General features: G+C 33.8%; 3 protein-coding genes and 1 pseudogene across 3 annotated transcripts; all 4 read right to left on the bottom strand.

The window, feature by feature from the left end:
* Positions 1–2,442: 2,442 nt before the first annotated feature.
* LOC101100025 (olfactory receptor 2M3) lies at positions 2,443–3,487 on the bottom strand. Its single transcript, XM_011283070.3, is given in 2 exon segments — positions 2,443–2,541; positions 2,543–3,487. Coding segments are annotated over 2 exon segments (1,029 nt in total). The 5' UTR covers positions 3,473–3,487.
* Positions 3,488–16,149: 12,662 nt separating this feature from the next.
* LOC101094320 lies at positions 16,150–16,985 on the bottom strand (annotated as a pseudogene).
* A 22,901-nt stretch (positions 16,986–39,886) lies between these two features.
* LOC101094075 (olfactory receptor 2M3-like) lies at positions 39,887–40,935 on the bottom strand. The gene has a single exon (XM_003980544.2). The coding sequence runs from the start codon at positions 40,933–40,935 to the stop codon at positions 39,985–39,987; it is 951 nt and encodes a 316-aa protein (XP_003980593.1). The 3' UTR covers positions 39,887–39,984.
* A 12,962-nt stretch (positions 40,936–53,897) lies between these two features.
* On the bottom strand, positions 53,898–58,045 carry LOC101099772 (olfactory receptor 14C36). The gene is given in 4 exon segments (XM_019831422.2): positions 53,898–53,979; positions 57,274–57,536; positions 57,538–57,651; positions 57,653–58,045. Coding segments are annotated over 4 exon segments (852 nt in total).
* Between the last annotated feature and the right edge of the window lie 14,044 nt (positions 58,046–72,089).

Genomic DNA, 72,089 nt, shown 5'->3' with positions numbered 1-72,089 from the left:
CTACCGGGACCTCATCAAAACAAAAAGCTTCTGCACAGTGAAGGGAACAATCAGCAAAACTAAAAGGCAACCAACAGAATGGGAGAAGATATTTGCAAATGACACATCAGAAGGGTTAGTATCCAAAATCTATAAAGAACTTATAAAACTCAACACCCAAAAAACAAATAATTCAGTGAAGAAATGGGCAAAACATGAATAGACACTTCAACAAGAAGACACCCAAATGGCCAATCGACACATGAAAAAATGCTCAACATCACTCATCATCAGAGAAATGCAAATCAAAACCACAATGAGATACCACCTTACCCCTGTCAGAATGGCTAACATTAACAACTCAGGCAATAACAGATGTTGGTGAGGATGTGGAGAAAGAGGATCTCTTTGCATTGTTGGTGGGAATGCAAGCTGATGCAGCCACTCTTGAAAAAAGTATGGAGGTTCCCCAAAAAACTAAAAATAGAACTACCCTACGACCCAGCCATTGCACTACTAGGCATTTATCCATGGGATACAGGTGTGCTGTTTCGAAGGGACACATGCACCCCCATGTTTATAGCAGCACTATCAACAATAGCCAAAGTATGGAAAGAGCCCAAATGTCCATCGATGGATGAATGGGTAAAGAAGAAGTGATATATATATATATATATGCACACACACATATATATATGTATATACATACACACACATACACACATAATGGAGTGAATCAAAAAGAGTGAAATCTTGCTATTTGCAAATACATGGATGGAACTGGAGGGTATTATGCTAAGTGAAATTAGTCAGAGAAAAACAAAACTCATGACTTCACTCATATGAAGACTTTAAGAGACAAAACATATGAAAATAATGGAAGTGAAACAAAAATAATATAAAAACAGGGAGGGGGACAAAATATAAGAGACTCATAAATATAGAGAACAAACTGAGGGTTATGGGAGGGATTGTGGGAGAGGGATGGGCTAAATGGGTAAGGGGCACTAAGGAATCTACTCCTGAAATCATTGTTGCACTATATGGTAGCTAATTTGCATGTAAATTAAAAAAATAAAGTTAAAAAAATAAAAGCAATATATTATTTAAAAAATTACTCATTTCAACAAACGCATGAGGTTTGAAGGTGACCTTAAGTTTCAGATAAAACCGCAGCTCCAACCAACACATGGATCTTACTTTCTGATATCAGAAGCAGAATATCTATGTTAGCCACGCTGGAAACTCTGACAAATATAAACTCTGACATAAACGGTTGCTATTCACAGCTGCTAAATTTGTGTTAATTTGTTGTATACAGTGGGGATGTTACCACACAGTTTTAATGAAACAGTTCATATTCATATTACGGTATAAAGATTTTTCTGTTTAAGCCACAAGAATCTCCAGAATTATATATCTATATCATCTATATCTAAATGATGATCTACATATACGTATTTTATACATATATCTAGATAGATATAAATATCATTATGAACTTATATTTGGAGATGTCACACATGAGATTTAAGGAAAATATGCAGCCTAAAGAAAACCAATACTTCTTCATTAAACAAAAATTATTATGTTTTCATACAATAACAGTACACAATCCATATAAAGAGGAAAATATCTAAGAATGAGAAAAACCATGTTTTAGGATTCATATTTACATTTTAGTTTCCCATGTATAAGACTGTTTGATTTCTATAGGAAAATAAAATAAATGGTAACACCCCAGTTATCTACTATCCCGAAGAAGGACAATTTCTTTTTTTTTAATTTTTTTTAATGTTTATTTATTTTTGAGACAGAGAGAGACAGAGCATGAACGGGGGAGGGGCAGAGAGAGAGGGAGACACAGAATCTGAAACAGGCTCCAGGCTCTGAGCTGTCAGCACAGAGCCCGACGCGGGGCTGGAACTCACGGACCGTGAGATCATGACCTGAGCCAAAGTCGGACGCTCAACCGACCAAGCCACCCATGCGCCCCTAAGAAGGACAATTTCTAGAACAATTAAAGCTCAATGTGGCTATATCACAATACAATACCCCTTATTTCCCATCCAGTTATGACAAATTTATTTACATAATAATCTTATATTCATTCCCATAAATTGCTTCGTCATTCACTTTTTTAAAAAAATTGATCACTCCAAATTAAGATTTTTGGATTTCATAAAAAGCATTTTTTCTCCAAGGTTAAGCTTATGACATGTTATAAAAAAATATTTTTAATCAATGCAACCAAACAATGGGATGTAGTCATGGCAAAAAATTTTTAAATTGGTATAATACAATGGAATAAATTGCAGATTTTTTGTACTAATAATTTCCTTATAGCCATAGCTTCAAACTACCATAAAAATGTAAACTATTTGAAGAAAAAATGAAAACAATTTTTCAATTTCTAAAATCTTTGTTGTTGCCTATAAATCTACAAAGATCAGGAAATATTAGTTACTTAATTGGATTGATTGAATACATAAATTTAAGCATAAAGCAAAGAAGGTACTGGGAAAAAAACAAAGCGTAAAGATTATCAGGCAATTTGCTCTCCAGACTTACCCCTTCCTAACACTTTCATGAATGCTCTGGCCACATCCTTGTTGCGGAGGCTATAGATGAGAGGATTCAGCATGGGAGTAAGGATAGTGTAGAAGACAGACACGAATTTGTCCTGGGTGGGGGTACGATCTGAACTGGGCCTCATGTATATGAACATGGCTGCTCCATAATACATTCCTACTACCATGAGGTGAGAAGAACAGGTGCCAAAAGCTTTACGTGGGCCCTCTCCAGATCCCATGTGAATGACAGCCACAATAACATGAACATAAGAAGCAATGATTACTGCTACAGGGAAAAGAAGCATAATAATACAGCATATAAATATCATCCTTTCAAATAACAATGTGTTAGTGCATGAGAGAGTGAGAAGGGCAGGGACATCACAGAAAAAGTGGGGTATTTCTCGGGCACCACAATATGAAAAAGACAATGCAACTGCAGCTTCAATTATACCATCAAGTGAGCCAAGAATCCATGAAAAAGCTGCCATGAGACCACATATTTTCTGGTTCATGAGAATTGAGTATCTTAATGGGTGGCAAATGGCAACATAACGGTCATAAGCCATTGAAGCCAACAGGAAACATTCTGCTCCAAGCAGAGACACATATAAGAATATCTGGGCTCCACAACCAGCCAGAGAGATAGACTTCCTGCCAGACAAGTAGTTGAAGGCCATCTTGGGTACAGTGGTGCAGATGAGCATGAGGTCCATGAGGGAGAGTTGGCTGAGAAGGAAGTACATGGGGGTGTGGAGTTGGTTGTCCAGGCAGATGAGGAGAACCATAACAGTGTTTCCCATGAAGGCCACTGTGAAGATGCCCAAGACCAGTGAGAAAAGGAAGATGTGAGTGGGGCTGTCATTGAAGATTCCTACCAGGATAAAGTCTGAGTTGAAGGTCTGATTCTCCCATGCCATGATAAATGTTTACTGCAAGGAATACAAGAAGTGACAAATGGCTGTGATTGTGTTATAGAAACATCAAGCACTTCCTTCCCTAAGTCACCACTTCTACCAAATTGCCTAAGCAAGAGGCAATTGTTTCTCTGGTCATAATTTCATTTTTAGACTGGATATATTAAAGCATTGTTTTATCTTGATATGATTATTTTATGTTAGATGAATTATTTTCATTTAAAAATTTATTTATTTAAATTCAAGTTTGTTGTTAATGAAGAATGTGTGGTTCACAGACATAGTAAGTTACATGTTAAAAATATGAGAGTTTTCTCAGGGCACCTGGGTGGCTCAGTCAGTTAAGCATCCGACTTCAGCTCAGGTCAGGATCTCACAGTTTGTGGGTTCCAGCCCGGCGTCAGGCTCTGTGCTGACAGCTCAGAGCCTGGAGCCTGTTTCGGATTCTGTGTCTCCCTCTTTCTCTGCCCCTCCCCTGCTCAGTCTCTGTCTCTGTCTCAAAAATAAATAAACATTAAAAAAATAAAAATATGAGAACTTTCTCAAGTCATATAATGAGGTTAGAGAAACTAGTTAGCTCATATGCGTAGTGTAGATTATCCATTCATAAAAACTTTATGATCATGGAAGACATAAATTTCTGAGAAGTCAATGAGATTTTATTTATGGTTCTTTTTTGTTTTCCATGAAATTTTGCATAAAATTTCTATCAAAGTGTAGAGAAAATCATGTATTGATGGAAATGAGACAAGATTAATCACATGTCAGGTAAACAGAAGAGATTGAGAAATCAGCAATCTGATGTCCATTATGTAATATTTATTCTAATAATGGTGGGTATAGTGTAAATAGTTCCTCATAAATATACCGTTTCCTCACTCATCTCTAAAAGTGACATGTGTCCACAAGGCAGTCAAGTATTGATCTCAAGATACAGGATAAAGGAGAGTACAAAGGCAAAGGCATGTCTGGTACAGATTACTTCAGCTGTGTAATTTTAGGCAATTAATTCCTACAATCTTTATTTTACAGTGTATTAACCTGAATATTTATAATATCTATATTACAGTGTGTTATTAAAATCAAATTAGATCATATTTTTAAAGTGTGAATATTATCTGGAGTGAAGTTTGTATGATATATATTTTTTAAAATAAATATATACTACTAAAAGTAAGAGAGACCACACTTACTTACCTCCACACTATTCTAGCTTACATAAAATTAATCTCTTCCATGTCCTTAGCAAAACTTTTTAAGATTTCTTTGGCTATGCAATAGCATACATATAATTCTTTATTTTCGTATTCATTTTTCCCTTCTTTATACCCTTTCCAAGAGACAAGAAATTCTTTACTTTCTTTCTTCCCTAACACTCCCTGGACAGATTATGAATATTCATTTTCTTCACCACTTTGGGTCCTTCTAAACTCTTTATCTCTGTAGCATTCAACAATTCAGTGTATATAATATTTCAATCATAACTCAGGTATTTAATACATCCTAAATTTCTGACCAGTTATAAATTCTCTTAGCATTATTCCTTATATTTATAATACTTGTCAAGAAACTCAACCCACACTGTGTAAATAAGCATAGCTCATGCTATTTAAATTTTCAAGTATTTTTACTTTTTCACTCCTCTTACACACAATTGTTTATTAAATATTTCTAACACAATCTTTTAACCTTATTCAAACTGTGATTCAAAAGTGATTATGCATGATACAGAAAAAACTTCAAACATTACTACTGAAAAATAACATGAGTTTTCAAGCCTTTGATTAAAATTTATTGACCAACAGAAAATTAAAACATCACTTGGTTTACTATCATTTCTGTGCTTCTAAAAAGCAATATATCCTTTCTACTTCAAGTTTGCTCATGTTGTTATACCTGGTGAAAGTCTCTCTCTTCATGTTTTGAAACATAAATATTAGTACCTATGGAACATTCAGCATATATCTAGTCATTTCCTGACAATTTGCCACTTTTTTCCCCTTTAATAGGTAATGTTTCAATCAATTGTGCATCCTGGAATAATACCCAAAACAACAGATTCATCAGTATTCCCAATTTGGACATTAATTGCATAAATAACAATTCTATAAATTTGGAAAGTGGAAGTGCCTTGAAAGCTGCACAGGCTGAAGAACTCCATGGGCCAGATTTTTCTTTGGCCTGCATTTGTCTTCTTGTCTATCTTTCTGCTTAATCAAGGCCATATAATGCTATCTAGACTGAATACAGCTTACATAGGTGGCATTATCTAGGGAAGTAAATGTCCTTGACATTCTGCAGTTCACTCTATGTACAAACTTCCAAATCAAATTTCTATGGAGTAATTTATAAAAATAAATTGCTAAAGGGGTGTTGTAATAATTTTTCACTATGCTTTCCTTGTCTCCATTATTTAAAAGTGACAGAACCTGACTCTATATTTAGATCTTATTTTGCTCATGGCTGCTTTTTACAATCTCTGTGTTAACAACAAACTCCATCACATTTTAAATCTATTCCCCTTCACATTATGTCATTATGTGAAAACAATCCATGAATTTTAGCCCATAAAAGGAACGAATGGAAGAATTGCAATGGAGATAGTTAGAACTGTTCAAAACTAACTGGCTTCTATAAAAGTCAGTTAGAAGAATCTTTAATAATTTGAGATGAGAAACAGTTTTAAGTTGTCCATTTTCAGTAGATAAATGTAAAATTTACTTTGTAGTAGGTAAGGAGGTTCTGCCTATATATTACTGTATTTTTTTAATGTTTCTTATTTCTTCAATGTGGGCATACATAGAATGATATATTATTATATTATATTAATTATATGTTATGTTATGTTATGTTATGTTATGTTATGTTATGTTATGTTATTGCACAATCTTTTATTTTGGCAAACCAATCTCACAAAGTCTCATTTCCTTTACTTTCCTAGGAGAGGAAGCTATAGTAAACAACGTTTCACATTGGTGGTCAAGACACTTATTTCTGAATACTGTCAGCTCAAGCTCCTCCACATCATCTCTCTGAAGTAATGTCTTAGTTAAAATGTGTTATTTTATATTAATAAGTGCATTTAGTTATAGCTATAATAACATGAGGAATTTATATAAGCATTACAGCTATAAAGTTAACAACATAATGTACATTAATCCATTGCTTCATCAAATTTTATCCACATAATTTCTCAACAAATCCCTCATAGTGTGGAATTAATAGACTTTGTCTATACATACTTAAAAAATAGACTATGACACAACTTTAGCTAAATATAATTTATGTTTTTATTAATTATGCTCACCAGCTTCAAGAAATGTATTTTGAAGAAATATAATTTTAAAAATTGTTATAGGAAGAGGAGAGGAAAAGAGTCAAGTTGGCTAAACAAAGACAGTTGACATTCAGTGGAATGTTGAAAGACCTTGTGTGTTTTGAATGACCAAATGAGTTGGAAAGAAATTTGAGGGGGATAGTGAATGAGGGAGAGAAAATTGAGAAAAGGAGAGTTTAGTTGAATACATATTAGGATAACTGAGCATTCATCTCTGCTCTATATATGCTGCATAATGTCAATGGAGAAGTCATGCTCTCCCTCCTAATAAAAACACAAAAAATAAATAGTATGTTATAGATAAAATGGTATGCAAAAAATGTCCTTATGGAAACTTAGGAATTATTCACCTAAATCCATCCTCTGTTTACCTATAAAATTTTCAAGTTACATTTCTCAAAAGTGAGTTGTGATACCTTTTGGAAAGGCTTATCAGTATTTCTAAAAAGCCCATCTATTTGCATCATATCTAAATATTACAGATAAAACTAAGTTTCTATTTTTCACTTTACCCAACAGTCTAATTTTGGATTTTCCCAAAGAATAAGTGGATTGTATCACTCCTCTTATAAGTTCAATTCTCAAATGGCTCAAATTAGCTGCAGAGCATATTTCACCATCTTGCTGACCTTGATTTGAGACACTGAAGAAAGTCATTGAAGCCTCTATTTTAAAATATTTCTTCTCCATTTTCCAAAACAAACTCTATGTATTGCTACTTCCAGATCCCAAAGATAAACTGAGATAAGTAGGAGCTTTTAGGAGGTGTCTCTTACTTGATGTCTGCTGTTCCACAATCTTTCACATTTGTAAATCACACCTCCTTTCAAATTCCAAAACAGGACTATCTTTCTTCATGCCTCCTTCTTCATTCCTTAGCTAGCAAGATCTGCATATAAAAAACTTTCAGAAGATGTGTGGTGTCTACCTCTGTTCTATGTAAAGGCAATATTATGGACCTTCAGATCAGACAGTTTACTGAGTTTATAGTCTTGATCTACCACCAACTCCTATGTCAACAGACAGGTTAGGTAATGTCTCTGAGATTTTATTTTAATTCCTTCCATTCCTCTAAGGATTGTTAAAAAGTAGAATAGGTTAATTCTTTAAATACATGTATCACAACATGAATTCATCAGATGAGCATTACTATCATTACTTACATCCAAATCACATCTCCCCACCCTAATTTGCAATAACCTTAATTTATTCCTCTTGATTATTTTTGAAAATAATCTATTTTTCTTATTAGATTATTTGTTCCTGATTGGTAATCTATATGCTTATTTTATATGTGTTTAGTTCAACTAAAGAAAATTGCACAAAAATGAAGCCTAATGATCCTCACAGTGATTGGAAACAAGAACAAATAGACTAGATCCACTGGAGAGTCTTGCAATGATTCTGAATTTAGCATTTATAACATTGTTCTAAATAATGCCTTGTATTTAATATCTTCACAGGTATTATTTAATTAACCTTCAAAAAGATCTGTGACAAATATAAGAAATACATTTATTTTACAGAGACTATAAAGGGGTAAGTTAGAGATCAACATGAAAAAGTGGTCCGTACTTAAAGAACTTCAAAATATCAAAATTTCTAATACATATAGCTTTTGAATAAAATTCTATTCCCTTTGATTGAACATCCGAATGCTTTAGATATTTTGGAATGTACAGTCTCATTCAAACTTACCTTCCAGGTGTTATCAAGAATGATACTATTTACAGAGTAACTGAAATCCTTTAACTTTTCAGTGAAAATATATGTAACACAATTTTAGTAAGTCATCTGTGATTTAATTTCATAATCCATCCAGGGAATTCAGTCCCTGTTCTTCAATTATAATAATTTATTTTAGCACCCATTTTTTCTCTTAGGACTTCATACATAATTAGTTTTCCACCTGAAAATAAGAAAAATAGTTTAGACATTGTTTAATTATGAATAACTGTTTTTGAACATGTGACTTCATATGTGACAGAAAAACAAAACAATTTCTGAACTGTTTGAATAATTTCCTAAATCCAGGTCAAATTAAAATTTGCTTAGTATTAATAGCCATTAACTTCTACTTTATATGCAAATATAAATAAACTAGCTATCAGCAGATGAATATTTATGTAAAAAATATCAAGGAATTCACAATATAAAAAGATGTAAAATGTGACAATATGTACCTAAAATGTAAGGAAGACTAAAGAATGGGTTAAAACTTAAATGACCAAGAATTAAATAAAGACTGCTATATGCAAAAGAGGTAATATGGTAATAGTGACTATATACAAATACTCACTAATAAATATGCAAAGAATAAAGTAGATCACTAAATAAAATCAGCAAAACATGAAAAGGGGAATGACAAGAAAGGATCATAAAAAATCGTCAGCAACAACAACAAAACAAATAAGAAGCCAGTAAACATATATCATTAATAATTACTTTGAACATAAATAAGCTAGATGCTCCAATCAAAAGATATCAGGTGACAGAATGGATTGATAAGAAAAAAAGTTCCATGTCATGCTGCTGACAAGGGACTCATTTTAGACCTAAATATGTTATCATTACCTGTTCTAGTTCTGCAAAATGTGTGTGTGTGTGTGTGTGTGTGTGTGTGTATATATGCTATTGGTATTTCAACAGGAATTACAATAAATCTTTATATTGCATTAGATAATATAAACATGATAATGATATTTGTTCTTTCAGTCCAGAAACATCGCATATTCTGTCCTTTATTCCTGTCATCTTCAACTTCCTTCATCAATGGTTTGTAGATTTCAGAGTACAGCCCTTTCACCTCATTTGTTAAGTCTATTTCTAGATATTTTATTATTTTGGTGAAATTCTAAATGGGCAGTTTCTTAAATTCCTTTTCTACTACTTCATGATAGTGTATATAAATGATAAATCTGTATATTGATTTTGTATACTGAAAATCTAATAAATTCATTTATCAGCTATAGTAGTTTCTGGGTGGAGTCTTTGGGTTTGTTATATATAGTATCATGTAATCTGAAAATACTGAAAGTTATACTTCCTCTTTACAAATTTCTCTTTGTGGGGGTGCCTGGCTGGCTCAGTCAGTTGGGCGTCAGACTTGGGCTCAGGTCATGATTTCACGGTTTGTGAGTTCAAACCCCGCGTTGGGCTCTGTGCTGACAGCTCGGAGCCTGGAACCTACTTTGGATTCTGTGTGTGTCTCTCTCTGCGCCTCCCCTGCTCATGCTCTGTCTCTATCTTTCAATAATGAATAAACGACAAAAAAAAATTAATAAAAAACCACATTTCTCTTTGTGTTTTTCTTGTCTGCCTATGTAGCTACAACATTCAGTAGTTATGTTGAATAAAATCAGTGATAATGCACATCCTTGTCTTCATCCTGACCATAGAGGAAAAGCTCTCAGTATTTCATATTGAGTATGATGTTATCTCAGGGTTTATAATACATGGCCTTTATTATGTTCAAGTATGTTTCTTCTAAACCTAATTTGTTGAATGTTTCTATCATGAATGAAGTTTTACTTTGCCAAATGGATTTTTTTACTCTATTTAAATGATCACATGGTTCTTATCCTTTCTGTTATTGATATGATGTATCATGTTGATTGATTGGGAATTTTGAACTACCCTTGCAACTCAGTAAAAAATCCCACTTGATCATGGTGAATGGTTTTTAAATGTACTGTTATACTTGGTTTGCAAGTAGTTTTGAGGGCTTTTGGATCTATATTTGTCCAAGATGTTGGCCTGTAGTATTCTTTTCTAGTCATGTCTTTATATGTTTATGGTATCAGGGTAATGCTTGCTTCAAAGAATGAATTTGAAAGTTTGCCTTCCTTGTCTGTGTTTTGGAATAGTTTGAGAACAATAGGTACTAATTATTTTTGAAATGTTTGGTAGTATTTGCCTTTAAAGTCATCTGGCTCTGGACTTCTGTTTGTTGGGAATTTTTTGATTACTAATTCAATGTCTTTGATGGTTATCAGACTGTTCAAATTTTTTATTTATTCCTGGATCACTTTGGTAGTTTGTATGTTTCCAGGAATTCATCTACTTCTAGGTTGTCCTATTTGTTGGCGTATGATTTTTCATAATATTTTCTTATATCTTATAAGTGATGAATCACTGGGTTCTACTCCTGAAACCAATACTACACAGTATGTTAACTAACTTGAATGTAAATAAATAAATTACAAAAAATAGATTGAATGTGAAGAAATTGGAGCCCTCATGCATTGATAGCAGAGAATGTAAAATGGTGCAAAACCGTTGGAAAACATTTGGCAGTTCTTTGAAAATTTAAACACAGTGGTGTGCCTGAATGTCCCAGTCATTTGAGCACCCAACTCTTGATTTCAGCTCAGGTCATAATCTCATGTTTCATGTGGTTAAGCCCCATGTCATGGGATTCTTACCCTCCCTCTCTCTCTGCCCCTTTGCCACTCGCATGCATTGTCTCTCTCTCTGTCTCTCTCTCAAAATAAATAAATAAACTAAAAAAAAGGTTAAACACAGAATTACTATATGATGTAGTGATTGCACTCTTAGGTATTTAACCTGAGAAAAATTTAAATGTATGCTCCCACAAAAAAATGTGTAAAAATATTCCAAGCAGCGTTATTCATAATAGTCAAAAAGTTAAAATAACCTAAATGCACATCAACTGATGAAATAAATAAAATGTGATATTCTCTAACATCCAATATTATTCACCAATAAAAAGAAATTAAGTACTAATACATGCTACAAATTGGGATGAAATTTTAAAACGTTATGCTAAGTGAAGGAAACCAGTCACAAAAAGCCACATACTGTATGATTCCATTCATATAAAATGTGCCAAATAGGCAAATTTATAGAGCTTTAAAGTAGACTTGTCGTTGCTCAAGATGTTTTAGGTGCAGGTAGAGAATTAGAATTGACTGGTAATGTGTATGGGGTTTATTTTAGTGGGGATGGAAATATTTTAAAGTTAAATTGTGGTGATGGTTGAATACACTGCAAATTTGCTAAAAATTAAAATATATATATGTTGAATTGTACACTTTAAACAGGTGAATTTATGGTATGTGAAGTACATCATAAGAAATCTGTTCTTAAAAGAAAAGAAGAATGATGTGGAGAAATATAAACCCTCAAGAGATGTTATTGTTAATGCATACTGCTATAACCATTGTGGAAAACAGTATAGAATTTCCTCAAAAATTAGAAATAGGACTACCATATGATTCAGTGTTTCCAACTGGTATTTATCCAAAGAAAATAACACTTATTCAAAAAGATATATGCATTCCTATGTTTATTGCAGTATTGTTTACAATAGTCCATATGTAGAAGGAACCCAAGTGTCCATCATTAGAAGAACAAATAAGATATATATAATCTTTTCTTTTTTACTCATCCATAAAAAATAATGAAATGTTACCATTGGCAACAACATGGATGTAACTAGAGAGTATAATGCTAAGTGAAATACATCAGTCAGAGAAAGACAAATAACATATGATTTCAATCATGTGTGGAATTTAAGAAACAAAACAAACCAACAAAGGAGAAAAAAAGAGACAAACTGAATCCAAAACCAAAACTGAAACTCAGCAAAACAAAACAGAAGAAAACAAAAACCCAAGCTCTTAATTATACAGAACAAAAAGATGTTTACCAGACTGGAGGTGGGTCAGGTAATGGGTGAAATAGGTGAAAGTGATTAAGAGTACACTTATCATGATGAACACTGAGTAATATGCAGAATTGTGAATCACTATATTATACACTTGAAAGTAATATAACACTGTATGTTAAATCTACTGGAATTAAAATTTAAAAAAAAAAACACTTACTAGGGGGATATAAGAATGGAGTCAATCTCAAAAAAATATATTGTGAACTTCAAGATAGGTTACTTAAAATTGTTCATACTAAACAGAAAAAAAGATAAGTAAATTAAGAAAAAGTTCAGAACTTAAAGGACTTCTTGGACTTTCATCAAGAACATCATTTTGGAGCATCTGGGTGGCTCAGTTGGTTGGGCGTCCAACTTCAGCTCAGGTCATGATCTCACTGTTCGTGGGTTTGAGCCCCACGTCAGGCTCTGTGCTGAGCTCAGAGCCTGGATCCTGCTTCCCATTCTGTGTATCCCTCTCTCTGCCCCTCTCTTGCTCATTCTCTCTCTCTCTCAAAAATAAATAAACATTAAAAAGAATATCATTAACACTTACAGAAGTCTCCGAAGGATAAGAGAATGCAAAATATATTCATTTGCATTTCCCTGATGATGAGTGATGTTGAGCAGCTTTTCATGTGTATATTGGCCATTTGTATGTATTCATTTGAAAAGTATCGATTTAGGTACATTTTCTATATTTTAATTGACTTATTTGTTGTTTTAGCTATGAAGTTGTATAGCATTTTTTATACAGATTTTATAGTGAGCCCTTATAAGGTACAAAATTTGTAAATATTTTGTACAATTTCATAGGTTGCCTCTTTATCTTGTTGCTTGTTGTCCAGAAGCTTTTGAATTTGATGTAGTTCAACACGTCTGTTTTTGCTTATATTGCCTCTGACTTTGGTGTGAAATCAATATTTGCAAAGAATGTCAATAAAGTTTTTCCTTATATTTACATCTACAAGTTGTAAATTTTCATATTTTATGTTTTTATGTTAAATGTGCATTTCTTTTATTTTTGGTATGATGTAAGATAAGGATCTTATTTATTTATTTACTTATTTATTTTTGCGCATGGCTGACCAGTTTTCCCAGCATCAATTATTGAAGAAACTTTTTTTCTCATTGTGTATTCTTGGTGTCTTTGTTGAAGATTAATTGAGCACATATACTTGGGCTTATTTCTGGTCTCTATTGCATTCTGTAGGAAGTGATTACATTGAATCTGAAGATCACTTTGGGTAGTGTAGCCATTTTAACAAAGGTATTCTTCCAATTCATATACACAGGTTATCTTTCCATTTCAGTGTGTTTCCATTTCCAATTCATTTCATTAGTGTTACAGTGTAAGTGCAAAGGTCTTTTACCACCATGGTAAAATTTATTTCTAAGTGTTTAATTCTTTTTTGATTGATATTGTAAATGGGATTGTTCCTTCAATGTTAATATATGTTGATTTACATACTTAAAATAATTCATTTATTCCTTCTACCAAAATTATTTTAAAGTTTACTTATATATTTTTAGTAATCTCTACGCCCAATGTGGGGCTTCAACTCACAAGCCTGAGATCAAGACTCACACTCTCTTCTGACCGAGCCAGCCAGGTACCCCCTCATTGTATCAGTAATTTTAATGGAGTCTTTAGTTTTTTCTAAATACGGTCATCCAGTCTGCCAATAGGGATATTTTACATTCTTTTAAAATTAGGTGACCTTTAATTTTTTTTTTTCTATTTCTTAATATTCTAGCTAGGGCTTTCAGTACTCAGTTAAATAGAGGAGAAGCAGAGGACATTCTGGTCTTGTTCTTTGTTTTAGAGGGAAAACTTTCAGCCTAACATCAGTGAGTATGATGTTAGCCATGGGGCTGTCATATATGGCCTTTCTTACGTTGAGTTAGCTGCCTTCCCTCTAAACCCACTTTGCTGAGAGTTTTTACTCATAAAAGGATGCTGAATTTTGTCATAGTTTTTTTCTCTGCATCTATTGAGAGGACTGCGTTATTTTTTTTTAATTTTTTATTCTGTTTATATGATGCATCAGATTAATTAATTCATGTATCTTGAACCACACTTGCATCTCAGAAATAAATCCTACTTGGTCGTGTGTAATAATAATTGAAAATAATAATTGTAATGTGCTGTTGAATTCAGCTCGCTAATAGTTCCTGAGGAATTTTACATCTGTGGTCATCATGAAATGTTGGCCTGTAATTTTTATTTTCTTTTAGAGTTCTCTCTCTTTGGTATCATATTAACACTTTTCTCATTAAAAAGTTTGGAAGCATTCCCTGTTCATCATTTTTTAAGAAGAGTTTGAGAAGGATACTTATTAATTCTTCATTAAATGTTTGGTAGAATTCACTAGTGATGGCATCTGCTCCTGGAATTTCCGTGTGGTGTGGTTTTGGTTATTGATTCAATTTTTTACTTGTTAATGACCTGCCTCAATTTTCCATGTCTTCATAATTCTGTATTTTAGGTGGTATATTTACAGAAATGTATCATTTTCTCCTAAGTTAGTTAATTCCTAGACAAATAGTTTTTCATAGATGCTTCTTATGATCATTTGTCATTCTGTGGCATCAGTTGCAATATCTCTTTCACTGATAATTTCATTAATTTTAGTCCTTTCTTTTTTTAGTTTAACTGAAGATTTGCCAATTTCGTTTATCTTCTCAAAAAATGGTTCTTTATTACATTGATTATTGATTTGGTTTTAAAAGTCTCTGTTTAATTTTTATCTACTATCTTGTTTATTATTATCTACTTCTGTTAAATTTGGGCTTTATTAATTATTATTTTTAAGTTATTTTAATCAGTTAATTTAAGATCTTTTTTAAATGTTGATATGCATCACTATAAACTTTTTACTTAGAATTATTTTTGTCACATTTTATAAATTTTTCTATGTCATATTTCCATTTTTATTTTTTGCAAAATATTTATTTCCATTTTAATAAATTTTTGACTCATTGTTTGTTCAGGAGTATGCACATACATATACAATGGAATATTATTCATGCATCAAAAATGATGAAATCTTGCCATTTGCAATAATGTGGATGAAGATAGAGTGTATATGATAAGTGAAATAAGTCAGAGAAAAACAAATACCATACAATTTAACTAATATGTGTAATTTAAAATATGAAATAAATGAACATAGGGGGAAATGATTGAAGTGACCATAAAACAGACTCTTAAGTATAGAGAAAAAACTGAGTATTCTTAGAGGGGCATTGGCCACTGGGATGGTTTAAATTAGTGAGGAGTATGAAGGAAGGTACTTGTTCTTTTGAGTCCTAGGTGTTATATATAAGTAATGAATCACTACATTCTCAAACCAATATTACACTATATTTTTACTTACTGGAATTCAAATATAAACTTGAAACAAAAAATTTAAAAAAATAATAAAAAATCAAATATTTGAAGAAGAAAAACAGCAGAGTTTTTAATTTTCTAAATCTTATGTTTTCCCTATAAATGTACAAAGATCAGTAAACATTAGTTATTTAATTGTATTGGTTAAATACATAAAGTTAAGCATAAGGCAAAGAATAAAGAGAAATAAAACCTAAGTATAAATATTATCAGTCTATTTACTCTCTAGACTCTGCCTCCCCTATGAAAGCTTTGGCCACTTCATTGCTGCAGAGGATCTAGATGAGGGGATTCAGCATGGGAGTAAGAATGGTGTAGAAGACAGACACCATTTTGCCCTAGGTGGGAGAATAATCTTAAGCGGTCCTCATGTATATGAACAAACCTGCTCCATACTACTTTCCCATCACCATGAAGTGAGAGGAACTGGTGGTAAAAGATTTCCGTTAGACCTCTCTAGACCCCATTTGAATGACAGCCACAATAACATTAACATAGGAAGCAATGATTATTGCTACAGAGAAAATAAGAATAATAACATAGAATATAAATATCAACCATTAAATAACAATATGCTGGTGCATGAGAGAGTGAGAAGGGCAGGGACATCACAGAAAAAGTGGGGCATTTCCTGGCACCACAATATGAGAAAGACAATGCAACTACAGCTTCAATTAGACCATCAAGCGAGCCAAGAATGTATGAAGAAGCTGCCATGAGATCTTAATAGGTGGCAAATGGCAACATAATGGTCTTAGGCCATTGAAGCCAACAGGAAACATTCTGCTCCAAGCAGAGACACATATAAGAATATCTGGGCTCCACAACTAGCCAGAGAGATGGACTTTCTGCCAGACAAGTAGTTGAAAGCCATCTTGGGTACAGTGGTGCAGATGAGCATGAGGTCTATGAGGGAGAGTTGGCTGAGGAGGAAGTACATGTTGGTGTGGAGCTGGTTGTCCAGGCAGATGAGGAGAACCATAGTAGTGTTTCCCATGAAGGCCACTGTGAAGATGCCCAAGACCAGTGAGAAAAGGAAGATGCAAGTGGGGCTGTAATTGAAGATTCCCACATGGATAAAGTCTGAGTTAAAGTTCTGATTCTCCCATGCCATAAATGTTTACTGCAAGGAATACAAGAAGTGAAAAATGGCTGTGATTGTGTTATAGAACATCAAGCACTTCCTTCCCTAAGTCACCACTTCTACCAAATTGCCTAAGCAAGGGACAATTGTTTCTGTAGTCATGTGGTTTTTTTTTTTTCATTTTTAGACTAGGTATATTGAAGTATACTTTTAGCTTGATATGATTTTTAATGCACAATGAATTGTTCACAGACATAGTTACATCATAAAAATATGAGAGTTTTATCAAGTGATATAATCAGGTTAGATCAACTAGTCAACTAATATGTGTAATATAGATTATCCATTCATAAAAACATGGTCATGAAAGGCATAAATGTCTGAAAAGTCAATGAGATTTTCTTTATGTTTCTTTAGTTTTTCCATGAAACTTGGCATAAAAATTCTATCAAAGTATAGAGAAAATCATATACTGATTTTAATGAGACAACGTTAATCATGTCAAGTAAACAGAAGGTATTGAGAAATTAACAATCAGATGTCCATTAAGTATTTTTTTCTAATAATTGTGAATTGTAGTGGAAATAGTTTGCTCATAAATACACTCTTTCACTTGTTTGAAAGTCTCTTGCCTCATATTTTGGCATATAAATAATAAATCTTATGATAAATTCAACACACATCAAGTCATCTTCTGATAATTTGACACTTCTCACTCCCTTGTATAAAGCAATCTTTCAATCAAATGTGCATCCTGGAATAATACCAAGAACATCAACAGATTCATCACTTCTTTCAATTTGGAACTAACTTATGTAATTAACTATATAAATTGGGAAAGTGGGAGTGCCTTGAAAGCTGTACAGCCTGAGAAACTCCATGGATCAGATACTTCTTTGACCTTTATTAAATTGTCTTCTTGTTTACCTTTTTTCCTTAACCAGAGTCATATAATGCTATTGAGACTCAGTCCAACTCATATCAGTGGGATTATCTGGGGAAGTAAAATGTACCTGCCATTTTGCAGTTCATTCTATGTGCAAACTTCCAAATCAAATGTTGTTCTCGTAGCTTATGAAAAAGAAATTGCTTAAGTGGGTGCTGCAATCTTTTTTCACTTTGCTTTCATTGTCCCCATTACTTAAAATTGACAGGAGCTGGGGCACCTGGGTGGCTCAGCTGGTTGAGTGTCTGGCTTTGGCTCAGGTCATGATCTCATGGTTTGTGAGTTTGAACCCCACATCAGGCTCTGTGCTGACAGCTCAAGAGCCTGGAGGCTGTTTCGGATTCTGTGTCTCCGTCTCTCTCTGCTTCTCCTGCTTGTGCTCTGTGTGTGTGTCTCTCTCTCTCAAAAATAAATGAACATTATAAAAATGACAAGAGCTGGAGGGGAGGAGCCAATGTGGCAGAACAGCATGGAAAAAATTGTTTTTGCATCTTGCATCCATGAAATACAGCCAGATCAACACTAAACCATCCTGCACACCTAGAAAAATGATTTGAGGATTAACACAACATTCTTCACAATCTGAATTACAAAACTCAGCAGGTACATGGCACGGAGAAGTGAACTGGGAGAGAGAGAAGCTGCGGAAAGCAGGGAGTTGTTTTTGCTTGTGAAGAGAGGAGGGAGATGGGGGGAGAGTTCAGAAAAAGCACCCCCACCCCCCCCAAAAGCAGCTAGAGAGAGAGTGGAAATGTAGAAACAGCCACAGGGACTGAAATAAAAAGGGAGAAAGGAGCAAGGAGAGGGTTTACATTTCATTAAGGCTCTATAAACAGTAGAAGTGCAGAGTCTGAAACTCCACAGCTCCATACCTGGCAGTGCTCTGGTGGGAAGGCAAATCCCAAGGAGCAGAGTCCAGGAAGTTATCGAGTCACACAGGAAGAAGCGGTTCCACTGCTGGAAAGGTAGAGGTAGAGGCTGTGTGGCTATCCGGTCCCAGCAGACCCCAGAGAACAACCATATTCGCTGGTGTTGAAACAAGGTCATTAAGGGTGAAGACTGGTGCCAGATGTGTGTTGTAATTTTCCATAATCCCTGAAACGCTGCTGCTACATGACCACGTGAACTTTTTCTGGGGCGGGCTGGCAGCCAGCTGCAGTCTCTGGGCATAGACAGCAGCACAATCCCGCAAACGTTCCTGGGTGCATCAGGAACTAGACTTCAAAATGAAGACAGTAACAAGAGATGAAGAAGGGCATTTTATCGCAATTAAGGAGACTATCCACCAAAAATACCTAACAATTGTGAACAATTATACTCTAAATGTGGCAACACACAAATACATAAATCAATTAATCACAAAATAAATAAACGCATTGATAATAATCCCATAATAGTAGGCGACCTCAACACCCACTTACAACAATGAACAGATCATCTAATCAGAAAATCAACAAGAAAACAAAGGCTTTGAATGATACACTGGACCAGATGGACTTAACAGACACATTCAGAACATTTCATCCTAAGCAGCAGAATGTACATTCATCTCCAGTGCACATGGAACGTTCCCCAAAATATACCACATACTGGAACACAAATCAGCCCTCAACAAGTACAAAATGATTGAGATCATACTGTGCACATTTTCTGACCACAACGCTATGAAATTCGAAATCAACCACAAGAAAAAATTTGGAAAGGTAACAAATACTTGGAGACTAAAGAGCATCATATCAAAGAATGAATGGACTAACAAAGAAGTTAAAGAGCCCAAAACTTCTGGGACACAGGAAAGGCAGTATAAGAGGAAAGTATATACCAATCCAGGCCTTCCTAAAGAAGGAAGAAAGGTCTCAGATACACAACCTAACTTTACACCTTAAAGAGTTGGAAAAAGAACAGTGAATAAAACCCAAAACCAGCATAAGACAGGAAATAGTAAAGATTAGAGCAAAAAGCAATGCTATCAAAACCAACAAACCAAACAAACAAACAAAAAACACAGTAGAACAGACCAATGAAATCAGAAGCTGGTTCTTTAAAAGAATTAATAAACCACTAGCCAGTTTGATCAAAAAGAAAAAGGAAAGGACCAAATATATAAAATCAAGAATGAAAGAGGAGAGATCACGACCAACACAGCAGAATTAAAGTAATAATAAGAAAATATGAGCAATTATACGCCAATAAAATGGGCAATCTGGAAGAAATGGAAACATTTCTAGAAACATATAAACTACTAAAACTGAAATAGGAAGAGATAGAAAATTATAACAGAGCCATAACCAGTAAAACAATTGAATTAGTAATCAAAAATCTCCCAAACAACGAGTCCAGGCCAGATGGTTTTCCAGGGGGAATTCTACCAAACATTTAAGGGAGAGTTGACACCTACTCTCTTGAAGCTGTTCCAAAAAATAGAAATGGAAGGAAAACTTCCAAACTCGTTCTATGAAACCAGCATTAACTTATTCCAAAACCAGACAAAGACCCCACTAAAAAAGGAGAATTATATACCAATTTCCCTGATGAACATGAATGCAAAAATCCTCAACCAGGTATTAGCCAACCAGATCCAACAATACATTAAAATAATTATTCACCATGACCAAATGGGATTTATACCTGGGATACAGGGCTGGTTCAGTATCTGAAAAACAATCAATGTGACTCATCACATCAATAAAAGAAAGGACAAGAACCACATGATCCTATCAATACAAGAAGAGAAAGCTTTTGACAAAATGTTGTATCCTTTCTTGATAAAAACTCTTAAGAATGTAGGGATAGAAGAAGCATACCTCAAGATAATAAAAGCCATATACAAAAGACCCCAACACTAATATCATCCTCAATGGGGAAAAACTTAGCACTTTCCCCCTAAGGTCAGGGACAAGACAAGATGTACACTCCCGCCACCGTTATTCAACATAGTATTGGAAATCTTAGCCTCTGCAATTAGACAACACAAAGAAACAAAAAGGCACCCAAATTGTCCAAGAGGAGGTTTAACTTTCACTCTTCGTAGCTGACATGATACTCTATATGGAAAACCCAAAAGATTCCACCAAATACTGCAACAAATGATCCTGGATTCAGCAAAGTGGCAGGATATAAATTGGTTGCATTCCTATATACCAACAATAAAGCAGTAGAAAGAAAGCAAGGGATCCATCCCATTTAAAATTGCACCAAAAACTATAAATTACCTAGGAATAAATATAACCAAAGGGGTGAAAAATCTATACACTGAAAACTATAGAACACTTATGAAAGAAATAAAAGAAGACGCAAAAAAATGGAAAAATACTACATGCTGGGTGCCTAGGTGGCTCAGGCGGTTCAGGTCATGATCTCACGGCTCATGAATTAGAGCCCTGCATTGGGCTCTGTGCTGACAGCCCGGAGCCTGGAGCCTGCTTTGGATTCTATGTCTCCCTCTCTCTCTGTCCCTAACCCACTCGCATTCTGTCTCTGTCTCTCTCAAAAATAAATAAATCTTAATTTAAAAAAAGAAAAATATTACATGCTCCTGGATAGGAAGAAAAAAAAATTGTTAAAATGTCAATATTACCCAAAGCAATATACATATTCAATGCAATTCCTATCAAAATAACACCAGCATTCTCCAGAGGTAGAACAATCCTAAAATTTGTATGGAACCAGAAGAGACCCCAAATAGCCAAACAATTTTGAAAAAGAAAACCAAACCAGGAGGCATCACAATCCAGGACTTCAAGCTGTATTAAAAAGCTGTAATCATCAAGACAGTATGGTACTGGCCCAAGAACAGACACTCAGATCAATGGAACCGAATAGAGAACCCAGAAATGGACCCACAAACATATAGGCAACTAATCTTTGACAAAGCAGGAAAGAATATCCATTGGAATAAACACAGTTTCTTCAGCAGGTGGTCCTGGGAAAACTGGACAGCGACATGCAGAGAAACGAACCTGGAGAACTTTGTTACAGCGACATGCAGAGAAACGAACCTGGAGAACTTTGTTACACTGTACACAAAAATAAACTCTAAATGGATGAAAGACATAAATGTAAGACAGGAAGCCATCAAAAACCTCTTTGATCTTGGCTGCAGCAACTTCTTGTTCAACATGTCTCCAAAGGCAAGGGAAACAAAAGCAAAAATGAACTATTGGGACCTCATCAAGATAAAAAGTTCCTGCACAGTGAAGGAAACAATCAGTGAAACTAAAAGGCAACCAGCTGAATGGGAGAAGATATTTGCAAATGACACATCAGATAAAGGGTTAGTCTCCAAAATCTATAAAGAACATACTAAACTCAACACCCAAAAAACAAATAATCCAGTGAAGAAATGGGCAAAAGACATGAATAGACATTTCTCCAAAGAAGACATCCAGATGGCCAACTGACATATGAAAAATGCTCAACCTCACTCATCATCAGGGAAATACAAATCAAAACCACAATGAGATACCACCTCACACCTGTCAGAATGGCTAACATTAACAACTCAGGCAACAACAGATGTTGTCAAAGAGGCACAGAAAGAGGATCTCTTTTGCACTGCTGTTGGGAATGCAAACTGGTGCAGCCACTTTTTAAAACATTATGGGGGTTCCTCAAAAAATTAAAAATACAACTACCCTATGCCCCTGCTATTGCATTACTAGGTATTTATCCAAGGGACACAGGGATGCTGTTTCGAAGGGGCACATGCATTCCAATGTTTATAGAAGCACTATCAATAATAGCCAAAGTACAGAAAGAAACCAAATTTCCATCCATGGATGAATGTATAAAGAAGATGTGGTATATGCACACACACACACACACACACACACACACACACACACACTGGAGTATGACTCGGCAATCAGAAAGAATGAAATCTTGCCATTCACAACTACGTGGTATTATGCTATGTGAAATTAGTCAAAGACAAATGTATGACTTCACTCATATGAGGACTTTAAGATACAAAACAGATGAACATAAGGGAAGGGAAACAAAAATAATATAAAAACAAAGAGGGGCACAAAACATAGGAGCCTCTTAAATATGGAGAACAAGCAGAGGGTTACTGGAAGATTTCTGGTGGGGGGATCGGCTAAATGGGTAAGGGGCATTAAGGAATCTACTCCTGAAATCATTGTTGCACTATATACTAACTAACTTGGATGTAAATTAAAAAAAAATAAATTAAATTAAATTGTTAAAAAATTTAATTTGATGTAAGGTGAAATAAGAAAAGCCTGATAGGGTTGAGTTCAAGTAAATTGTGAAGGGAAGCTTTCAACTTCCCTTTTTATTCCTCAGAATATTTTATTTTTTCTTTTTTAATGAAGTTCTATTAAGATTCAAATTCATAATGCAATTATTTTTGTTAGTCAAGCTGGTGTCTATTAAATTTTGACCTTAGGTAAAAAATAAAAAAGAAAAGAAAAATGACAGAAACTGACTCTATAATTAGATCTTTTTTTCCTCATGGCTGCTTTTTATAATCCTTGTGTTAACAACAAATTCCATCATATTTTAAATCTATACCTCTTTGCATTATGTCCACATATGCAATAATTATCCTCTCATTTTAGGCTCTTAGCCAGAGAAGCAATGGAAGAATTTCAGTGTAGGATAGTAGAACTGATCAAAATTGACTGGTTTCTATTAATGTAAGATAGTAAATTGTCATTTTGAGTTGAGAAACAGTTTTCAGTTGTCCATTACCAGTAAAGAAATGTAATACTGTGCAGTAGGTAAAGAGGTTCACCCTTTAATTTTCTGTAAAAATTTTATGTTTTGTATTTCTTCAATGTGGACATTGTAAGATATATTACATATCATATCATATCATATCATATTATATTATATTATATTATATATTATTACATTACATTACATTACATTACATTACATTGTATCTTATTTTGGCAAACCAATCCCATAAAGTGTCATTGCCTCATTCCCTATGACAGGAAACTACAGTGAACAATATTTTGTGGTGGTCAAGACACTTGTTTCTGAATACTGTCATCCTGGGCTCCTCCACATCACCTCCTGGAAGTAATATCTTGAATTATGTTATGTTATATTTATAAGAATGTATTTAGGTATAGATATAATAACATGAGAAATTTACATAGGCATAGTGCTATAAAGTTAACATCATAATGCACATTACTCCATTGTTTTATACATTGTCTAATAAATTCATCAAAGCTTATCCATATAATTTCTCAAAAAATAATTAATGGTTTGGAGTTAATAGGTTTTCTCTATAAGTACTTAAAAATAGCCTACAGCACAACTTTAGTTAAAGATAATTTATGTTTTTATTAATTCTATTCACCAACTTCAAGAAGTCTTCTGAGGAAAGGAGATTTAAAGGATTGGGTTAGGAAGGGCAGAGCAAAGTAGTCATGTTGACTAAATAAAGACAGTTGACATTCAGTGGAATGTTGAAAGACGTGTGAATTCAAGAAACAAAATGAGTTGTAGAGAAACTTAGAGGGATAGTGAATGAGGGAGAAAAAAGTGAAACAAGGAGGGTTTGGTTGAATGCATATTAGGATGACTTCACCTACATGGCTGTTCTAGATACGCTGCATAATGTCAATGGAGAAGCCATACTCTCCTTCATTATAGAAACACATAAATTAAACAGTATGTTACAGATAAAATGGTATGCAAAAAAATGTTCTTATGGGAATTTAGAAGTTATTCACCTAAATCCATCCCCTGCTTATATATAAAAAATTCAAGTTACATTTCTCAAAAATGATTGGTGATGCCTTTTGGAAGTGCTTATCAGTATTTATAAGCCCTTCTAATACCCCAATATTACAGATCAAACAACTTTCTATTCTTTTCTGCACCCAGCACAATAATTTTGGATTTTACAAAGAATACTGGATTCTCCTCTTCACCCCTCTTAAAGTTTCAATTCTCAAATGGCTCAAATTATCTGCATAGCAGATTTTCATATCCATGCTGAACTTGTTTTGAGGTATTGCAGAAAGTCATTCAAACCTCTATTTCAAGATATCTTTTTTCTACTTCCCCTAACTGTATACATTTTTCTACTTACAGATTCCAAAGATACAACTGAGATAAATATAAGCTTAGGTCTCTTAGGAAGTGTCTACAACTTGAATGTCTGCTTTTCTGCAATCTTTTACCTTTGTAATTCACAAATCCCCTCAAATTCGAACATAAGGCTATCTTGCTCCATGCCTCTTCATTCAATAGCTAGCAAGATCTGCATATACAAAACTTTCAGAAGATGTATGGCATCTACCTCTGTTTTATGTAAAGGCAATTTTATGGACCTTTAGATCAGACAAGTGTGAGTTAACAGTCTTGCTCTACCACCAACTCCTATGTCAATTTACAGGTTAACTAATGTCTCTAAGATTTTGTTTTAATTCTCAGGGTTTTGTATAAAGTACAATTAATTAATTCTTTAAAGATCCACATCAAAATACATGTATCACTGCATGAAATCATCAGATGAACAAATTACCATCATTACTTACTTTCTTGTCACTCCTCTTTCCCCCTAATTTGCAATAATCTCCACTACTGCTCCCTTTGATATTTTTGAAAATATTATGTTTTTCTTACTAAATTGTTGGTTCCACATTGATAACCTATATGCTTATTTTATATGTGTTTAATCCAACTGAACGAAGGCCATATTATCCTCACAGTGATTGAAAGCAAGAATAAATAGACTAGATAAAAGGTAGACTCTTGTGGGGCCCCTGGGTAGCTCAGTCCGTTGAGCATCCAACTTGGCTCAGCTCATGATCTCACAGTCTGTGAGTTCGAGCCCCATGATGGGCTCTGTGCTGACAGCTCAGAGCCTGGAGCCTGCTTCGGATTCTGTGTCTCCCTCTCTCTCTGTCCCTCCCCTGCTCAAGCTCTGTCTCTGTCTCAAAAATAAATAAAAACATTAAAAAAATTTTAAAAAGGTAGAGTTTTGCAATGATTCTCAGTTTAGCATTTTAAACACTGTTTTGAATAATACCTTACATTTTTAACATCTTCACAGGTATATTTAATTTAATCTTCAAAAATACCTGGGATAAATATAAAAAAAAACACATTTATTTTACAGAGAATATAAAGGGGGTAAGTTGCAGATCAACATGAAGTGCTTCCCTACTTAAAAGCTTCAAAATATCAAAATTTATGATAGATAATGCTTTTGAATAAACTTTGATTCCCTTTGATTGAACTCCAGAGTACCTTATATGTTTTGGAACGTACACTCTCTCTCAGGCTTACCTTCTAGGTGTTCTCAAGAAGATACTACACACAGAATAACTGAAAACTTTTTTAAGTTCCAGGGGAAATCTATGCAACACAATTTTAATAAGTCATCTGTGATTTAACTTTATAATCCCTCTAGGGAATTCAGTCCCTGTTCTTCAATTATAGTATTTTATGTTAGCATCCACTGTTTCTCTTAGAACTTCATATGTAATTAGTTTTCAATTTGAAAATATGAGTTTTATTGATATTTAAGATCAAATTCAAGGGCCTGTCACCTTGATTGATATTTTTTCTGTCTCCTGATTTCTCCATGTTAATTATGACATTTTCAATCATTTTTCTAATCTCTCATATTTTCAAACTTTCAATTAACTGAATAATGTTAAGGAATAAATAGGCAGTTGACTTTCTATTTTCAAATAAAATATATACATTCCACATTGTGTGTTCTGGCCTTAGAATTCTAAACAGAGTTCTGTTAAAGTTCACCAATAACTCATTCAACTTGAGATTCCTATGCTTAAGATTTCAGCACTGTTACAAATGATTCTTTGAAAGCTTGCAATTTGTGGTTACTCTTTTTCTGATTCTACTACAGTTTCTTATCATCCTCAAATATACTGAGTTAATTTTCTCTTCATAAAATATTTTGATATCCTAAGACTTTTGGACATGTCTTTCTCATATATTCATACCTATAATGACTCTGTGTATTTTCCAGCAATATATTTTCTTCTCTGAAATTACAGATTTCCAAATGCCAACCATTTATATTTACTTTGATATCCTTTCCTTGCCTTATATTCACTCTGTCATATTCTGAACCTTCATCCTTCAGTTAATCTACTGTTTATTTAAACCATTTAAGCATGTAACATTTTGTTAAACACACTGTTTCTTTAGTTGTTATGTAGGAACAATATTGTGAAGGGTAAATGTCTGTTGATGGATATTTGGACACTTTGCATAATTTAGTTATTGTCAATAATGCTGCTATAAACATCAGGGTACATGTATCCCTTGAATCAGTATTTTTGTATCCTTTGGGTAAATACCTAGTAGTGAAATTGCTGGATCTTAGGGTAGTTCTAATTTAACTTTTTAAGAAAACACCATATGTGTTACACAGTAACTGTGCCAGTTTGCATTCCCACCAACAGTACAGGAGGTTTCTCCTTTCTCTGCATCTTCAACAATATCTGTTGTTTCCTGTGTTGTTAATTTTAGCTATTATCGCCAATGAGGTGATATATCATTGTAGTTTTGATTTGTATTTCCGTGTTGACAAATGATGTTGAGCATTTCTTCTGTGTCTGTTAGTCGTCTTAATTGCATGTAAGAATTAATGGACTACTTTATGAACTCAATACCTATGTAAATGGAGAAATTTGTTTCATCATTTCTCAAAATCATTTTATATTGCTTCGTTTAAAAAAAATTGTAAGCTTATTTTGTAAGAAATGGCTCCTCATTCTAATGTTGATATACATTTTCTTTACCAATTTGTGTAGTTGTCTCATGTTTATTGGTATTTTTATCTCTTTTCAAAGAATTTTATTTAAAAAATGAATTACTGTTACTTTATTTTTATAAAACAAAAAATAAATATTATTTAATATATATATCCAGTTTTCATACAATAATATCTTGGGTTTAATTCTCTTCTATACTGACTGATAATGCCATCTAATACCATTTTCAAATTCCCATATTCTATTTTCTGATTCTGGATCTCTTATGTAAATTCCTTTTTTGTTTTTTTAATTAGAGTATTGCTTGGTTTAGATTTCTATCTCTAAAAACATTTATGTCGCTGATGACATCATCTTTTGTCATTCTTTTTTTATGTTTATTACATATGCTTTTTTACTTCATTTTCCATATTAATTTTAGAATTATTTATTTTTCCCCAAACTGTTGTGATTTATGTTATAATTGAAGTAGATATGGTTTCCTGAAGACTGAACAACAATGTTATCTCCAAACTGCTGGAATCCAAATTTTAACATAATAAAATGAATATTTTTGTGTTTCCATCACATATGAAGTCACATATTCAGAAGACAGTTGTTCATAATTAGTTTGTAAACTATTTGAATGATTTCCTAATCTCTGTCATAACTAGAGTGTATTCATTATTAATAGCCACAAACAAAATTGTTAATTTCTACTTTACATGCAAATATAAATTAACTAGGAAGCAGAATATTACTCTCTATATTGCCAAATCAGAACGTTTTCAAATGCAGTTCTGAACCTTTTAATTTATTCACATCCTTGTTATTATTTAGTATTATCTAGCTTTTGACATTTTCCTATTTTTAAAAAAAATTAACTTCAAATTATTTAATATGCACTGTAGTCTTGGTTTCAGAAGTAGTACCATGTGATTTATCTCTTAGAATGACGCCCATTGATCATCTCTAAAAGTACCCTCCTTAATGTCCATCACCCATATAACCCATTGCCCCACCCACCTCCCCTTCAGCAACTGTTAGTTTGTTCTCTGTATTTAAGAGACTCTTATGGTTTGCCTCCCTCTGTTTTTACCTTATTTTTCTTTCCCTTTCCCTATGTTCATCTGTTGTGTTTCTTAAATTCCACATGAGTGAAATTATATGTGTCTTTCTCTGTCTGACTTATTTTGCTTAGCATAATGTACTCTAGTTCCATCCATGTTGAAATTTTCCTATTGAGTAAAAAGTAATATTTTATCATTGTTAAATTTCCATTTGTCTGAATATTAATGAAACTATGTATCTTTGTAGATAAGTGTCATTTTGTTTTGTTTCATAAATTTTTAATGTGTAGTGTTTTTGAATATTTTATTTTTTATTAGTTTGTTCATTTTATTCTTGGAAAATATTATCTTTCACTATGTCTCAGTGTGTTAGCTTTGCATGAGTTTTTCTAGATGAATAGTCTAAATCTTTAAGTGAATAAATTACATTTATATGAATTTTCATATAAATTGTTTTATTTATCTTTATATGAAAGGTGATTTTATATTATGTCAAATAAGTCTATAGCTTTGCATACCATATTTAAATCTTTAACAAATCTGGAGTCTATGTTGTATATACAGTTAAAAAAATCAAAATTTGTTTTTCTCATTGGAGAGTTAAGGATTTGTGTCTTGCATTGAAATCAATGATCCATTTTGTGGTAATTTTCATGAAGAATGTTAAGTCTCTGTCTAGATGCATTTTTCAACATGTGAATGTTTATTTGTTGCAACAGTATTTATTAAGAAGATCATATTTTTTCCCTTGTATTGCTTTTCTCCTTTGTAAAAAACAGTCGCTTGCTTGTGAGTGTTTATTTCTGTCCATTGCTGCATATCTGTCTCTATTTTGCAAATATAACACTGTCTTGATTACTTTAGTTTTATAGTACAACTTGAGATTGGATAGTGTCAGCCTTCTAACTTTGTTTTTCTCATTTAACACTTTTGGCTTTTCTAGATTCTTTGCCTTCCATATAAACTTTAATAAATGTTGATATACGCAAAATAACTCCAGGGATTTTGAATGAAATGACATTGAATACGTTCAACTTGAAAAAAGCAAAACAAAAACAAAACAAAAAACTAGCATCTTGACAATTTTAAATCTTCCTATCCATGAACACAGGATATCTCTCCATTTACTTAGTGTTTTTTTTTCTTTCTTTTGTATATCCCATCAGAATTTTCTAGTTTCTTCATATAAGCCTTTGTTAGATTTATGCCTAAGTATTTTATTTTGGATGGTGCTAATACAAATGGTAATGTGTTTTTAATTTTAAGTAACAATTGTTCAATGCTAGTATATAATAAGAAAACAATGAATTTTTGTATATTTACATGTAACTTTGCTATAATTCCTTATTAGTTCCAGGAGGATATTTTCGGTTGATTCTTTGCTATTTTCTACAGAAATAATGTCCTCATGAACAAATGTAGTTTTATTTCTATTTCCAAATTTGTATTCTTTTATTTCCCTTTCTTGTCTTAGTTCACTAGGTATGACTACTAATTCAATGTTGAGTGAGAGTAGTGAAAAGGGATATTCTTTTTCTGATCTTAATAGAAATGATACTAATTTCTCACCACCAAGTATTATGTTAGTTGTAGGTGTTTTGTAGATCTTCTTTACAAGTTGAGAGAATTCTTCTGTGTCCCCATTTAGCTAAGAGATTTTATCATGTAGGTTCTTGATTTTATCAAACTTTTTCTGCATATATTTATATGATTATGTTATTGTTCTTTAGTTTGTTAATGTGATGAATTATATTTATATTTGAATGTTGAACCAGACTTACATACATGAACTAAATCCCACTAGGTCATGATGCATAGTTAAGTTTAAACATTGTTGAATTGCATTTGATTGTATTTTATTGAGAAAAAATATTCATGAGAGATATTGGTCTATATCTTTCTTTTCTTGAAATTTTTTATATGATTCTAGCATTAGGGAAATTCTGACCACATAGAATGAATTATGAAGTACTTTCTCTGCTTGTATAGGCTGGAGGTGACTGAATAGAATTAGCAGCTTAACTTCTTCCTTAAATGTTTAGTAGAATGTATCATTAAACCAAATCTAGGTTGTTGCTTTCTAAGTTGGGAAGTTATTAATTAGTGATTCAAATTATTTAATATATATAGACCTATTCAAATTGTCTGTCCTTGTGTGAGTTATGACACAATGTTCATTAAAGAAATTTATTTCACCTAGGTTATCAAAGCTCTTGGCATAAAATTTTTAATAGTATTACTATATTATCTTTTTAATGTGCATTGAATCTGTAGTAAAGTTTCTTGCATGTCTCATATTGTAATTTGGCTTTTATCTCTCTCTTTTTTTATTAGTTAGCTTGGTTAGAAGCTTGTTGGTTTTACTCTTTTTTTTTCCAAATAATCAATTCCTGCTTTTGCTGATTTTCTCTATTTATTTCCTGTTTTAAATTTCATTAATTTCTTCTCTATTTTTTTCTGATTAATTTAGATCTAATTTGTCTACTTTTTCCAGTTTCCTAAAGTAGAAGGTTAGATTATTAGAATTTTCTTCCTTTTCAATATATGAGTTAAAAGTTAAAGATTTCCTTTAAGAAATGCTTTTACTGTAGCCCACAAATTTTGATAAGTGTTTTCATTTTCATTTGGTTAAAACTATTTTTAATTTATTTCAAATTTTTTTCCTTTGATTCATGTGTTATTACAAAGTGTGTTTTTTAATCTTCACACATTGGGGGTTTTCAGCTTTATTTCTTTTATTGATTCCTAATTTAATTTCATTGTGCTCTGAGAGCAGAAATTGAACAATTTGTGTTTTTCTAAATAGTTGAATGGCTCAGAATGTGGTCTATGTTGGTGAATGTTCATGTGAGCTTGAAAAAACTTCATTCTCTGCTTTTTTTGAGTAAAGCATTTCATATATATCTATTATATTCAGTTAATTGATAGTGCTTTCATGTTTAACTATGCTTTTACTAATTGTTCTGCTTGCTAGATCTGTCCATTTCTGATAGAAGGATTTGAAGTCTCTAACTATAATAGTATATTCATTTATGCTTCCTTGCAGTTTTATCAGTTTTTGCCTCACATATAATGATACTTTGTGAGGTGCATACACGTTAAGGGTTATTATGTCTTCTTGTAAATTGATGATTTTGTCATAGGTAATGTGACTCTTTGTCTCTGATAACTTCCCTTTCTTTGAAATTTCCTTTGCCTGAAATTGATATAAGTACTCCAGCATTGATTATTGTTGACATGGTGCATTTTCTCCATCCCTTTTCATTTTAATTTATATGTATATTTATATACATACAATTCATCTTTACTTTTAATGTGTGTCTCTTGTAGACAACATATAATATAGAGTGCATTTTTTGATCCACTCTGGCAATCAATATTTTTCAGTTGGTGTAGACAACTGAGATTTAAAGAAAGTATTGATATATTTGGATTAATATCTACTTACATGTTACTTTTTGTTTTCCTTACTCTTTTTCTTATTTTTGTCTTGTATATTTATTCTACCTTTTTTTCAATTGAGAATTATGTGTGACTCCATTTTTCTCCTTTGAAGCAAATTATACATTTTTTAAAAATTTTTTATTTCCCTAGAGTCTGCAGTATACAATTACAACTACTCTTAAATCCACTTTAAGATTACAATATATATCCTCACCAATACTTCATTTATCTTATAATAGCCAAGTATTTTTCCTCCTCATCCTTGTACCACTGTTATCATGAATTTCTCTTATGGATAATCTATAATTATCAAAACTATGTTTGCTAATAATTCAAACATGTTGGATCAAATACAAATCTTTCTTTTACCTTAATTTATGTCTTCTCTTAGTTCTTTTCTTTTTTATGTTTATTTATTTATTTTGAGAGAGAGAGAGCAGGGGAGGGATAGAGATAGAGAGAGGAAGAAAGAGAATCCTAAGCAGGTTTAATGCTCCATGTGCAGTGCAAAGCCTAATGTAAGTCTCAATCTCACCACATGGGAGATAATGATGTGAACCTAAATCAAGTGTTAGACACAACCAACTAAGCCACACAGGCGACCCTCTTTTCTTTATGTTGATCTAAGTTTATTATCTGTATATTTTTTCTTCTTTCTGAATAATGACTTTCAATATTTCTTGAAAGGCGTGCACTAGTAACAAATGCCCACAGCTTTTGTCTGAGAAAGTATTTCTTTTCATTTTTGAAAGACAATCTTCCAAATGTCGCAATTCTGGAATTACATTTTTTCTTTCAAAAATTTAAATATTTCACTCCATGATTTTCTTTCTTGCATTTTTTCCTGAGAAGTCAAATGTCATTATATTTTACATCTATAGAGTAAATCTGTATTCCTCACCCACCTTGGCTTCTTTAAAGATTTATTCCTTATCTTTGATTTTTGAAGTTTGAAAATTGTAAGCCTAGATATAGGCTTGCTTTTGTTGTTCATGTTGTTGCTGTTGTTGTTTTACATTTATCCTGTTTGGTATTCTCTGAGCTTCCTGGATTGTGATTTGGTGGCTGCCACTAATTTAGAGGCAATTCTCAGTCATTATTGTTTTGGATATTTCTTCTGTTCATTCTTCCCCTTCTGCTGTTACAATTATGTGCATGTTACACATTTTGATTTTGCCTGTTTCTTGTGTCTGTTTCAATCATTTTTAGTTTCTGTTGGCACATCCTCAATCTTACAGTTCTACATCCATGCTCATTACACTAATGAGCCCATCGAAGGCATTTTTATTTATGTTACAGTGTTTTTTATCTCTAGCATTTATTCTTTGTTAGAATGCTAATCTACTGCTTAAGTTAGAATCTATTCTTACGTTTTATATATGTTTTCTTTCCCATCAGTGCATTGAGCATTTTAACCATAGGTATTTCAAATTCCTAGTCTGAAAATTACAACATCCTTGCCATATGTAAGTCAGATTTTAGGGCTTGTTTTGTCTCCTCAAGCTGTTTTGTGACTCTTCATATGCCTTATAATTTTTGTTCAAAACTAGATATAACACTGGATAAAAGGAGTTCTGTACTCTTTTCCTCAGAGGTTTCAACCCTTGTTTCCATGGAGTTTTCTGCACAGGCAACTTATCATTTTCTGTATCCATTTATTTTACTCTTCAATTGTTTTATAATGTTTACTTATTTGAGAGAGAGAGAGAGAGAGAGAGAGAGGCAGAGAGAGGTAGAGAGAGGAAGACACAGAATCTGAAGCAGGCTCCAAGCTCTGAGCTTTCAGAACAGAACCTGGGATGGGGCTTGAACTCACAAACCATGAGATCATGACCTGAGAGGAAGCCAGATGCTCAACCGACTGAGGTACCCAGGCGCTGCTTACTCTTCAATTTTTGATACACTAATTTGCCTAGTGACCTGCATTATACAACAAAGCTAAGAGATGTTGATTTTTTCTTTGTTACTCATTTTACTTATTTTTAGGATAGAATTACATATTAAACTAGGAATCCACACAAATTACATTATATATTTAAAATGTGTTTGTGTATGTAGCCATAATACAAACATTTTGAAACATAATGTTTGGAACATAAATATAAAATGTTTATTTGTGTATTTTTCCACTTTTTTCATTCAGAAAGTCTAGAGTCAAGGCCAACAGAAAAAAGCACCTGTAACCTGACGACTTCAGTTGATTGATATAATTTCAGACTAAATTTACCATTGGACAAATAGCTAATGTCAGGCGTATAGCAGGGAATATGCTAGATAAGACTGGCTCATTGCACTGTGTCAGATGAATAGCAAGAAATACACCTAATATTACCTGGATCATGTGTGAAGACTCAGGAGACAAATTGAAGAGACTCATGGTAGACAAAAATGGAAAAATTTGAACATCAAAAATGATAATTACATCAATGAATAGAAAAAAGCCAATAAATTTAATTCCATCCACTTATTTTTTTAATTTAAACATTTTTAATGTTTATTTATTTTTAAGATACAGAGAGACAGAGAGAGAGCACAGTCAGGGGAAGGGCAGAGGGAAAGGGAAACACAGAATTTGAAGCAGGATCCAGGCTCTGAGCTATCAGCACAGACCCCGACCCAGGGCTTGAACTCAAAAACTGTGAGATCATGACTTGAGCCAAAGTTGGATGCTTAACCGACTGAGCCAAAGAGGTGCCCCAATTCCATCCACTTATAATAATGCCAAAATAGCAAAACAGCAGCATGCTTTTTGGTCAACTATAGCAAATACTAGGAAGCAAATTTTTGATATTTGTAGAATTGAGCATAAAACAATGTTTAAAATCATATTTGAAAGTGATGGTTGCTTCACCCAAATTTTTATATTTATGTTGTAATAAGTCAGTGTTTTAAGCCACTATTATTTTTCAAACATGAACTCTTCAATAAACATTTTAGAACATTTCTTCTGGCTGATATAAAGATGAGCTCACACTCACTGATATTGAATGATTAACAATTTTGATAAGATAAAATTATACATTCAATCACTAAACATAAGATAGGTCAGTAAGTAAGCATACCATAATTGGAGCCATTTTCTAAATTGTGAAAGTAAAACATGAAATATATTATGGTGCTTTATTATGTGTGGAGTGCTATAGTTTATCAAAATAAACCTGTAAAGGAGATAAAAATATCCTAATTGTACAGATGAGGTAATGAGGGTTAAATAATATTAATGACATATACAAGGTCATATAGATCTTTCCTCAATTAGTTGCATAGCACAGCAAAAGGTACTTACATTCTAAATAAGTCAATTTCTGTTTTTTCTATACCTACACCTTGTGGATTTCTGTTTTTGTTTATTACTCTTAAAGCCTGTATTATTCTAAGATATTATATAATATATATATACATAATATATATTGTATATAATATGCATATGGATTATATATACATATGTTTGTGTTTATACATATATGTGTATATATATATATCTTTTTATGTTTATTTATTTTTGACAGAGAGACAGCGCGAGTGGGGGAGGGGCAGAGAAAGAGAAAGAGACACAGAATTGGAAGAAGCTCCAGGCTCTGAGCTGTCAGCACAAAGCCAGTGCAGGGCTCAAACTCATAAGCCACAGCTGAGCCAAAGTCTGAAGCTTAAGCTTAAACAACTCAGCCACCCAGGTGGTGATATATATATATGTATATATATATATATATATATATATATATATATATATATATATATATATTTCTTCTATGTAATGTTGAACTTTAACCATGAAACAATTATTTTCCTTCATATGTGACCTTTTTTAGTATTCTCATTAATTTTCATGATCTTTTTAAACAAATGATCTCAGATTATAACCTGAAACCTATTATATTTTAAGCAACCTTTTCTTTTGTGCCCCACAAAATTTAAACATAACATCTAAAAATAAGCTCATTACCTTCTTCACTTCTTCTATATATTCAGCCATGGAATTAGCTTCTATCCCTTCCTCCTCTTTTTCCTTCTTTCTTTATTCCTCCTAATTCTTCCTTTATTCTATATCCACTATGCTGCTCATATTTTCTCTTTTATTTTAATTTTCTTCACCAATTAAATACAGCTGCCTATGCCAACTCTAGACAATATAACTCTTGAAAATCACTGGTAAACTCTTAATCTGTGCATCATTGCCTGACTGAAAACCTCGAACAAACACTTAAAAATTATTAGATTGATTTCAAGGTATTTTTACCACTTCACCATAAGTCAACCTTGTAAAAAATCTGTCTATGCTTCTTAATGAGAATTTCTTTGGCAGCATGAGCAAAGATATAAAGGCAGAAAGAGGAACAACATATTGTGAATGTGGAGTAGTCAGCTAAAAGACAATGGGTAGTTGGGAGGGAAAAATAAAGTTGGAACTGAGGACAAGGAAAGATCAAATGGAACTGATGTAACAAAAGGGATGATAGAAGGCAAAAAGGAGCAAATGAGGTAGGAAAACCAAGCATATTATAAAAAATCATCTCAATTGACATAGAACTAAAGGAGGCCATTGATACTTAAATTTATCTAGTTAATGTATGTGTTTAATGATGAGAAAACAGATTTTTCCCAATATGAAAAAACTGATTTTCCAAGAAAATCAAAGTATGGAAATCATTAGAAGAAAAATGGTTTGGCTTAACCATACTTTTTATTGCCCATATATCTGCAAGTGAAAAAAGGTGGATAGCTCTGCTTATTTGTTGATAAGACTTTGGGGAAAATAGTACCTAATATCCATAAATAAATGCAATGGCCATGAGAAATCTCAAGAGTTCTGTATTTTTTGAGGTGGGGGAGGGGAGGGAGAGAGAGAGAGAGAGAGAGAGAGAGAGAGAGAGAATCTTGAGCAGATTCAATGCCTAGCATGGAGCCCAAGGCAGGGCTAGATCTCATGACTATGAGATGATATGAGCCAAAGTCAAGAGTCAGATGGTCAGCTGACTCAGCCAGACAGGTGTTCCAAAAATTTTGTATTTTTAAATTGAAAACAGAATTAAAACCAATTACTCTCAGACACACATATTCTATTATTTAGAAAGTATGAAGTACACAATGTAAATAGAAATTGATCCATTAGTTTGTGTAGTATTTAACCTTTATACAACAGGCCATACATATTGTTTTTACCTTTTCTCCTTGCCTTACTTGTGTATAAATATTTGACGACTAATTATTATTATTACTTTGCATATCTGGATGAATGCAATACAATTACATACCTGGATGAATAAAGCTAAATTGCCTTCCTGAAAGATTTTAGTAACTCACAGTTCTACCAAGAAAAAAATGACTATTTCTCCACAATACTGCATATACTTTTTACGAAAAAAAAAAAGACATAAAAATGTTACCTTTAAATTCTATATAAAGTAAAATAGGTAAATTAGAAATCTACCTGATGTTCATGAGAACTTTGCTACAGTGGAAACCTTTACATCATATCCCTACCAAAGTTTGTAAGGTTGGCCTGAATACATAAAATTTTAACACTCTTTTCGTCTTAGAAAATGTATGGCTATAGATCATATTATGTTCTTCCTAGAAGCTTTGTTTTTAAGTCATTAATAGGAAGAATGAGGTGATACATGTTACTCTGGGAATATTTTCCCATTTCACAGTAGGGAATGCACTCCTTTCCTGCCCTATCTTCAACTCCCAAATCAGTCAACAATATTTGATGTCAAATATTTCTTTAATAATGGTAAATCTGTGTTTGAGGGAAATATGATATACTAAACACAATACAAAGAAAAGACTGGCCTCCTCACTGTAGACTTGTGCACAGCAAGTTGGAGCCAAGGATTTGAGACTTATTGTCTGGTCATGCTCTGACATATTTGCCTTCCCAGTTCTGGTGGCATGTTACTTTCTAATTCTCTTTATCAGAGGCTCTTTTAAGACCTCCTTCCAGCAGGTATAAGTGAAAAATTTTAAGACACTTTCCCTACTCAATCTCAATAACAAGTACTTTTACACTCCTAGGCTTTTACCTTTAAAAGAACCCTCAACACCAGACTCCATAAAATAATTTCTAAAGTTAAATAATTCAGTCAGTCATTAAGATATAACCAATATTTTCTCATATCACTGACAGGAAAATTTATTGTAATTGCCCTTTCATTACTTTTTGTAAATAGGAGTCTATAAGTTATGTGGGTGTGTGTGGTAGACAGAAACCTAAACTTTCCCCATGATTTATTTCTCCTGATGTTGCTCCTATGTTTACGTTATTCTATTTGGAGAGAGTGAGGTTAATGTGCAAATGTAATTAAGATCCCAAATCAATTGACTTCAAGTTATGTAAGGTAGAGTGTCTTGTGTTGGCTTGTCTTAACCAGTTGGTAGACCTTTACAAAAGGACTTAGGCTTTCCCTTAAGTCACAGCCTCTCCTGCTGGATTGAAGAAGTAAGATAATGAGTTATTCGGGTACAAAGAAATTAATTATTTCAACAACTATATGGACTTGAAAGATGAGGCTGAGCCTTAGATATAACTGCAGTCTCAGTTGACTCATGGATTACTACCTTGTGACACCTTAAGAATACCCAGGTTAGCAATGCAAGAATTCCTACCCATATATACTAGGAATTAATAATTATTATTTAGAGGTACTGTGTTTGTGTTCATTTGTCATACAGAAAAAGAAAACTAATTCAGTTACAACAGAGTTTTAAGAAAACAGAAAAATTCAGATTAGCCGTAGTGGTTGTTTCTAACAAAACAGAAGAATACCCAGAACTACAGTGAATTTCATATATATAATTACACCACTATCTATAGTGATGTCACACATATGACATGTGATTTATTAAAAAAACTTCAGGGGTGCCTGGGTGGCTCAGTCCGCTAAGCGTCTGACTTCAGCTCGGGTCATGATCTCCCAGTTCGTGAGTTTGAGCCCCGCATCGGGCTCCAGGCTGACAGCTCGGAGCCTGCTTCAAATTCTATGTCTCCCTCTCTCTCTGCTCCTCCCCTGCTCATGCTCGGTCTCTCTCTCCTTCAAAAATAAATAAAAGCATTAAAAAAAAATTTAAACAAACAAACAAAAAAACTTCAGACCTTCAGTAAACCTAAAATTTTCTATTTACAAAATTGATCACTTTTCCATATAATTATAGCATACAACCCTTATAGTGATCAAGACATTTAAGGATGAAAAGACCAGACTTTGAGGATTCACATGTCAGTCTCCCATGTAAAAGGCTGACTTATGTAGAAAAAGGAAATAAATAGGAGCTCCCTAATCCTCTGATATCCTGAGAGAGAACACTGTCCATTACAATGTAGATTCCATAGACCTAATCATAAATCTAATGCCTCTTTTCTCTATCTAGGTAAAGCATGTTAGTTCTTATAATAATCTAATAAAGCTATAACTTGGTATATAATTAACCTGATTATTCATTTTAACAAACTAATCAATCTAAAGAATGATATTTGACTCAGGATAATATTTTGATTAGCCAAATGTAAAATTACTATATGTTAAAAAAAAGAATGCTAATAGTGCCCTGTTTTATCATGGCATTATGTAGTACTGTGATGGACAGCAAATACTTCTCATTTATTAACTTATAAAACAGAATGTACAATTGTGGATGTTATCTTACAGTAAATATTTACTTATGACCATAATTTGATAGTTCCATAACAAAAGAAATATAATATTTGAACAAAAAGTATGTAGTCAGTTTTTCACTTTCTAAATCTTGTGGGCTTGTCTATGAAACTTTTGATACAAAGGTGTGTAAATATTGGGTATAGAATTGTATCAGTTGAATATATCAATTCACCATAAACTAAAGAATATAGAATATGGTTAATTAGGCAATTTGCTCTGTAGACTTCCCCTCCCTAACACCTTCATTAATCCTCTGGCCACTTCCTTGTTGCGGAGGCTATAGATGAGGGGATTCAGCATAGGAGTAAGGATGGTATAAAAGGCTGACACCATCTTGTCCTGGGTGGGGGAACGGTCAGAAACAGGCCTCATGTATATGAACATGGCTGCTCCATAATACATTCCTACCACCATGAGGTGAGAGGAACAGGTAGCAAAAGCTCTTTGGCGGCTTTCCCCAGACCCCATTTGAATGACAGCTACAATGACCTGAAGGTAGGAAGCAATAATTACTGTTACAGGGAAAAGAAGCATAATTACACAGCAAATAAACATTAACCTTTCAAATAGCAATGTATTAGTGCATGAGAGAGTGAGAAGGGCAGGGACATCACAGAAAAAGTGAGGTATTTCCCGGGCACCACAATATGGGAAGGATAGTGCGACTGCAACAACAATTATACCATCAAGAGAGCCAACAATCCAGGAAGAAAGGACCATAAGATGACAGATTTTCTGGTTCATGAGAATTGAGTATCTTAATGGGCGGCAAATGGCAACATAACGGTCATAGGCCATTACAGCCAACAGGAAACATTCTGCTCCAAGCAGAGACACATATAAAAATATCTGGGCTCCACACCCAGCTAGAGAGATGCACTTCCTGCCAGACAAGTAGTTGAAGGCCATCTTGGGTACAGTGGTGCAGATGAGCATGAGGTCCATGAGGGAGAGTTGGCTGAGGAGGAAGTACATGGGGGTGTGGAGCTGGTTGTCCAGGTAGATGAGGAGAATCATGACAGTGTTTCCCATGATGGCAAATGTGAAGATTCCCAAGACCAGAGAGAAGAGGAAGATGTGGGTGGAACTGTGATTGAAGATTCCCAGGAGGATAAAGTCAAAGTTGAAAGTCTGATTCTCCCATGCCATGATAAATATATTCACTGTAGACAATATAACATGTGAACAGTGCTCAGTACTGTATCACAGAAATAACGACTTCTAGCTTACATCAGCACATCCATGATATTGTCTCTCTATATTAAAAAATAATTTTGCTGAGTATAACTTTTTATAAATTTATATGCTAGGAATATTAACGTTTATTGTTAGCCTGATGCGATTTTTAAATATAAGGCACATACACAACACACAGTAAGTTTTTTCATTAGAACTTAGGAGGTTTCCCGGGTGCCTGGGTGGCTCAGTCGGTTGAGCATCCGACTTTGGCTCAGGTCATGATCTTGCAGTTTGTGAGTTTGAGCCCCACGCCAGGCTCTATGCTGACAGCTTCAGAGCCTGGAGCCTGCTTCAGATTCTGTGTCTCCTCCTGTCTCTGCCCCTCCCATGTTCATGTTCTGTCTTTCTCTCTGTCTCTCAATAATAAATAAACATTTTAAAAAAGGAACATAGGAGGTTTCCAAAGAGGCATATAATCTAATTTTAGCAACTAGTTAACTAAACTGTAATATGGATTATTCAGAAATACACTGAGTCATAAGAAAACTCATGAATTGCTGAGAAGTCAATGAGATTTTCCATCACATTTTTTCATATAATTTAACATATCACACTATAATACTAATAAAAATTCTGTCTACCAAAGTGTACAGGGAATCATGTACTAGTGGAAATCATATGGGATTAGTCAAATACCAAGTAAACAGAAGACATTGAGAAATCAAGGGTTAGAAGTACCTTAAATAATACTTATTGCTAATAATGGTAAGTTGTAGTGGAAGTAGTTCCTCACCAATATGCCCATCTCTTACTCCACCTCTTAAAATGAGGTGTACCCATGAAATATTCTGGTATAGGTCACTTTACTGGAGAAGCAGGTTAGCACATAGTTAAAGAGCATAATTCAAAAGACTCACACTGATGAATGGATAAAGAAGTTGTGGTTTATATATACAATGGAATACTACTTGGCAATGACAAAGAATGAAATATAGCCTTTTGTAGCAATGTGGATGGAACTGGAGATTGTTATGCTAAGTGAAATAAGTCATACAGAGAAGGACAGTTTCCATATGTTTTCACTCCTATGTGGATACTGAGAAACTTGACAGAAGACCATGGGGGAAGGGAAGGGGGAAAAAAAAGAGAGGGAGGGAGCCAAACCATAAGAGACTCTTAAAGACTGAGAATAAACTGAGGGTAGATGGGTAGTGGAAGGGAGGGGAAAGTGAGCGATGGGCACTGAGTAGGGCACCTGTTGGGAAGAGCACTGGGTGTTGTATGGAAACCAATTTGATAATAAATTTCATATTAAAAATTAATAATAAAAAAGACTCAGATTATTTTTCTGTGTAACCTTAGATAGTTAATTTATCCAAGCCTCATTTTCCACTTAGTAAATTTTTATATTTGTTAATATTGGCATTGTAGGGTGCTATTAAGGCAAATGAGATCACATTTATGATGTACAAACATCACTTTGAATACAGTTTGTGACATATAAGTACTTTTTAAATAAATACTATTGAAGAAAAAGGATATGGCCCTTACTTTATTTTTAGACCATTTTTGTTTGTACAAAATTATTCACTTCTTGGATGGCTGGGTGGCTCAGTTGGTTAAACATCTGACTTTTGATTTCAGTTCAGGTCATAAGCTCATAGTCCTGAGATTGAGCCCCATGTCATGAGGTGTCTCTCTCTCCCTGTCTCTCTCTTTCTGCCCCTTCCCCTCTCTCTCACTCTCTCTCTCTCCCTAAATAAACAAACACACAACAAAAAAGAATAATCATTTCCATTTCCTTAGCAAGACTCTTCCAGGGAATTTCTTTGCCTAGACAATAGCGTATATTTTATTTTCTATTTTCACACTCATTTCTTTTTCTCTTGCTGCTGTATTCAGTAATCAAGGCATTGACTTCTTTCTTTCTAATGTATGGGCTTTCCTTCTTCTGGGAGTCATTTTGAGAAGTTTGCTAGGCGTTTTAGTTCCAGGGTTTGGAAAATGAAAATTGCCATGTGGTTCTGCCAAATTTACTAAAAATGCATATTTTATTTGAGAACATTTTTAATTTAAAGCATGATATTATTATACATTGTTTTAATGTTTTGTTTGCATGAGCAGGGGAGGGACAGAAAAAGAGAGGAAGAGAGACAATCCCAAGCAGGCTTTGCACTGCCAGCACAGAGCCTGACTCATGAAACTGTGAGATCATGACCCGAGTGAAAACTGTCAGTCATTTAACCGACTGAGCCACCCAGAAGCCCATGTTTTGTATTTTTTTTTAACTCTACATCAAACTTTAACAGCTCAGGATGTGTTTTCGGACTTAAAGTTTGAATGATCTAGGTAGGCCACAGGGACATAAGTGAAGCAATCAGTTACCTATTTTGTATTAATGTCTAGCAAAAGCTAGATTACCATATATTCCATGCAAACATTTACAACATATTGCATGCTGCTAAATTATGTTGTTTTGTTTTGTTTTGTATTTTTTGCTGCTAAATTATTATTTTTTAAGTTTATTTTTGAGAAAGACAGAGCACTAGAAAGGGGGAGACAGAGATAGAGAAGGAGAGAGAATCTGAAACAGTCTCCAGGCTCTGAGTTGTCAGCACAGAGCCCAACACAGGGCTGAAACTCACAAGCCATGAGATCATGACCTGAGCTGAAGTCAGTCACTTAACTGACTGAGATACCCAGGTGCCCTTTGGTGCTAAATTATTGATGAAAAGTTGTCCTACCATAACTTTTATGTGTGAAGAAAATATATATAATGTTTTAAAGGAATAGTAATGAAAAAATGTTTATGGCATAAAAATATTGTTGCATACTGATTTTTCATCTTTTAACATCATCAATGAATAGATATATTTTATTCATTGCTATAGCAATGGGGTAGCTTAGATATGATATGACAATATTATGCTGTCATCTCCTTATATTTGTACCAACTTCTCATGGAAATGAAACATACATATAGAAAGACGAATTGAGTGAATTCATCTTAAATATACCACGGAAGAAATTTTATACGTGTTCAGACTTATGTGACTACCACTCAGATCAAAATATGGATATTTTCCAAAAGATTTCCTTGTAACCTTTCCTAGCCTATCACCCCTGAGATGCAATCTATAGTTTAATAACTATCTCTGAGGCTTATGTTTTGCCTGTTCTTGCTTTCACATAAATATTAGAGCATCTTTACTTTTGTGTGCACAAAAGTAGAACCTCTCACACTCCTAAGTTCATCCACTACACCTCCGAACTCTTTGGCTCACTGAACACCAACCACGATGGCCTCCTTGTTTCTGGAGCATACTTGTAATGCAATAATCCAGTGAGTTTATACTGGTTGTTCCCTTTAACCATTCTCTATTTTTTAGACCAATCCCTCACTATTTTCAGGCTCTTGTCAAATGCTTTCTGCTTCATAAAACCTTTATGGCTTCTCTCTAAATATCCTGCCTACCTGACCTGTTTTGTTTTTATTCTGCCTAGTGTCTCCCTCATCTGACATCATAGTAATTTATCTGATTGCTGTCTCTTTCTTCATTAGGATGTAAATTAAATGAATGCAGAGATTTGATGAGTCATGTACAATACTTAGTGAATAAAGACATATTTATTGTAGGAAATGATTGTATTTTTTTTTAATTTTGTGTTTCAGATGTCTTCCTTCCTGTTCTTATCCTCTCTTGCAAGGGGATGGTGGGGTCTTAAGAGTTCTGTACTGTGTGCTTGCCTAAATGATTTATTAAACTTTATGTTGTAGCTGTGGAAATGGATTGTTGATCTGGGAAGATGAGCATCTAAATGAGAAAAAGCCTTCCTGGGCTGTTTGTATTAACTTTAGAAACCTTAGCACCCCAACCCACAAGTAGTCTGATTAATTTAATTCTAAGAGATCTTTGGTCATTTTTTTTTCTTTTCTACAAGGTAAGATTTTAAGCAATTGTGCTGTAGTCTTGAATTACACACAGAATGCCAGATTCATTGTCTCTGTCAAGTTGGACAAAAATTTATAACTAGTCTTTAAATTAGGAGATTAGGAGTGCCAAAAAATCTACCCAGCCTGAGGAACGCCATGGACCAGGTGGCTTGTTTGGCCTTTGTATTGACTTTGCTGCTTAATTAGAGCCATAACCTGCTATTAAGCCCCAAATCCAACTCACACAGCCAGGATCATCAGAGGAACTGAAAGGTTGCTACCATCCTGCAGTTTACCCTATGTTCAAACCTATAAATCAAATTTCTTTGTAGTAGCTTATAAAAGAGAAATTACTTAAAGAAATGTAATCATTTAGCAGTGTGTTGCCCTTGTCCATATTATTAAATGACAGGAACTGGCTCTATAATTAGGTCTCATTTGCCATCCCTGTTTCTGCTTATAACTCCATTTGATAATCCCTGTTAACTAAAAAAACTCTGGAATATTTTAGTACTATGCCTCTTCAAGTCTCTTCACATAAGTAAAATAATCTTTGCATTCAGTTCATATCAGAACCCATCGAGGAATAGCAGTTTGGGTACAAGACTAGTTGATTTCTATTACTGTCAGTAGGATTTTGACCAATTTGAGACACAAGTTTGAATTGTTATTTATCAACAGAGAAATGCAATATTTAAGTTTATTAAGTGGAGAGGTGGATCCTGTATAATTTTTTCATGTGTCTTTTTTTATTGCTTTCAGCTGAACGTGAATAAAAGGATACAGGAATATTATGTTTTATTATGTTATATTGTATTAACTCACTTTTTGTCAAAACCACACCACAAAGCCTCATTTCCTTTACTCCTCTCTCACAGAGAGTGAGAATGAACAATGTTTTATGGCTAAGGCATTTATTTCTAAATAATAAACTCAGACTTCTTCAGGTGAAAGTTATATAAACAAAGCTTTAGTCACTTATATGATATTCAGAATATCTTTTCTTTCAGTTACATAATATATAATGGTTTGATATAGATGTTAGAGGTATGCACTTAATGATGTAATGCAAATTACTTCACTGTACATCTATATCTGTTTTTATCTATATGTATCTGTCTACATATTATACTTTCCTCACAAGTTTGTTAATATCATGAATTATCATCAAGTATTCATACTTTGGAATAAAAAGCCATTGTTTGTCACACATATCTTTAAAAACATACACCACAACTGTAGCTAAGCAGTTAATTATTTTTTTGTATACTTATGCTTACAGCTTAGAAGAAAAATGAAAGGAAATGGGGTGGACAGAGAAGAGGAGGGCAGCCATATTGGTTAAGTAAAGACAGAGCAAACAACAGAATAATGAAAGACAGTGAATAATGAAGGAAGAATTCCTGGGCTGAAGAAAAACTGAGAGGAACAACGGAGAGAAAAACAAAACAAGAGAATGGGGTCACTGAGCCCAAGTATCTTCGTTAGATGAAATGCATTCAACCAATTATTATTATGATCCCACCACCAAACAGACACACAAAAAAAGGCAATATGTTATACATAAAATTACATAGCAAAAGCTTCCCTTACCTCCTGGTAGAAGATTAAACCACTACACACAAAAAGGATTATTGATGCCTTTTGGAAAAGTTCATCGTTACTTTAGGAAAATAAAAATAAAAACATGCATCTTGTTTGCGTCTGCATCCACTGACATTATGTATCATTCTGATTTTCTATTTTTTACTCATCTGAAACAATATTTTTGAATATTCCTCAAAGCACCTTCTGATTATATCACTCTCCTTCTCAAAAGCATTAAATGGATCAAATTTTCTTCAAAACAGACTTTCATGTCCTTATCGATCGCTTGTGAGGAATTGCGGAAAGCCACAAAAGTCTCTATTTCAAGTCATCTGTTCTCCATTTCCTTTTTTTAAAAATTTTTAATGTTTATTTATTTCTGAAAGAGACAGAGTGTGAGCAGGGGAGGGCAGAGAGAGAGGGAGACAGAATCCAAACCACACTCCAGGCTCTGAGCTGCCAGCACAGAGACCTACGTGGGGCTGGAACTCATGGACCCCGAGATCATGACCTGAACTGAAGTCGGACGCTTAACTGACTGAACCACCTAGGAGCCCCTGTTCTCCATTTTCCAATACCAACTCTGTGCAAATCCCAAAGATACAACATAAATCTGAGCTTAGTCCCTCTTCAGTAGTTTATTTTTACTCTGAATGTCTTTTCCTTTTCCTTTTACCTTTGTAAATTATATCATATTTGTTTCAAGTTTGAATGCACATGCATTTTTCATTATATTTCTGTTCATTCTGTAGATAAAAGTTGTGTATATATTGTACTTACAAGTGGGTGGCATCTACATCTGTTCTATATAAAAAGCTAATATTATGGACCCTAAGATCAGACAAACATGAGTTTGCAATCTTGCGCTACCTCTAACTCCTATATCATCAGGCAAATTACTTAACTTCTCTGAGATTATTTTATCCCACTGCCCCCATTTGAAAGTTACTGTAAGATAGAATGTGTTAATTCTTATGAATTCCTCATCAAAGTGTCTTTCAGTGCACGTTCTTTAGAGGAACATAACCTTTTGCACACATTTTATCACACTTTTATTAGATTCTTGCAGTAATTTCCACTGTTGCTTACTTACAATTATTTTAAATAAATCAATATTCTGTTTTCCTTATTAGATTGTTGTTTTTTGATTGCTAAGGTATATATTTAAATTTTTCTTATGTAATGAGTTAACAGTAGATGTTTACACACAGGTAGAGTTCATAAGATCCCCATAAGTGATTGAAAACTTGAATAAACTAGATTCACCAGAGTCTTGCAATAGTCCATAGCTAGCATATATTTTATTGCTCTGAGTAATGTCTCACATTTACTTTGCATCATCACTATTATTATTTAATTTAACATTCACAAGTCCCGGTATTAAATATAAGAAGCATATTAAGCTAATATTACAAAGAATGTAAAAATATAAGTTGCCTCTCTAGTCAGAGGACTTCAAAATAACAAAACTTTTAATGTATACCTTTTGAAGGAAATGTAGTTCCATCTTACAGAACTTCAGAAGGGCATTTTGAAATATATACCATCTTCCTTGGACTTACCATCTAGATATTTTTAGGAAGACGTGGAACTACTTACTAAGTAACTGAAAACGTTTAAATATCAAGAGAAAACTTGTGTAACACATTTTTTTTGCTAAGTCATCTGTGATTTCAACCTGTAATCCCTCCAGGTTTTCCAGTCCCTGGTCTTTAATTATAGTATTGTATGCTATCACCTACTTTTTTCTTTTAAGCCCTCATATAAAATGAGTTTCTATTTTGAAAATGTGATCTTACTGATATTTAAGAAAAAAAATAAAATTCAGTTACTTTCTAGATTAATACTATAACCCCCTGCATTTTCCCCTTGTATCTCCTGGCTTATTCATATATTAATGACTCCATTTGCCCTCTCCTCTTAAAGTGTTTTTTTCTAATAATTTCAAGCTATTTCCATAATATTAACTGACCAAGAGGCGGTTGGTTTCCTGATTTTAAAATAGAGATACTCATTGACATTTGGGGTTTATTACCTCTAAATAGAACTCTGTTAAAATTCACTAGCTGTTTCCAAATTGATAATTCAAGTAGTTTAATGTTGGGAGCCATTTGACTTAAGATGTCTACACTGAAGATCTCAACACAATTTTAATTTCTTCTTTGTCTTTTTATTTTGCTCTCAACTACCCACCCCCTTCTTTTTAATGTTTTTGAACACTTGCCATTGTGGTTACTCTTTCCTGATTCTAGTACTGGTTGTCTTTTCATTATTCCCAAATACTACGCACTTGGTTAACCTTTCCTCCATGGATAATTAGATTTCCCCAAATTTTCAGATTTGTTCCTCTCTTTCTCTTTGGTTCACATGTATGATCGCTGTATCTATATATCTTCAATTAATATTTTTTCTAAAATCCATATGTTACCAAATGCCTGATATTATATTGTTCTGATACTTATTCCTTATCTCATGTTCAATTCTGAACCATTACCTCTGTATGAATCTACTACTCATTTAATATTCACTTCATCTTCAAAGTAACACTCCATTTTGTTAATGGTCGTCCCCTCCTAGAGTTATGTAGGATAGAAACAATATCCAGAAGAAAAATGTCTAGCTTTTCAAAAATATTGACCAACTGTATACAAGAATGCTTGGAATATTTTATATTTTTACTAGCTTTGTGAACAGAAAGAGCATATTCTTTCATTACATTGTCAAAATCATTTGTTACTGCTTGATTGTTATTTTTTAAACTTTTTTGAACTTATTTGTGAGAAATGATTTCTCATTCTTATATTAATATGCATTTTTTTACTGTGTGTATTTGTCTCATGTATTTACTGCCCATCCAGATATACTTTTAAATTAATTGCAATAAACTCATTAATTTATCTCTTGTGAAAGCAAAATAATAGGAATATAATTTCATATATTTTTCCTATTGGTTTTCCAATTTTCACAAAATTATGTTTTGCATTGGACCCTCTTTCTACAGTAATTTATAATGACATTAATATTTACCAAATTTCTTTGCATGAAAGTTTATATGTGAAGTCATTACTTAATTTTATTTATTTCAGTATTACTTGTTTTTCCCCCCCTCTGGCTTAAAAATAATTCTTGATGACATTGAAGATATCATCACTTGTTTGTTTCATATTTACATATGGCTAAGATTTATTTAGAATTGCTTCAAGTTACCTTCCATCACAAACTACTTCAATCCAGAGGGTTTTTTGTTTTGTTTTGTTTTTTAATAGTTTTTTGGTTAAGTCACATACTTTAAGAAGCTTGTCATTCATAACTAAAACCAAAGTTTTAGTTATTTGCATTTTTTCTCATTATTTAGATATTTTTGAAACTTTATTTTTATATAAATGGCCATGGCCACAATTTTTGAGTCTTAATTTATATGCAAATATAAATTAACTGATACCAGGAGTTTGAACCGAAAGATGCCAATATCAGACCTTGTTCCAAAAGACAATTTACCAAAAAAAAAAAAAAAAAAAATATCTGCCCACCTTCTTTACATCACTTAACATTATTCAGCCTTCAAAATTTTGTTATTATATTGAACAGATTTTTATTTCCTGATTTTTATTTTCTGATTTTTAATTAAATTGATTTCAATTAATTTAATTAATTGATTTTAATTAAATTGATCTCTTTGATAACATATAGAAATGTCTTTTCTTTTTCACTTGGGCTATTTAAGTAACTTTACCTTTTGTTTTCCTTTTCAAATTTTTATTTAAATTCTAGTTAATTAACATAACAATGCAATGTTGGTTTAAGGAGTAGAATTCAGTGATTTATCACTTACATATGATATGTATAAGTTTCTTAGGTATTTTATTTTTTCTTCCAGCATTATTGACATATGATTGACAAGTAAAATTGTATGTATTTAAGATGTACAGCATAACTTTTTGATATATGAATATATTATGAAATGGTTACCATAATTAAGCTAATTAACATATCTGCACCTTCCATAATTACTTTTCTTTTTTTTGGTGTGAAACACTTAAGATCTACAGTCTTAACAGATTTTAAATATACAATACAATAGCATTAATTACAGTCACCATATGATGGTACATTACGTCTCCAGAACTTGCTTATCCTTCATATCTGAAGCTTTGTACCATTTGACCAACATTTTCCCCATTTTTCCGAGCCTCTGATAATCACCATTCTCCTTTATGCTTTAAGACTTTGACTTTTTTAACTACCACATATAAGAGAGAACATGCAGTATTTGTCTTTACGTACCTAGTTTATTTTACTTAACATAATGTCCTCCAGGTTCATCCACAAAAGACAAGATTTCTTCTTATTCAAAGCTGAATAATATTCCACAGTGTGAAATATACATATACATATATGTATGTATACACACAAACACACACAAGCCACATTTTCTTTATTGATTCATCCATTATCCACATAGGTTGTTTCCATATCTTGGCTATTGTGAATATTGTTGCAATGAACATGGAAGTACAGTTATCTCTTTGAGATATTAATTTCAATTCCTTTGGATATTTACCAAACAGTGGGATTGCTGGGTCATATAGTAGTTTTATTTTTAATTATATGAGAAACCACCATACTGTTTTCTATAGTGGCTGCATTATTTTATATTCCCAACAGTAAGAAGCGTTCCAATTTCACAACAACATTACAAACACTTGTTATCTTTTATTTCTTTTTTATTTTTGATATTTATTTATGTATTTAATTAATTAATTTAAATTCAAGTAAGGTAGCATACAGTGTAGTATTGGTTTCAGGTATAGAACCCATTGATTCATCACTTACATATAACACCCAGTGCTCATCCTAACAAGTGCCCTCCTTAACATCATAAAGGTCATGTATGGAAGACCCACAGTTAATATAATCCTCAATGGGGAAAAACTGGGAGCTTTTCCCCTAAGTTCAGGAACACAACAGGGATGCCCACTCTCACCACAATTGTTCACAATAGTACTAGAAGTCCTAATCTCAGCAATAAGACAACAAAGAGAAATGAAATGCATACAAATTGGCAAAGAAGAAGTCAAACTTTCACTCTTTGCATATGACATGATATTCTACATGGAAAACCCAAACAACCCCACCAAAACATTGTTAGAATTGATACGTGAATTCAGCAACATCACAGGATATAAAATCAATGTACAGAAATCGGTTTTATTTCTGTACACATATAATTAAACAACAGAAAGGGAAATCAAAGAATCAATTCCATTTATAATTGCACCAAGTCCCATAAAATACCTAGGTGTAAACCTAACCAAAGAGGTAAAAGATATGTACACTGAAAACTATAGAAACCTTATGAAAGAAATTGAAAAAGACACAAAGAAATGGAAAAACGTTCCGTGGACATAGATTGGAAGAACAAATATTTTTAAAATGTCTAAGCTGCCCAAAGCAATCTACACATTCAATGAAATCCCTATCAAAATAACACATTCATTCTACACAGAGCTAGAACAAATAATCCTAAAATTTGTATAGAACCAGAAAATACCCTGAATAGCCAATGTAATGTGGAAAAAGAAAACCAAAGCTGGAAGCATCATGATTCTGTAGTTCAAGCTGTATTACAAAGCTGTAATCATTAAGAGAGTATGGCACTGGCAAAAAAAAAAAAAAGAAAGAAAGAAATAGATCAATGGAATACAATAGAGAACCCAGAAATGGACCCACAAATATATGGTCAATTAATTTTAGACAAAGCAGGAAGGAGTATCCAATGGAAAAAAGACAGTTTCTTTAACAAATGGTACTGGGAAAATTGTACAACAACATGCAGAAGAATTAAACTGGACCACTATCTTACATGATACACAAAAATAAATTCAAAATGGATGAAAGACCTAAATGTGACATAGGAAACCATTAAAATACTACAGAAGAACAAAGAAAGCAACCTATTTGATTTCAAGCTCAGCAACTTTTTACTGGACATGTCTATGGAGGCAAGGGAAATAAAACAAAAATGAACTGTTGCACCTGGGTGGCTCAGTGGGTTAAGCATTGGACTTCAGCTCAGGGCTAAGGTCATGATCTCACAGTTCATGAGTCTGAGCCATAAGCCAGGCTCTGTGCTGACAGCTTGGAGCCTGGAGCCTCCTTCAGATTCTGTATCTCCATCTCTCTCTGCCCTTCCCCTGCTCATGTTCTGTCTCTCTTTCTCTCAAAAATAAATAAAATAAATTTTAAAAATTAAAAAAAAATGAAAAATGAACTTTTGGGGCATCATCAATATAGAATGCTTCTGCATAGTGAAGGAAACAATCAACCAAATTAATGCAAATGACACATCAGATAAAGGGTTAGTATGCAAAATCTATAAAGAACTTATCAAACACCAAGTAGTATTCCACTGTGTGTGTGTGTGAATATATATATATAGGCTATAATTGATAGCATTGAATGTTGGGTTGAGTGTGCCCCTTTGAACCAGCATTTTTGTATCCGTTGGATAAATACATAGTAATGCAATTGCTGGGCTGTAGGGTATTTCTATTTTTTTTTGTTTTGTTTTTAAAGTATTTATTTATTTATTTTGAGAAAGAGACTGTGTGAGTTGGGGAGGGGCAGAGAAAAGAAGAGAGAATCCCAAGCAGGCTGTGTACTGCCAGGGCAGAGCCCGATGCAGAGCTTGAACCCACAAACTGTGAGATCATGACCTAAGCCATAATCAAGAGACTGAAGCTCAATCTATTGAGCCACCTAGGCTCTCCTAGGGTAATTCTATTTTTAACTTTTTGAGGAATCTCGCTACTATTTTCCAGAGTAGCTGCACAAGTTTGCAACCCTACCAACAGTGCAAAAGGGCTCCCCTTTCTCAGCATCCTCACCAACATCTATTGTTTCTTGAGTTGTTAATTTTAGCCATCCTGACAGGTGTGAGGTGGTATCTAATTGTGGTTTTGATTTGTATTTCTCTGATGATGAGTGATATTGAGCATCTTTTCATGTGTCAGTTACCTATCTTGATGTCTTTTTGGAAAAGTGTCCTTACATGTCTTCTGCCTGTTTCTCCAGTGTATTATTATTATTATTTCATTTATTTTTTTGGGGGGGGTGCTGAGTTTGATAAATTCTTTTGTAGATTTTTTTCTGGCCAGTATAACTAAAGGAATCTATTCAACAATGGAGTAACCTTTCCCAAAGGCAAGTTTGTTCTTTGTCCTCAGCCTCAGACTATTAACTTATAAGCCCTTCAAATGTCCTACCAGATAAGTGTCTTTGTTTTTCTGGGCCATTGGGACATTTGAGGTATTGTATGGCTTGACTAATATGTATCTGTATCTTTTTTGCTGTGATAAAACATAACCATTGCTTAAAGCCTTTTCTGAATTCTGTGAATATTTCTAGCGAATTATTGAAACTGACCATGGTTTGGAATACCCACAAACTTGCAGTTGACGTCAAAAGTGAAGATGGTCTTGAGAAGTATTACACTGCAGACACAGACATATTATTCAATAAAAAAAGGCTTCCATATTACTTGGATTTTGTGGAAATCAGGCTGAAAAGTGCTGTGTTGCAAAGTCTTTTTATTTATTCCAAAGGAAGGGAGAAAACCCAAGAACTCAGAGATTGAAGCCATGAGCTTTTGAGAAGTATCCCCAAGCCATAATATCAAGTCCTAATAGAACATCCATACAGAAAATCAGTAATTAAATTTATAACATGAATTTGAACATCACTATAGACTAAATGGACTTAATGATCATATATAGAACATTGCACCCAATGGCAGAAGAATATACACTTTTCTCAAATATATATGGAACATTCTCCAAGAATGAGCATACGTTAGGTCAAAGAAGAAGTTTTAACAAATTTTAGAACATTGAAATCACACAAATTATACTTTTCATCCATAGTGAAATAAAACTAGAAATTAATAACAAAAGGATAATTGGAAAACGCTCAAATATCTGGCAATGTAACAACAGGTTCTTTTACCACCAATAGAACAAAAGTAATATCAAATGTGCAGTCAGTAACATCTTGAGAAAGATGAAAATAAACACAAAATGGCAAAATTTATGTGATTTACCAAAAGTAGTACTTACAGGGAACTTTATAGACATAAGTGTTTATAGACATAAGTGTTTGATAAAATGACCTAATTTTAGCCTTCAAGTACAAAAATATTTTGTAAGTACAAACTCAGCCCATGGTAGAAGGAAAACAATAGAGATTAAAGCATAAATAAACATAATAAAAAATAGACACACTCATATTTCTAAAGTAGGGCACACATCTATAAAATGTGGGAACATGATTATCAGTTACATGAGGTTATTAAAGAGTTCAATAAGGTAATGCATTAAAAGAACTTTGCACATTTCACACCACAATATGTTACATTTATTAAACTTTAAAACTTTTTGTTATCATGTGCTGGCTTAGAAAATGTGCAGTGATTATTCATGCTAATAATAATTTCATGGAAAACAAGCCTTCAGAATCTGAGTTTTCATCATTACACTCATCATTACAGTTCATCATTTCTAGTACCTAATGACATTCTTGTTCATCTCCTTTTCTTACAAGTATGAGGAGGTTGCCGACTCTCTCCCTTTAACAGCTAATGTGGCCATGTGACTTATTTGTCCAATAAAATGTGAACAGAAATGATGAGTAAAGACGTAAAAAACCCGTGTGCACTTTTTAAAGTTTTCTTTCTCTCTGTGACTGAGACTTGACTATGGAATTCTCTTTTCCCATAAAATAATTTCGTGTCATTTGAAAACAGGAAAAATTCTGGCATGAGTCCCTTTGTTTTTGTATGTATATCAAAACTTCTTTTCACATGAATGTCATATCTTTGTAATTGTGATTCTTCTTGGTGCCAAAGTATATGTTTGAATCTTTTCAAAAATATTATTTTACATTGCTAACTATTAAAACTTGTTTTCAAAATGCATAGGTGGATTGACTTTTAATAATTGAGAGTTTAAGGGTCTCTCTCCACTATCAATGCCAAAATCTTCTTGGAAGGTGTGCAGGGGCTACCTTAAATTATGCCTGTGTTTATGAAAGAACTCACAGAACTGATATTTCCATGTCAACTGTAGTTATTTAGCTTCTTATTGGTGAATGCTCCCCTTGTTCTACCTCAATTTTTTAAAATAAATGCTTAAAAATCATATTTCAATGTGACTGAGCTCTTATTTCCAATGGCTCTGTCAAATGCATCCAATTCAGAAAGCCCCCTGATGGCCTATGTTTGGCAGATACAATGAAGAAGTAAACCTTTGTTATATTAAGCTACTAAGGCTTTTGATGTTATGTTACTAATTCTTGCATTATAGTCTAGCATATAAAGGATATCATTGATGATTAAAATAAATATTTTTTTAAGTTTTTTTAATGTTTTATTTATTTTTGAGACAGGGAGAGACAGAGGATGAGCAGGGGAGGGTCAGAGAGAGAGGGAGACACAGAATCCAAATCAGGCTCCAGGCTCTGAGCTGTCAGCACAGATCCTGACAAGGGGCTTGAACTCACAAACTGTGAGATCATGACCTGAGCTGAAGTTGGACACTTAACCGACTGAGCCACCCAGACACCCCTAAAATAAGTATTTTAGATGACACTATAAGAAAGCAAAGCAACATTTTTTTTTATTCCTCAGGGTCTTAATGGATGTATGGAGAAGCATGTGATTATAAGTGGGGGGAGAAAATTTGTACATTTCTTTAATCAACCTAACAAATAATGTTTAAATATAAACAGGTAAATGTATCCCCAAACTTGAACATATTTTTAGCAAAATTTTGGTCTGATGACAGATATAATGTATCCATATATTTTCCTTGCCATACAAAGGAATCCTCTCCTTACACATACAAGTTGTGTAAAATAATTCTGATCCTCTCATACATGATTCCCTACCCTCACCAAAGTGCAATTCAAGAAATGAAACAGATGAACATATGGGAAGTGGGGGAGAGAAGAGAGGAGTGAAACAAACCACAAAAGACTCAGTAATAGCAAAATTAGGGTTGTTGGAGGGAGGTGGGTGGAGGATGGGTTAGATGGGTGATGAGTATTAAGGAGGTTACTTGTTGGGATGAGCACTGGGTGTTGAATGTATGTGAGGAATCACTGAATTCTACTCCTGAAACAAATATTGCACTGTATGTTAACTAACTAAAACTGAAATTAAAATAAAGAACCTATAATTTTCACATTTATTTTTGAATGATTGTAACTTTATTTCTTTATAATTCTTTTCAATACTAGGTTTATAAATATTTAAATAGTGTATAAATACAAAACTGAAGTTTAACATGAAATGTTTCTAAGGATAACTTTTTTGGATTTTTAGACTAAAAATTTTAGTCTAAAGGTTTAGTCTAAAGGTTTCTTACAATATCAAAGCATGAATAGGGATTTCTTATTTGGAACACCAGATCCTTTACACACTGGCACATTCAGATAATCCAATGCCTTCAGAAAGGAAATTATTTTGATAAATGATATATTTTAATGACATTATTTATTAATTTATATAAGTTATATTGATATAAATCCAATCAATTATCTCAATTTATTGTTGTAAACATGAATTTTACTCACTAATTTTTAGTGAGCCTCAGAAATTTTCTGCACATTTCCTGAGTAAACATTCTCTTTATTTTATTAATGGCACATTTATTTGTTCATTTCTAAAACTGAGATAATAAGGTTGAAAAGTGGGGAATATGTCTTGGATGGTGGAATAGTTTTCTGATTGCCTCAGGTATACATAAACACCTGAGCTGAGGAAGACAGATACCACAAATATATTAGGGACACAGGTAGAAAAAGCCTTTTTTCTGTCTGCTCCTCTCGAAAACTTGAAAACTGTAGAAAACATGTGACTCTAAGAGCTGATGATGAAAATTAAACAGCCACCAACAATCCCTAGACCACAGACAATGAGCACCATCTCATTGCTAAAGGTGTCAGATCAGGAGAGCTTTAGCAGAGAAGGGATATCACAAAAAAAAAAAAAAAAACTGATGGATAACACTGGATTGACAGAATGGCAGCCTGAATGTATTGCCAGTGTGTACAGCAGCATGGATGAGACTACTGAGTATGAAATCCAGAGTCATTTGTATGCAGATTTTGAGAGTTCATGATTATAGGGTAGTAAAGGGGTTGGCAGATAGCCACATAATGGTCTTGGGCCATGAGAGTCAGAAACAGAAGCTCCGTATATACAAAGAAAACCACTAGGAAGACCTCAGCTTTACACCCAGCCTTTGAAATGGTGCTGCTGTCAAGTAGAGAATTGATGCATGAGTTAGGAACTGTTACAGAAATGTAGCATGCAACCAAGATGGACAGATTCCTAAGGAAGAAATACATGGGTGTGTGAAGACTCCTGTCAAGGGTGGTGACAGTAACAATGACAGTGTTTCCCAACATCACAGAGAAGGTTATGGCATGCAAAACCTGCAGTTCCCATACATCAGAAAACCCTGTGAGGAGAAATCCCATCATCACATTGGAATTTGCCATCTGTGGTAACACAATATGTACCCGAAAGTAAGAAGTGAAGTCTTGAGCCCATGAAGAATCAAATTATGGAAATATATTTCTTAACTACTTTGGTTTTGATTCCTACCTAATTCTAATATATATTGATGTCCCTAATATTTTTGAGAGAAAATTAAGTGAACCTCCTTTAGTCTACATGATTTTATTTTTAATCCTACTGTATACTGGAGTGAAAATTACAGTCATATTGCTCATAACCATAAGCATAAAAATTAAATGCATATTTCTACACATTTCCATTGGAAAATACAAATTTCATGGTCAAATACATACAAATATAGATACAGATTACATAAATACAGTTGCATTTGAAAAATATTATGTAAATCATATTGTTGAACACTGGATAATTAGAATAAAATATTTTGATTGTTTTCAGTCTTATGTTTTTATTTGAGGCTACAGATATATGGGGAAATGATCTTATTTTTCTTGAGCTAATCTTCTATGCATAATGGTTTCAAAATTCTCTTCTGTTACCATGACAAAATATCAATGTAATTTGAAACTTTACTTACTCTAATATCTCAAATGGAATACAGCCTCAGTAGCTGATATACTTACTTGAACTGAATCTATGCCCAATTTTTGTTACATTTTTATACTTCAAGTTATTTTTCTAGTTATTCTGCTCTGCTTTTAAAGAGAGAATGAATGAGCCCAGTATTATTATTTCCTTACTGCCTCTCGAACCTACCCCTAATATTCCCTCATTGTCATCTTCAATTTTCCAAGTTTTCAAACCTTCTTTGGTTTTACTAGCTGAAAAAACAAAACAACAAAATTAAACACAAAATCTTACAACACTAATTTAGTTTTTGCTTTCTGTTAAATTATGGAGGGTGTTTTTCTCACTTTAATCTTCCATATGTTCAACAACATTTCTAGAATTTCTTCCTTTTTGATTTCTTTGATTCTGTATCACTCAACAAGTTCTTGGTCATTGCTATCACATCTCTATAGCGCATTTTTATCAGTCCTCTGTTTGGTTTATTCATCAGTGGATATATGAACCAACTTTCTTCTTGACTTAATGTGTTACTTGTATTTTCCTAGATCTCCTCTATTATTTTTATAGCACTTTCTTTGAATTCCCTCAAAATAATAACAAACAACAGCAACAATAATAATATTGGACCATGAACAACAACGCTGTCCACAGTTAAGTTTACTGTGATTCACACTTTATTTGAAGTTAAATTTTTCATGCTTTATTTGAAATTAATTCTGTTCAAAATCTTACAATCCAGCCTCACTCACAATGATCAGTTCCCACAGACACCATTTTGTTAGTATGCTCTTTCACAAACTTATTAAACATCTTGCATATGAAGTTTTCATAGACAACCTGCACAAACCCATGACTTCTTTTTTTTATCACATCAATCTTAAGATATCTTTCATCAACTGCTTTACATTGAACAGAAATTGAGCTGATGTCCTTCCTGTTTTGTTGTTTATAGATTACTCAAGGATTGAATCATATACAATTTTGGCTCCAAAGGGGAAGATGGAGGCAAAGTAGGATGCTGGGCTCACCTTATCCTGCTGATCACTTTTTTCCACACACATCTGCCAAAATAACCCAGAAAACCACCCGAAGACTAGCAGAACAGACTCTCCAGAGCCAAGCATAGACAAGAGGCCCACAGAAGACTGTGTGAAGGGCTGAGAAGTGGTGCGTGCTACACGGACTGGCAGGAGAGAGCCAGGGCAGTGGAAGGACAGCCACTTGGGCAAGGCAGAGCCCCTGAAGTCTGGCTTGCAAAAGCAGAGGGGCCGGACTCCATAAGTTCTGACAGCCAGCGGGACTTTTAACATCTGGAATGTTAGAAGTCAACAGCTCTGCTCCCGGAGAGTGGGGAAGGCAAGAGGATGTGGGGAGGAAGAGTTATCGAAACCCAGAAAGACAGACCTCAGCAGGGGAACAAAGGTGCTGGCCAGAGCCATTTCTCTATCCGTCTCCCAGTCAAAATTCCAAAAGGAACCAGTTCCCATAAACAAATTTTCTTCCACTGAGCAAACACCCAACACTGCTTCCATGGATCCATCCCTCTGAAGGGCCTGCCTCCCTCCCAGTGTGGGAGGGCCCCTCTCCCAAGGGACCACCAATGGCAAAGGGAGCTAAGCCTGCCCCTCCCACCCATGTGCACCTCGGGGATCAACCCCACCTAATACTCCCTTGGCCAGATCTCATCAACAACACCACAAGCCTTGCAGTGTGCAAGTAGTCCAGACAGGGGCCACACCACGCCACAGAGAGTCCTGCCCGTGGGAGAGGGGATGACACGGTACACACCAGTCTGACTGTGGCCCCGCCCACCAACACAAGATAATCAGGACAGAACAGGGGAAATGCCCTTTTACCACAGGACCTACCCAAAATGATGAAACAGAATAATTCTCCTCCAAAAAAACCTCCAGGAATTAGCAACACCTAACGAATTGATCAAAAACAATTTAATATAACAGAACAAGAATGTAGAATAATACTCATAAAATTAATTGCTGGGCTTGAAAAAAGAATGGAAGACAGCAGGGAATCTATTGCTACAGACCCCAAGGGACTAAGAAATAGTCATGATGAACTAAAAAAATGCTATAAATGAGGTGCAAAATAAAATGGAGGTGGCCATAGCACGGATTGAAGAGGCAGAGGAGAGAAGAGGTTAATTAGAAGATAAAATTATGGAAAAAGAGAAAGCTGAGAAAAAGAGAGATAAAAAAAATCCAGGAGTATGAAGGGAGAATTAGAGAAGTAAGTGATACAAACTAATGAAACAATATCAGTACCATAGGAACTCCAGAAAAGAAGAGAGAGAAAGGGGATGAAGGTGTACTTGAACAAATCATAGCTCAGAACTTCCCTGATCTGGGAAGGAAAGATGCATTGATATCGAAGACGCACAGAGAACTCCCTTCAGACGTAACTCGAATAGATCTTCTGCAAGACATAGCATAGTAAAACTGGCAAAATACAAGGAAAAAGAGAAAATTCTGAAAGCAGGTAGGGATAAACAGGCCCTAAATTACAAAGGTAGACACATAATAATAGTAGCAGACCTATATACTGAAACATGGCAGACAAGAAAGGAATGGCAGGAAATCTTCAATGTGATGAACAGAAAACTTATGCAGCCTAGAATCCTTTATCCAGCAAGTCTGTCATTCAGAATAGAAGGAGAGATAAAGGTCTTCCCAAACACTGAAGAAGTTCATTACCATTAAACCAGCCCTACAAGAGATCCTAAGGAGGATTCTGTGAGTGAAATGTTGCAAGGACCACAAAGTAACAGAGACATCAACACAAGCAAGAAACCTACAGAGATCACAATGTCTCTATCCCATACCTTTCAATAATAACACTGAATGTAAATGGACTAAATGCTCCAATGAAAAGACATAGGGTATCAGAATGGTAAAAAAAACAAAAAACAAAAAAAAAAAAAACAAAAAAAAACAAGACCCATCCATTTGCTGTCCACAAGAGACATGTTTTAGACATGAGGACATCTTAAGCTGAAAGTAAGGGGATGGAGAACTATCTATAATGCTACTGAAAGTAAAAACAAAACTGGAATAGCCATACCTATATCAGACAAACTAGACTTTAAATTAAAGGCTGTAACAAGAGATGAAGAATGGCATTATAAAATAATTACAGGGTCTATCCATCAGGAAGAGCTAACAATTAGAAATGTCTATGTGCCAAATATGGGAGCCCACAAATACATAAAACAATCACAAATATAAACAACCTTATTGATAAGAATGTGGTAATTGCAGGGGACTTTAATACTCCACTTACAACATTGGATAGATCATCTAGACACAGGATCAATAAAGAAACAAGGGCCCTGAATGATACATTGGATCAGATGGACTTGACAGATATATTTAGAACTCCGCACCCCAAAGCAACAGAATATACTTTCTTCTTGAGTGGACATGGAACATTCTCCATGATAGATAACATACTGGGTCACAAAACAGCCCTTCATAAGTATAAAATAATATAGATCATACCATGCACACTTTCAGACCACAATGCTATGAAACTTGAAATCAACCACAGGAAAAAGTCTGGAAAACCACTAAAAGCATGGAGGTTAAAGAACACGCTATTAAAGAATTAATGGGTCAACAAGGCAATGAGAAAAGAAATTAAAAAAATATATGGAAACAAATGAAAATGAAAGTACAACAATCCAAATGATTTGGGATGCAGCGGAGGCAGTCCTGAGAGGAAAATACATTGCAATCCAGGCCTATCTCAAGAAACAAGAAAAATCCCAAATACAAAATCTAAAAGCATACCTACAGGAACTAGAAGCCAAACAGCAAAGATACCCCAAACCCAGCAGCAGAAGAGAAAGAGTAAAGATCAGAGAAGAAACAAACAATATAGAATCTAAAAAAACTATAGAGCAGATCAATGAAACCAAGAGCTGTTTTTTTGAAAAAATAAAAAAAATTGATAAACCTCTAGCCAGGCTTCTCAAAAGGAAAAGGGAGATGACCCAAATAGATAAAATCATGAATGAAAATGGAATGATTATAACCAATCCCTCAGAAATACAAGCAATTATCAGCGAATACTATGAAAAATTATATGCCAACAAACTGGACAACCTAGAAGAAATGGACAAATTCCTAAGCACCCACACACTTCCAAAACTGAAATAGGAAGAAATAGAAAGCTTGAACAGACCCATAACCAGTGAAGAAATTGAAGCAGTTATCAAAAATCTCCCAACAAATAAGAGTCCAGGACCAGATAGCTTCCCAGGGGAATTCTACCAGACATTTAAAGCAGAGAAAATACCTATCCTTTTCAAGCTCTTCCAAAAAATAGAAAGGGAAGGAAAACTTCCAGACTCATTCTGTGAAGCCAGCTTTACTTTCATTCCCCAACCAGACAGAGACCCAGCAAAAAAAAAGAGAACTACAGGCCAATATCCCTGATGAATATCCATGCAAAAATTCTCAACAAGATACTAGCAATTCAAATTCAACAGCATATAAAAGGAATTATTCACCATGATCAAATGGGATTTATTCTTAGGCTGCAGAGCTGGTTCAAGACTCCCAAATCAATCAGTGTGATAAATCATATTGATAAAAGGAAATATAAGAACCATATGATCCTGTCATTCAATGCAGAAAAGCATTTGGCAAAATTCAACATCCTTTCTTATTAAAAACCCTCGAGAAAGTCAGAATAGAAGGAACATATTTAAGCATTATAAAAGCCATTTATGAAAAGACCACAGCTAATATCATCCTCAAAGGGGAAAAACTGAGAGCTTTTCCCCTGAGATCAAGAACACGACAGGGATGCCCACTCTCACCGCTGTTGTAAACATAGTGTTGGAAGTCCTAGCATCAGCAATCAGACAACAAAAGGAAATCAAAGGCATCCAAATTGATAAAGATGAAGTTAAGCTTTCACTTTTTGCAGATGACATGACATTATACATGGAAAACTTGATAGACTCCACCAAAAGTCTGCTAGAACTGATAGCTGAATACAGGAAAGTTGCAGGATACAAAATCAAATACAGAAATCAGTTCCATTCTTATACACTAATAATGAAGCAACAGAAAGACAAATAAAGAAACTGATCCCATTTACAATTGCACCAAGAAGCATAAAATACCTAGGAATAAACCTAACTAAAGACATAAAAGATCTGTATGCTGAAAACTATAGAAAGCTTAGGAAGGAAATTGAAGAAGACATAAAGAAATGGAAAAACATTCCATGCTCATGGGTTGGAAGAATAAATATTGCCAAAATGTCAATACTACCCAAAGCTATCTACACATTCAATGCAACCCCAATCAAAATTGCACCATCATTCTTCTTGAAGCTAGAACAAGCAATCCTAAAATTTCTATGGAACCACAAAAGACACCAAATATTCAAAGTAATATTGAAAAAGGCAACCAAAGCAGAACCATCACATTTCCAGACTTTAGCCTCTACTACAAAGCTGTAATCATCAAGACAGCATCGTATTGGCACAAAAACAGACACACAGACCAATGGAATTGAATAGAGACTCCAGAATTGGACCCACAAAAGTATGGCCAACTAATCTTTGACAAAGCAGGAAAGAATATCCAATGGAAAAAAGACAGCCTCTTTAACAAATGGTGCTGGGAGAACTGGACAGCAACATGCACAAGAATGAAACTAGACCACTTTCTTACCCATTCACAAAAATAAACTCAAAATGGATGAAGGACCTGAATGTTAGACAGGAAACCATCAAAACCCTAGAGGAGAAACAGGAAAAAATCTCTCTGACCTCAGCCGCAGCAATTTCTTACCTGACACATCTCCAAAGACAAGGGAATTAAAAGCAAAAATGAACTATTGGGACCTCATGAAGATAAAAAGCTTCTGCACTGCAAGGGAAACAATCAACAAAACTAAAAGGCAACCAATGGAATGGGAAAATATATTTGCAAATAACATCGGACAAAGGACTAGTATTCAAAATCTATAAAGAACTCACCGAACTCCAGTGAAGAAATGGGCAGAAGACATGAATAGACACTTCTCTAAAGAAGACATCCAGATGGCCAACAGTTCCATGAAAAGATGCTCAATGTCACCCCTCATCAGGGAAATACAAATCAAAACTACACTCAGATACAACCAGTCAGAGTGGCTAAAATGAACAAATCAAGAGAGTATAGATGCTGGCGAGGATGTGGAGAAACGGGAACCCTCTTGCACTGTTGGTGGGAATGCAACCTGGTGCAGCCACTCTGGAAAACAGTGTGGAGGTTCCTCAAAAAATTAAAAATAGTTTTTTTAAGTATTGATTTTTGGCTAAAATTTCATTCTTTTACAGATTTTCTCAAGGTTTTTAAAAGTCTGAATTGGTTTATCTGAAAATGTTTGTATATAATTGTTTTAGAAAATGACAAAAGAAATCCCTTTTGTCATAAAATTAGCATACTTGAGAGTGTTAGAATTCTGAGAGCTTTGTAAGTTTTAAATGGAATATTCCCTTAATAAAGCCACCATTTTTATCACTGTAATAATATAATCATTTTCATTGCTCTGTTAATAGACTACAGCACTTTGGGAATTTAACCTTCGTTTCATTGTGTTAGAAGCTAAAAATTTACTATTAAGAATTGTCCTAATGGAAAGATTAAGAGTGAAGCCACACTTGAGTGTATGCAACTCATGATTAGTGACGAAAATCTAAGAGTTTATACAGAATTAAATTTATATTTTATTAAAATGTAATTTGAAAATATATAAACATTTGTTTCTATTTTTATTAAATTATAATTTTATATTTTACCAATCATTCCTTAATAACAAATCAAAACAATGTATATATTTTTTCTTGAACACCATTGCTTTTTAGTCAAAATCTGGATATTAAAAGCATTTGTATCACAAGTAAGACACATCACAGTTTTTCTGAGTCATTCACCACCAGTAAGCCAACTGTTTTTTCATAACTTCTTTAAAATACCTACATGATCACTTATTTTCAAATGAAATCACTCAACCTATAAAGATGAATATTGTACATATTTGTCTTCTTTTATATTTAGATATTTGAGGGTTCTAAAAATGGACATCTGCTTTCAAAAATAACAGTACCTGATATCTTCATAGATAAATTAAAATTAACAAAAACATCAGGCTGCCTCAAGTTGAAGTAATTAAATACTTAAAAAATCAATTTCTTACTTATGAAACAAAATCTTGTTTAAATATGACTTTCTAAAAATGCCACAAAAAAGTGAATTTCTATGTGGCAAAGTAACATACTTCTAAGAGCAGACAGTTTTGGATTAAAATAATCTGGTTTGTCTCCTATCTAAATCACTTATTATTTCTATAAATTATCCTTAATTATTTAAGCCATAAATCATAATATGTGTTTTAAAATTATATATATTTTTTACCCAGATTCTAGTTAGTTAACATACAGTGTAATATTAGTTTCTGGACTACAATATAGTGATTCAACAGTTACATCCAACATACCTCTGCTCATTTGTTTTATTCTTAATTGTTTTATTTCTTAATTTCCACATATGAGTAAAATCATATGGTATTTGTCTTTCTCTGACTGACTTATAACTTAGCGTAATATCCTTTAGCCCCTTCCATGTCATTGCAAAGGCTACAGTTACATTCATTTTTTAGAATTCTACTGTATAGAAACATTTCCCAAACTAGTATACAATTATAAAATGATAGATGTTTTAAAAAATTCTTCAACTCATTTGTCATGTGATATGGGTAGGTGTTCCCTTACAAGTTATAATTCTTTTTTTTTTTATGGAATTTATTGACAAATTGGTTTCCATACAACACCCAGTGCTCATCCCAAAAGGTGCCCTCCTCAATACCCATCACCCACCCTCTCCTCCCTCCCACCCCCCATCAACCCTCAGTTTGTTCTCAGTTTTTTTTTTGTTTTTTTTTTTATTTTTTTTTTTTCAACATTTATTTATTTTTGGGACAGAGAGAGACAGAGCATGAACGGGGGAGGGGCAGAGAGAGAGGGAGACACAGAATCGGAAACAGGCTCCAGGCTCTGAGCCATCAGCCCAGAGCCCGACGCGGGGCTCGAACTCACGGACCGCGAGATCGTGACCTGGCTGAAGTCGGACGCTTAACCGACTGCGCCACCCAGGCGCCCCTGTTCTCAGTTTTTAACAAGTTACAATTCTTAACTCAGATTAACACAGCCATCAAATTTATATTTAAACAATCCATTCCCTGAATTTACCAACTGTAACTTAAACTGTCTAGGTTGTCAAATATCCCCTTATGTAACAATTTAATAAGAAAAAATCAAAATAATTGGTTTAACTACTTCTTCCACCTTAAATAAATAATATATAATACATTTATATATTTATATAAATATATAAATAAAAATTTCTTATTTATAAAAGAGGAAATAAATAATATATAATCTTTTGTGTAGCAATGTGAAGGATGCATTTTTCTATCCTGTAGAACTTAATCCATTGATTATTGTTTTAATTAAATTACTTTGAAATTATCTATTTAGTTATATATTTGCTTATTTACTCAGTCATTGCAGACCTTAATGACTGAAACCATAAAATTCTTCAGTTCATGATTGGGCAAAAGGAACTCAATAGTGACTACAAGATTATAGTCCGTTTTTAAGCATGGTATTTTAATAATGGTGATATTCATGCAATGTAGCATATTTTAAATTTTCCCTTGATATATTATTCTAATTTATATACTTTATATTATATGCATTCTTTTCTTTCTCTTAAGTAATTACATTTCAAGGCAGTCATAGTCTTATTCACTCCCTCTTTCATTAAGTTCCTCAATGATTTCAAAAGACTCAACAAAAATTGTTGTTATATTTTCATTTTCGATAGATAGCTATTACAAAGCACACTGCTTTTTTTGACACTTTAACCCATTTAAATTTCCATGGTCTTTGAAGTGATAGGAATAGTGATAAATGTAGCTCATTGATTTACTGATTTTTTCTGAATTGAGACAACAAGCTGAGCTTTTTCTTTACATTACATGAACTATTCAGGTTTATATTTAGGTTTTTAAATTTAAATTATTAATTTAAAGTATTTATATTTAGTTTGTGTTTACTTTTATATGTATTCAGTTCTATAATTAGTTTGAATGACTTTTCACTGAAATGCTAAACTAGATAGATAGGTTTTGTTACCACCTACAGACAATTTTGTTTTCAGCTCTAATTCATTCAAATAAGATAAGGGGGAAGTGCAAAAGAATGAGTGTGAAGCATGAAGGTGAATAATAATAATAATAATAAAGCAACTCACTATGTTTCTACCTTAGAGAAGAGCAATTCCTTTTATGATAATTTCTCACAACAGGTTAATCAAATGTAGCTGAACCTATTTTTCAAAGTGCTCACAAAAACATGAGTGTTCTTTCATTTAAAAACTTCAGGAGGAATTTTGTTGTCAAATGAGGGTTATCAGATTCATGTTCATATAAATATGTAACAATTACTATGTCATTCTGAGCAAGTCTTTTGGGATTGAGATCCTAAATTTCTGCAGATCACCAGAATCCCAGGAGGAACTCGGCAGAACATTGTGTCTTTAAATTAAATGAGTTTGGTCCAGTTAAATTACATGTATGGACACTGACATTGCACACCTGAAAACACTAATACACACTAATACAGTTTTTCACTATTAACTGTAGTAAAAAATATATGAATCCTTGGTTATCTCATCATTCAAAAGGTTTGTAAGAGAAAAACATAGATGTTACTGGAATTTGGGGATCTAGAAAGAGCTCTGTGGCAAAAATCAGAAAAACTTCCTCAGCTACAAAATGGACAAATAACTAATGTCTCAACATATTTATCTAGAAGCATTGCTATACAGAAATGAGACAGTAATATGGGTATTCAAACTAGGAAGCATGCATCTGACCATGGACTCCATAAAGTTAGCCTGTGTAGGATGGCACAATGTGGATGGGGTTTAGATTAGAGGAATGACAAGTCTTTCCAGTGCAGAATGACTGCACATATTTTACATTGTACACACTTGATGGCCATACCCCCATTCAAAAAACTTTTATTGAGCACCTAATATTTGCTATGCACTATTTAAGAAACTGTAAATAAACCAGAAATAAAATAGAAAAAAACCCGTATGGTATAATGAAACTTTAAGTTCTGTTGTCGAATGGGAGGAAATTAGGCTTTAAATTGAATAAGTAAATAAATCAAACTTTACATTGGAAGGTAACAATTGTAATTTTACAAAGAAGAGGACAGAGTGGACATGCAAAGTGTTTTTAAAGTCAATAGTGTTGGGGCACCTGGGTGGTTCAGTTGGCTAAGCGTCTGACTTCAGCTCAGGTCATGATCTCGCGGTCCGTGAGTTCGAGCCCCACATTGGGCTCTGTGCTGACCGCTCAGAGCCTGGAGCCTGTTTCAGATTATGTGTCTCCCTCTCTCTCTGACCCTACCCCGTTCATGCTCTGTCTCTCTCTGTCTCAAAAATAAATAAACGTTAAAAAAAATAAAAATAAAATAAAATAAAGTCAATAGTGTTAAGTATATTCACATTTTTGTGAAATAGAGCTCCAGAATTTTTTCTTACTGCAAAACTAAAACTCTACATCGATTAAACCTTACATTTCCCCCCTCTCAGTTCCTGATAACCATATTTATACTTTTTCTGTTTCTGTAAATTTGACTACTTTAGATACCTCACATAAGTAGAAGCATACACTATTTGTGTTTTTGTGACTAGCTTATCTGATTAACATGAGGTCTTCAAAATTCATCCCTATTATACTATATAACAGGATTTTCCTCCCATTTTTTTTCATTACATATCTCTAATTTAAAATTTCTCCCTTTTTACATTTCTGTGATATCTATTATGCTTACAAAATTAAAATAATTTTCATAGTGTAATCCTATATCACATGTATAACCATATTTCTTGATCACATTATTAATTGTATGTCTCTTTAACAATGCCAATTGGTTTATTTTGATCAGGACACAAAAATACCCACATTTTGCACTGATTCCTTATGCCAATTAAATGGTGTGTGTGTGTGTGTGTGTGTGTGTGTTTTATTCTTATGTAAGAATTTCCAGTCAGCACATTCAGCTCCAACCCCATCCTTTAAACCTTTATAAAAGACCACTCTATCCATGTGTACCCAGACTGGAAGAGCAAAGGAATAAGCACACACATCAAGAAGTTCTCAACCAGTTATTGGTGCATGAGGATCTATGTCCTGTCTCACCACCAAAGGTGACTCGAAAGAGTGCATGATTACACACTTCCCCAGAAATAAACCATAGGATTAAGTTGCCCACTTTGGTAGATTACTTAATAAGGCACAGTTTATTAGCTTCATTCTCTTCTCCATATCAATTCCTTATGTCCCTATTGTAAGTTAAACAACTTACATCAAATCTCCATCTTAGGATCTGCTTCTATGGAAAAGGTTACTCTCCCCACTGTTTGGTAATGCTCTTTATTTCTTAGAGACATTTCATCCTATATATGTCTCATATTGTGTATTTGGCTGATGGCTTCCTCAGGATGTTGTTAAATTCGGCTTAACCTTCATACTTCCTTCCTTTATGATTCTTTTCTCCTTCTTTTCTTTTCTTTTCTTTTCTCTTTTCTTTTCTTTTCTTTTCTGGTTTTTCTTTTCTCTTCTCTTTTCTTCTTTCTGCTGATAATTACATCCATTCTTGAGTACTTCTGGTTCAAGTGTAGTGTCAAAAGTACTTCAAATGTGATGCTGAAAAATTCCTAAGAAAGCCCATCCTAAATTTCCAATTTTCTCATTTCTATTAATGTCACATTTGATATGTGGACTCACCTAGTGTCACTCTAATCAATTCTTTATAAATCCCCCTTTCAGATTTAAACTAATAATTTATAGTCACGGATGACTGGCCTAGTTCCATGATTTCACCAGGGGAGGCAATATTATAATTTTGATATCCGTCATTCTTTTCTGAATTTTATTTTTTTTAATATGAAACTTATTGTCAAATTGGTTTCCATACAACACCCAGTGCTCATCCAAACAGGTGCCCTCCTCAATACCCTTCACCCAGCAACCCCTCCCTCGCACTGCCCATAAACCCTTAGTTTGTTCTCAGTTTTTAGGAGTCTCTTATGTTTTGGCTCCCTCCCTCTCTAACCATTTTTTTCCTTCCCTTCCCGCATGGTCTTCTATTAAGTGTCTCAGGATCCACATAGGAGTGAAAACATATGGAATCTGTCCTTCTCTTTATGACTTATTTCACTTAGCATAACACTCTCCAGTTCCATCCACGTTGCTACAAAAGGCCATATTTCATTCTTTCTCATTGTCACATAGTATTCCATTGAATATATAAACCACAATTTCTCTATCCATTTGTCAGTTGATGGACATTTAGGCTCTTTCCACAATTTGGCTATTGTTGAGAGTGCTGCTATAAACATTGGGGTACAAGTGCCCCTAGGCATCAGTACTCCTGTATCCCTTGGGTAAATTCCTAGCAGTGCTACTGCTGGGTCATAGGGTAGGTCTATTTTTAATTTTTTGAGGAACCTCCACACTGTTTACCAGACTGGCTTCACCAGTTTGCATTCCCACCAACAGTGCAAGAGGGTTCCCATTTCACCAAATCCTCTCCAGCATCTATAGTCTCCTGTTTTCTTCATTTTAGGCACTCTGACCAGCGTGAGGTAATATCTGAGTGTGGTTTTGATTTGTAATTCCCTGATGAGGAGCGACGTTGAGCATCTTTTCATGTGCTTGTTGGCCATTTGGATGTCTTCTTTAGAGAAGTGTCTATTCATGTTTTCTATCCATTTCTTCACTGGATTATTTGTTTTTCGGGTGTGGAGTTTGGTGAGCTCTTTATAGATTTCGGATACTAACCCTTTGTCCAATATGTCATTTGCAAATATCTTTTCCCATTCCGTTGGTTGCCTTTCAGTTTTGCTGATTGTTTCCTTTGTTGTGCAGACGCTTTTTATCTTCATGAAGTCCCAATAGTTCATTTATGCTTTTAATTCCTTTGCCTTTGGGGAATGTGTCAAGTAAGAAATTGCTGCGGCTGAGGTCAGAGAGGTTTTTCCCTGCTTTCTCCTCTAGGGTTTTGATGGTTTCCTGTCACACATTCAGGTCCTTTATCCATTTTGAGTTTATTTTTGTGAATGGTGTAAGAAAGTGGTCTAGTTTCATCCTTCTTCATGTTGCTGTCCAGTTCTACCAGCACCATTTGTTAAAGGGCTGTCTTTATTTCCATTGGATATTTTTTCCAGCTTTGTAAAAGATGAGTTGGCCATACTTTTGTGGGTCTAGTTCTGGGGTTTCTATTCTATTCCATTGGTCTGTGTGTCTGTTTTTGTGCCAATACGATGCTGTCTTGATGATTACAGCTTTGTAGTAGAGGCTAAAGTCTGGGATTGTGATGCCTCCTGCTTTAGTCTT

Source organism: Felis catus, chromosome A1 (genome assembly GCF_018350175.1).
Source record: "Felis catus isolate Fca126 chromosome A1, F.catus_Fca126_mat1.0, whole genome shotgun sequence".
NCBI lineage: Eukaryota > Metazoa > Chordata > Mammalia > Carnivora > Felidae > Felis > Felis catus.
Note: the sequence above shows the minus strand (reverse complement) of the source record. Positions and strands in the feature narration are given on the sequence as shown.

Coding starts and splice junctions, on each gene's coding strand:
- LOC101094075 (XM_003980544.2), bottom strand. CDS start 40,935: ATGGCATGGGAGAATCAGACTTTCAACTTTGACTTTATCCTCCTGGGA.